At 31.5% G+C, this 72089-nt stretch overlaps 1 protein-coding gene across 1 annotated transcript; it reads left to right on the top strand.

Annotated features, from left to right (window-relative positions):
- Nucleotides 1–30030: 30030 nt before the first annotated feature.
- LOC148275095 (uncharacterized) lies at nt 30031–43761 on the top strand. The gene is made up of 4 exons (XM_088236145.1): nt 30031–30131; nt 31186–31235; nt 39635–39821; nt 42349–43761. The coding sequence occupies exons 1-4, from the start codon at nt 30114–30116 to the stop codon at nt 43471–43473; spliced, it is 1380 nt and encodes a 459-aa protein (XP_088092271.1). The 5' UTR covers nt 30031–30113; the 3' UTR covers nt 43474–43761.
- The last annotated feature ends 28328 nt before the right edge of the window (nt 43762–72089 follow it).

Raw genomic sequence — 72089 nt, 5'->3', positions numbered from 1 at the left:
TTTCTTTATGTTTTTTCCTCTTGAATTAAATCATAAATAAATTATTATTAATATTCAAAGCATTGACTTTGTCGTTGAACATTTTACTAAATGTTATGAAAACATTTGTAAATAACCAGTAGTAATAATAATAGCCACTTACCGACTTTTCTATGTCTAAAAATATAAAACCAACACGACATGCATTTTAATAAACAACCGGTACATGTACTGATTAGGTTTTGAAGATATTTTATGTTGTGGGAGAAATACTTGAAAAATGATAGAGGGAATAAAGGGAGAGGCGTGAGTTTTATAGAGACATGGTGATCATTACAATGGAACATCGTATAATGGACTATATTGAAAGGTTGTCGAATCATTTATAAAAGGAACATTATTCTTCAAATCTTTCCTAATCCTTTATTATTTGTGTGTAAGATTTTATTGCATAAGTTATGGTGTATCATTATCAAAGTCATGATCAAAATTGAGTAGGTGATTTGCAAATTCGGAGAAATCGCGAAGATACTTCATGTGTTCTTTAACACAAATATTAATTGGTTTTATATTTTTGTGCAACAATTATGGTAATCGTGTATAGTGGGTTTTGCATGTTGGTTAGTTGGTGCCCTGACGAAAAGACGGGTACGTCTCGAACCCAGTAGACATAGATCAGTCGGTAAGTAGTTACCTACAGAAATAAACGTTTGAATTTCGATTATTCGTTTATTTTTTTGTTTTGATATTACAAATAATAACATTTTTAGTAACAAAATGTTTCCAAGAGCCGCCTAGTAGGTGAAATAATGCAGATAGATTCTGAAAGGTTTCAGATCTTTTACTTCACAAAAGCCAACAGATGGAAGAGTTGAGGAAATGGGGATGTTTAAACATAGGCAGAACGAAGAATGTTACACATTGTGTAAAGCGGACACTTTAGGCAGCCAACGGGAGTTCATAAACCCTGTAAATGCTTAGACTTCCATAATCTCTTCTCAAAAATGTTTTTCCTATCTTTCGCATCAAATTTCAATCTTAATTGCTGTATTGGGAGTGAAATGCAGCCTTGTCTTCAAAATGTTGTAAAGTTTATTATTAAATCGAGCTGTGATTTTGCTTTCTTAACTTCTAATGTTGAAACATTGAAAACATATTTTTTTGAAACAATTTTTAACAAGGAATTGTTTATTTTTTGCCTTGCTTATAATGTACAAGGCTCATATTAACTGCGAAAGGTGTCTTCTTTCTGACAGCGCTAACTAAAATATGCATGAAGTTCTGGTGGGATAATCGGCTGTGGCCTTGATAAGTAACTTCTCCGCATTTGAGGAGACCACAGCAAATTAATTCAGGAGAAGCCGGACTATTGGCAGACATCAAAAAACCTTCCGTTTGTTTTGACAGTGTTCGGCATTTTGTGTCTTATTTTTATTTATTTCAACAATTTCCTATACTATTTTTACCATGCATGATATTACCTAACGTGAATAGTCCTTATATCTTATTACTGTTGCGATATCTTCCAGGTCCTCGTCTTGATTTATAGAATGCTCCTCGAGTTGCATTCGATCCAAACCAAAAAAGGGACAATGCGTCAGCAAATGAGAGACATCTTGGGGTTTCTCATTATCACATGGACAGCTTTTGATTTTTAAAAGCTTCAAATGGTAGCTCATAAAACCATCGTGGCTGATGAGGATTTGAGTAAATTCGAAGTCAGCTTTCTGCGTTTTCTTGAAAACAAAGGCATAAAACCTTTTTGGAAAAAACATTTTAGTAACCTGCCCAGTAATTTCACTAAAATACCGGTCGTCGCAGAGTTTACAAGTTTTGCTTCTTTTTTTAAGCAAAAGTATACATTTTACACCGGGAGTAAACTTTTACCAGTTGCCTTGACATAGAATGAAACACTCTTTAAATGTAAATAAGATCGTTAATTACATTTTATTGGAGAGTTCAGTTTGTTAGATGCATATATGTAAATTTTGCCCAGTTTATTTTACATCCAACTAGTTTACGCATAATATGTAAATAGGTTTTGTTAACTTCACTTAACCGCATAGAGCGGAATGAAAGCCTCTAAATCTCACTGGAGCTTGCGAGGAGTATGAGTGTGTTAGGGCAAAATTTCCACTCCAATTATTTATCAAAACAGTCCAATCAAATATTCTACCTGTGCGCAAGCAGGTAATTTGCCAAGAAATGTGGTGTTTTACCGTCAGATCAAATTGATAAACTTGACGTATCTTGGATCTATGATTTCATTATGCCTATGCATTATCAAAAGCAAAAAAAATAAACAATAATTAAAAAGGCCGCGGGCAATCTTAATTATAAGACGATTTATATAAAATATGGTTTCATCCGTTGGTTAGTCTGTCAAAATTGTTGAAATGCTGAAATTAAAAATTATATGGTTTGAATTTAAATACATATGTGCACTTTGTTACGTCAATTAAACTTTTTTTTGTTAATCAGTTTTGTTTGAATAAGTTTGTACGCAAAAAGCATAGAGTTTGAGGATTTATTCCAATTAGTAACGAAAACGCTTTGAAATATACGTTTAACCGTGATATACGTTAAAAAAACATACATTATCATAAGATGTCTAAACTTCGCTCAACAAAGTTTGCCAAAATGTCTTTAGATGACCGCTACAAATTTAATAAACTGCCCGATGATCTTAACAACGAAAAGTCGAGTAATTCGAAAAGAGTAGAAAACAAACCACTTATTTCTAGTGATAGTTTTATACATGTACTATTCAAATGCTGTGTTTAGATTTTTTAAATACGCCTTGTTACCATATAAGATTGTGTTTAGTTGACATTATGTATTGTCATATTTTAATATTTTTTTATGTACCGTTACGAATGATTTTTTTATACTCCTGGGAGTACATACATATATTATTTTATAAATGAATTGTATTTTATTGATAAATAATAATTCATTAAAAAAATTGAGCGCACAGAGTAAATTATTTAAACATATAACAACAAAAAAAGAGAAGACTTTAGAGAAGGAAATCTAGTACTTTGTCTACAAACATTTGGACCAACTCAAAATATTCGAAATTAATTCGTTAATTTTTTTTTATGAATATTCTGCTTTTCACACAGAAAACTTAATTTTACTTTGTAGATAAAATTGAAGATGAATGATAACTTCCCATTGTCATCGGGGCCCTGGAACTGCAATCATGGTAGGCGAACACACCAACCACTACACCCCAAGACGGGCTTATCTCTACATGATTTCCGTTTTTTAGGATTTTTCCAAGAGGGTAAGCTTAAGTGGTAAACACTTTTTTGAGTTCGAGTTCTGCAGCTCATAACGGCCGCACTTGTCGTTAATTACCGATACGATAAAAAAATCTTATGGATTTAGTGCTGGTTAATCACTTTAAATCGACGTTATAAACATCTGTGATAGAGCACCTGGTTCTATTCTACTTACGGTACTTTATTCTTCATTGCATATTTTTTTTATAACACTTAATTTTGCAACCTAAAATCAGCATTTATAATACAATTGTTCTTCAAACCTTTTTTGTTGATTTATTAGCAATGCTAATTATGCATTTTCCGAATGAGCGATAATTTAATCTATTTTATTCGCTTCCGGCATTTTGTGTTAATCTTATTGACTTTGTCAAATAAGTGCGACAAACTCTGTTCCACTTAATATGGTCGTGAAATACTGACCGAAAACCATAGAACAGAACACTTTCAAAAAGTATTTAACTTGGTAAAAAAATATTTAAAAAATCTAGCTGGACTCATTCGTCTTTAGAATCGTATGCAACTTCCGTAATTCGACGAGTGACAGTATTCTTGAACCACCCATACGAATGCAGTCGATCGAAAACCAATCGACTTTATCTCGAGTGCCCCAAAGCACTCGACATTGACAATCGAATGCGACATCGTAACTTCAGCTGTCAAACTTCTTTCTTGTAAAACGCTCGGCATTTATGTTTGAATAATGAGTAGGTATTTTTTTGCATTTTAAGTTAAAATTTACAACATTGGATCAATTTTATGATGATGACGTATCAACAAATCTGCAACAAATATAACTGTACTTATTTTTAATCCATTATCAAATAAAGTTTCACTAGAAACATGTTTTTTTTTTTTTTTTTATCGCTTGTCAATGTCGAAATACGTATTTGAGATATATATTATGCAATACGTTTTTAAAATCTATTAAATAAATATGAAATATTTCTAATAACATGTAGATGTGTGTTATATTAAAGGGAAATAATAATTATCAATGTTGCAGTGACGCAGTAAAAGATTTTTAGTTTTTTTTTTCATAACATTCCATACACAAAACATTTAACGGAAGAAGTCTGACAACAAACAATAAAGGTTTACGTGTGGCCATAGATAAATACGGATTTACTGGTGTTGCCGCTTTCTCATTCGTCATTGTAATTAAATTTAGAAGGGTTTTCGAGAATAGCATTATGACAAATCAATCGAGATGCATAATCGACTATTGTCGAGTGGGTGACAAAATGTCACTTCTTTTCAGAATAAGGCTCCTGGTTTATATTTGAAACTAAATATTCATATATTTTTTGATTGGGATTGTTTTAATAATATGTAATATTGCATCATATGCGTAATTGATGAATACATATATCTAGAACACAAAGTCAAACTCGGCTAAGATAAACAGACAGCGGAATTAGCAAAAAAAATAAGGCTACGTTGGGCTTTCGGCAAACTAAAATGTATTTTTAAAATAAAAAAGTCCTTATATAGAAAAAAAGACAAGTCTATGAATCGTGCATATTGCCAATGACGACATACGAACTAGAAACCATGCCTGTAACTCGGAAAAGTATCCAAAAATTAAAATGCACGCAACGGTGCATTGAAAGACAGATGCTCGGTGTATGTCTAAGAGACAGAATAAGAAACGAAGAAATAAGGCGTTAATCCAGAGTCATGGATATCATGTATCGTGCAGCAAAATTAATATAGCAGTGGGCAGGGCAATTGGCGAGGCAAAATAATGGCAGGTGGACACCCAGAATAATAAAGTGGAGACAATGGTCAAACAAAAAAAGTGTTGGAAGGCCACAGAGTAGATGGGTTGATGACATTGCTTCTATAGCCGGTAAAACATGGATGATGAAAGCGGGTGATAGGAAGGAATGGAGACGTTCGGAAGAGGCTTTTATCCAGCAGTGTAGAGAATATGGCTGAATAAGAAGAAGAAGAATAGACGTGTTTTTATTATTTAAAGTATTTTATGTTATTTCTTCTATTTTGGGTGATTTTGATTTTTATTTTAATATTGCACAATATGAAATTTTTATTTATTTAAAGTTAATTTACATCTCTTTGTTTTTAATTATTATGATCTTAACACGGACACAGCCTAAAAAGCCACAATGTGATTTGTGAATACGTTTGAAAATGTAATAAAAAATAAATAAAAATAATAAATAATTAAAAAGAGAGGAATCAAAAGAAATACGACCGAGAACTAGGAGGGCTGACTCCAAGTAAATAGGACATGCAGCCAAAAGGAGGATAAAAATTAGTAATAAAAAATGTGTTTCGTTGCAACATTAATCATATTTTTAAAAAACATTTTCTATTTTCATTTTTATGTCAGATATTTATATAATTTCTTGATAATTTAAGTAAAATATAAGTTTTTTTATATGATGAAATTAATTATGCATTATTTAATATTTTAACTGTAATAAATTATGTTTATTATTGTTACAATTATTGTTTATTTATTCATTTATTATTTAAATTCATATTTACACTAGAGGTATTAAAGACTTTCTTACGACCCGAGATAACAACAAAAAACATTTCCTTTTTACATTTACGTGTTTTTTTCATACAAGTGGAGTGATACGGAGTGACTTTACATGAAGAATTGAGTGTGCTTTTTATTGGCTTTGTATTTGACCTATGTATTTAATTTATTTGTAAACATTGTATTTTTCTTGTTATGGCTGTTGTTTTTTAAAAAATGAATAAATAAATTCACCATTTTCCTTATGTTTAATCATGCACACTTCCTCAACTTTTCTATTTCTTGACTTCAGTGAAGTAAAAGAGCAAAAACCTTTATTGATGGATGTTATATATTTATCTGGCTGGATTTTCACCTACAAGGCAACGCCTAAAATACTTTTAAATTTTTATACCAGTTGACTGAATTAAGAATATTTTGAGTATGTCTACATATATATACTAGGAGTGAAATTTAGCCCCCCTTTGTTGTAAAAAAAATAATCAAATTTAACAAAACAAAGAAGTAACGCATCATAAAATAATATTTATTTATTCCAATTGTATGCTAAAAGAATAATAATAAATCATCACAATAATAAAATTGACCACGTCTTAACAGCACACAATATATCAACTCGTCGTGTGACGTCACAGAAACACATTGTACCGCGGACGAGAACTGCTTTCGAACAGAAATCTTTTAGCTTTAAAGCTCCTAGAATTTATTTTTTCACCCAACACGATGTAACTACTATGCAAAAAAATAAAATAACCCAGTGGCTTATTAAGTTAGGAAGAAAATAAACTAAAAACTTATTAAACTACATTGCATGGTAAGTTATATTAATATTAATACTATCCACGACAATTTAAACACTAAACAATACAATGACAAGAAGGATAAAATTTATAAATATGTATATGTATGTATGTATGTGTATGTAAGGGTGTTTATGTATATGTGTGTGTATATATGTATGAATATTTATGTGGGTATGTGTATGTGATTTATACATATGTGTATGTATATATGCATGTATATGTGTGGAAGAAAATAATTAATAATTTAAAAAAATTATAGGCTTGTCAGTAGATGGGAGAGAGAAAATATGAAAATAACTTATGAAAAATCATTCGTGAATTTTTTCCTTGAAAAAAGGCTGTAGTCGAACTCCCAGTGCCAGTCTCACAGTTGGCCGTCTAACCAACTGCACCATGGCGCCATAATGTTTGTCCTTATGGCTGATGAACATTATTCTGAAGTTAGACTGCCTTAATAATTGGACAACTTGTTTGGATAATAAAACGTTTTAAAAACGGTGGCTACGCTGAATAAATAATGAGTATTTTTGTAATGGATTTGCACCTATTCTCTATTCGCCACTCCCCGACCCGGTTCTGTAATGTTGCACTGAAATTGATGCTGCGGCAGATGCTAAAACTAGTCTTCCAAGGCTTTCTGGATTTTGACACATACTTCGATTTAAAACAGAGATGAACTCAGAAAAGGGCTAAACTAAATAAATATTTTCAATACTGTATACATAAATCATTCTAATTATTTCAAATTATTATTTCATTTTTGTCAGAGATTTAATTTTCTTAAGCTTTATTTTATTTTGATTGTACCTGTATATATGTATGTAAATCAGTTTTAGAATATGATATAATTGGATAAGGATGAGTAAATGCCACATTAATCAAAAAATTAATCATTGCAAAAATGTGGCCCAATACAGTGTGGTAAATTATAGCTCAAAACACCCAGGCTTGAGAAAAATCATATTTTGTGTGTTTTAATGTTCATGTGTGAACGTAAAAGCAATCACAATATCTCGTAATGAAGAAATTTTATTTCGAATGACGTTTAACTTTGTTGTATATTATTTTTAATTTATGGTACTCATCGGTCCTCTCATAGTGCCCGTTTTTTAAAAAAACGGACACAACTTATCTTAACACCTTTTTAAAAATTAAATTTGCATTTAATTTGTTGCTTTACTGTGAGATAAAACAAGAAATTACATTTTTTTTTAATTTGATCTATTTATCGTCAATTTTTTTGAATTTTTTTATTTTTATTTATTAATAAAACATATAAGACATGAATATCATGATATTATATTCCCAGGAGTTGTACGAGAAAACTCATTTGGGACGGTTTTCAAAACTCATTTCTTGACAGAATTCCATTGTAATGATGTAATAACTTGTATTTACATATAAGTTATTGATTTTTAAATACTTGGTAAACTTCCTCTTATTTATTTGACCAATAAGCGCTTTCACCCTCTAATGGGCATTTTCAGACTGGTGAATATTATACAGCGTAATAATAATTTAGAGATAATTTAAAGTAAGATAGATTGGAAGTTTTAGAGACAAATAGGATAAAAAAATCATGGCGATAGAATTTTAATAAATCAGCAGATATAATTCAAAAACTCACCCTTATTAGCGCCCCTTAGTTGGACCCTGTACATTGTAATAAATCAATAAATGTTTTTCATAGAATAGAATCTTCTCTTAAAGTACACATGTTTCAATAATTTGTCTCACTCTGTTCCACTGAAATATTGAGTATTGTATCTTTCTCAACTTATTTTTAAATGTACCTACACTTAAGATAATTATTAGTTTTACATAAATTATCCTTACACTGTATAATATTCACCAGTCTGAAGATGCCCATTAGAGGATGAAAGCGCTAATTGGTCAAATAAATTAGTGGAAGTGTGCCAAGTATTTTTAAATTAATAACTTATATGTAAATATAAGTAATTACATCAAGACAATACTAATTAAATAAAAGCATGCCCAAAGTGTATACAAAACTACGAGTTCGGGATGAAAAATAATACAGATTTGTGTGTGATATAGAACTAGAATCCTGGATGACAGTTTTTGAATCGACTGTTACTCTCAGGTAAAAATCCTGAAAAAAAACCGGGTGGAGATAAAACCACCTCACATCGATTTAAAAAGTCATTCCCCACTGAAATATTTCGTATTTTTGGCCTGGCACCTAACGCGTAAAATCAGATGACTGAGATACACTGTATTTGGTATAGAATACGTTGCCCTATGCACCATCAAGTCTGGACTAGGTATGAATATGATAAATTTGTGGACAAAAAATTAAGTAAATGTTATTAAAAATTTGTATACAACCACTTACCGACTTTTCTATGTCTACCGGTTTCGAGACGTACCGCACGAGAGAGGTTTTGAGACGTACGTATGTTTTATATTTTTGTGCAACAACTATAGTTAAGGTGTTTAGTGGGTTTTGCATGTTAGTTTAATTGGTGTCCTGACAAAGAGACGTGTACGTATAGCAACCGACGGACATAGAAATGTCGGTAAGTGGTTGTACAGAAATATTGATTAACATTATTAAGATGATTATGATTACAAAGTTGATGCAGAATTGATTTTAACGCCAATATTTTGAGTTTGTCCGAATTTTTTGTAGACAAACACTGAATTTCACCACTTTAAGATTAACATATTAAAATGGAGAACAGCAGATGGAAGAATTGAAGAAATTTGGGTGTTAAGCTCGGGTTTCCTAGGACAGCGGTGTCCGTATTTTAACGGCCGTAGTGAACATTGATGCGGTTGACAGCCGTCGTAACGGTGAGTAGAGAGTGGTTTCCTATAAAAATGGTGTTGATAACACCGTTAAAAAAAAACCACTCTCTTCAATTGTTCTTCAAACCTTTTTTGTTGATTTATTAGCAATGCTAATTATGCATTTTCCGAATGAGCGATAATTTAATCTATTTTATTCGCTTCCGGCATTTTGTGTTAATCTTATTGACTTTGTCAAATAAGTGCGACAAACTCTGTTCCACTTAATATGGTCGTGAAATACTGACCGAAAACCATAGAACAGAACACTTTCAAAAAGTATTTAACTTGGTAAAAAAATATTTAAAAAATCTAGCTGGACTCATTCGTCTTTAGAATCGTATGCAACTTCCGTAATTCGACGAGTGACAGTATTCTTGAACCACCCATACGAATGCAGTCGATCGAAAACCAATCGACTTTATCTCGAGTGCCCCAAAGCACTCGACATTGACAATCGAATGCGACATCGTAACTTCAGCTGTCAAACTTCTTTCTTGTAAAACGCTCGGCATTTATGTTTGAATAATGAGTAGGTATTTTTTTGCATTTTAAGTTAAAATTTACAACATTGGATCAATTTTATGATGATGACGTATCAACAAATCTGCAACAAATATAACTGTACTTATTTTTAATCCATTATCAAATAAAGTTTCACTAGAAACATGTTTTTTTTTTTTTTTTTTTATCGCTTGTCAATGTCGAAATACGTATTTGAGATATATATTATGCAATACGTTTTTAAAATCTATTAAATAAATATGAAATATTTCTAATAACATGTAGATGTGTGTTATATTAAAGGGAAATAATAATTATCAATGTTGCAGTGACGCAGTAAAAGATTTTTAGTTTTTTTTTTCATAACATTCCATACACAAAACATTTAACGGAAGAAGTCTGACAACAAACAATAAAGGTTTACGTGTGGCCATAGATAAATACGGATTTACTGGTGTTGCCGCTTTCTCATTCGTCATTGTAATTAAATTTAGAAGGGTTTTCGAGAATAGCATTATGACAAATCAATCGAGATGCATAATCGACTATTGTCGAGTGGGTGACAAAATGTCACTTCTTTTCAGAATAAGGCTCCTGGTTTATATTTGAAACTAAATATTCATATATTTTTTGATTGGGATTGTTTTAATAATATGTAATATTGCATCATATGCGTAATTGATGAATACATATATCTAGAACACAAAGTCAAACTCGGCTAAGATAAACAGACAGCGGAATTAGCAAAAAAAATAAGGCTACGTTGGGCTTTCGGCAAACTAAAATGTATTTTTAAAATAAAAAAGTCCTTATATAGAAAAAAAGACAAGTCTATGAATCGTGCATATTGCCAATGACGACATACGAACTAGAAACCATGCCTGTAACTCGGAAAAGTATCCAAAAATTAAAATGCACGCAACGGTGCATTGAAAGACAGATGCTCGGTGTATGTCTAAGAGACAGAATAAGAAACGAAGAAATAAGGCGTTAATCCAGAGTCATGGATATCATGTATCGTGCAGCAAAATTAATATAGCAGTGGGCAGGGCAATTGGCGAGGCAAAATAATGGCAGGTGGACACCCAGAATAATAAAGTGGAGACAATGGTCAAACAAAAAAAGTGTTGGAAGGCCACAGAGTAGATGGGTTGATGACATTGCTTCTATAGCCGGTAAAACATGGATGATGAAAGCGGGTGATAGGAAGGAATGGAGACGTTCGGAAGAGGCTTTTATCCAGCAGTGTAGAGAATATGGCTGAATAAGAAGAAGAAGAATAGACGTGTTTTTATTATTTAAAGTATTTTATGTTATTTCTTCTATTTTGGGTGATTTTGATTTTTATTTTAATATTGCACAATATGAAATTTTTATTTATTTAAAGTTAATTTACATCTCTTTGTTTTTAATTATTATGATCTTAACACGGACACAGCCTAAAAAGCCACAATGTGATTTGTGAATACGTTTGAAAATGTAATAAAAAATAAATAAAAATAATAAATAATTAAAAAGAGAGGAATCAAAAGAAATACGACCGAGAACTAGGAGGGCTGACTCCAAGTAAATAGGACATGCAGCCAAAAGGAGGATAAAAATTAGTAATAAAAAATGTGTTTCGTTGCAACATTAATCATATTTTTAAAAAACATTTTCTATTTTCATTTTTATGTCAGATATTTATATAATTTCTTGATAATTTAAGTAAAATATAAGTTTTTTTATATGATGAAATTAATTATGCATTATTTAATATTTTAACTGTAATAAATTATGTTTATTATTGTTACAATTATTGTTTATTTATTCATTTATTATTTAAATTCATATTTACACTAGAGGTATTAAAGACTTTCTTACGACCCGAGATAACAACAAAAAACATTTCCTTTTTACATTTACGTGTTTTTTTCATACAAGTGGAGTGATACGGAGTGACTTTACATGAAGAATTGAGTGTGCTTTTTATTGGCTTTGTATTTGACCTATGTATTTAATTTATTTGTAAACATTGTATTTTTCTTGTTATGGCTGTTGTTTTTTAAAAAATGAATAAATAAATTCACCATTTTCCTTATGTTTAATCATGCACACTTCCTCAACTTTTCTATTTCTTGACTTCAGTGAAGTAAAAGAGCAAAAACCTTTATTGATGGATGTTATATATTTATCTGGCTGGATTTTCACCTACAAGGCAACGCCTAAAATACTTTTAAATTTTTATACCAGTTGACTGAATTAAGAATATTTTGAGTATGTCTACATATATATACTAGGAGTGAAATTTAGCCCCCCTTTGTTGTAAAAAAAATAATCAAATTTAACAAAACAAAGAAGTAACGCATCATAAAATAATATTTATTTATTCCAATTGTATGCTAAAAGAATAATAATAAATCATCACAATAATAAAATTGACCACGTCTTAACAGCACACAATATATCAACTCGTCGTGTGACGTCACAGAAACACATTGTACCGCGGACGAGAACTGCTTTCGAACAGAAATCTTTTAGCTTTAAAGCTCCTAGAATTTATTTTTTCACCCAACACGATGTAACTACTATGCAAAAAAATAAAATAACCCAGTGGCTTATTAAGTTAGGAAGAAAATAAACTAAAAACTTATTAAACTACATTGCATGGTAAGTTATATTAATATTAATACTATCCACGACAATTTAAACACTAAACAATACAATGACAAGAAGGATAAAATTTATAAATATGTATATGTATGTATGTATGTGTATGTAAGGGTGTTTATGTATATGTGTGTGTATATATGTATGAATATTTATGTGGGTATGTGTATGTGATTTATACATATGTGTATGTATATATGCATGTATATGTGTGGAAGAAAATAATTAATAATTTAAAAAAATTATAGGCTTGTCAGTAGATGGGAGAGAGAAAATATGAAAATAACTTATGAAAAATCATTCGTGAATTTTTTCCTTGAAAAAAGGCTGTAGTCGAACTCCCAGTGCCAGTCTCACAGTTGGCCGTCTAACCAACTGCACCATGGCGCCATAATGTTTGTCCTTATGGCTGATGAACATTATTCTGAAGTTAGACTGCCTTAATAATTGGACAACTTGTTTGGATAATAAAACGTTTTAAAAACGGTGGCTACGCTGAATAAATAATGAGTATTTTTGTAATGGATTTGCACCTATTCTCTATTCGCCACTCCCCGACCCGGTTCTGTAATGTTGCACTGAAATTGATGCTGCGGCAGATGCTAAAACTAGTCTTCCAAGGCTTTCTGGATTTTGACACATACTTCGATTTAAAACAGAGATGAACTCAGAAAAGGGCTAAACTAAATAAATATTTTCAATACTGTATACATAAATCATTCTAATTATTTCAAATTATTATTTCATTTTTGTCAGAGATTTAATTTTCTTAAGCTTTATTTTATTTTGATTGTACCTGTATATATGTATGTAAATCAGTTTTAGAATATGATATAATTGGATAAGGATGAGTAAATGCCACATTAATCAAAAAATTAATCATTGCAAAAATGTGGCCCAATACAGTGTGGTAAATTATAGCTCAAAACACCCAGGCTTGAGAAAAATCATATTTTGTGTGTTTTAATGTTCATGTGTGAACGTAAAAGCAATCACAATATCTCGTAATGAAGAAATTTTATTTCGAATGACGTTTAACTTTGTTGTATATTATTTTTAATTTATGGTACTCATCGGTCCTCTCATAGTGCCCGTTTTTTAAAAAAACGGACACAACTTATCTTAACACCTTTTTAAAAATTAAATTTGCATTTAATTTGTTGCTTTACTGTGAGATAAAACAAGAAATTACATTTTTTTTTAATTTGATCTATTTATCGTCAATTTTTTTGAATTTTTTTATTTTTATTTATTAATAAAACATATAAGACATGAATATCATGATATTATATTCCCAGGAGTTGTACGAGAAAACTCATTTGGGACGGTTTTCAAAACTCATTTCTTGACAGAATTCCATTGTAATGATGTAATAACTTGTATTTACATATAAGTTATTGATTTTTAAATACTTGGTAAACTTCCTCTTATTTATTTGACCAATAAGCGCTTTCACCCTCTAATGGGCATTTTCAGACTGGTGAATATTATACAGCGTAATAATAATTTAGAGATAATTTAAAGTAAGATAGATTGGAAGTTTTAGAGACAAATAGGATAAAAAAATCATGGCGATAGAATTTTAATAAATCAGCAGATATAATTCAAAAACTCACCCTTATTAGCGCCCCTTAGTTGGACCCTGTACATTGTAATAAATCAATAAATGTTTTTCATAGAATAGAATCTTCTCTTAAAGTACACATGTTTCAATAATTTGTCTCACTCTGTTCCACTGAAATATTGAGTATTGTATCTTTCTCAACTTATTTTTAAATGTACCTACACTTAAGATAATTATTAGTTTTACATAAATTATCCTTACACTGTATAATATTCACCAGTCTGAAGATGCCCATTAGAGGATGAAAGCGCTAATTGGTCAAATAAATTAGTGGAAGTGTGCCAAGTATTTTTAAATTAATAACTTATATGTAAATATAAGTAATTACATCAAGACAATACTAATTAAATAAAAGCATGCCCAAAGTGTATACAAAACTACGAGTTCGGGATGAAAAATAATACAGATTTGTGTGTGATATAGAACTAGAATCCTGGATGACAGTTTTTGAATCGACTGTTACTCTCAGGTAAAAATCCTGAAAAAAAACCGGGTGGAGATAAAACCACCTCACATCGATTTAAAAAGTCATTCCCCACTGAAATATTTCGTATTTTTGGCCTGGCACCTAACGCGTAAAATCAGATGACTGAGATACACTGTATTTGGTATAGAATACGTTGCCCTATGCACCATCAAGTCTGGACTAGGTATGAATATGATAAATTTGTGGACAAAAAATTAAGTAAATGTTATTAAAAATTTGTATACAACCACTTACCGACTTTTCTATGTCTACCGGTTTCGAGACGTACCGCACGAGAGAGGTTTTGAGACGTACGTATGTTTTATATTTTTGTGCAACAACTATAGTTAAGGTGTTTAGTGGGTTTTGCATGTTAGTTTAATTGGTGTCCTGACAAAGAGACGTGTACGTATAGCAACCGACGGACATAGAAATGTCGGTAAGTGGTTGTACAGAAATATTGATTAACATTATTAAGATGATTATGATTACAAAGTTGATGCAGAATTGATTTTAACGCCAATATTTTGAGTTTGTCCGAATTTTTTGTAGACAAACACTGAATTTCACCACTTTAAGATTAACATATTAAAATGGAGAACAGCAGATGGAAGAATTGAAGAAATTTGGGTGTTAAGCTCGGGTTTCCTAGGACAGCGGTGTCCGTATTTTAACGGCCGTAGTGAACATTGATGCGGTTGACAGCCGTCGTAACGGTGAGTAGAGAGTGGTTTCCTATAAAAATGGTGTTGATAACACCGTTAAAAAAAAACCACTCTCTAGTCACCACTACGACGGCTGTCCACCGCATCACCGTTCACTACGGCCGTTAAGATACGGGCACCGCTGTCCTAGGAAACCCAAGCTTTAGAACATTTTTGAACATAGGAAAAGAGGGGAATGGTACGTAGTGCGTAAAGTTGCTACTTAAACCAGCCAATGACAGGTAATAACACCTCTAAATGCCTAGATTTTTATATTTACTTATCTTAAATGTCCTTCATCTCTGTTGTAATATGTCAATTTTAACACCGTTTTAGAGAATTAAAAAAAAACATCGTTTTGTATTGACTTGTTTCGCCCCTGTCTAGTAGAAGTGTGTTATTTTCTTATCACGTGTGGATATAATAGGTTGTACGGAGAGTTTAAACAAAATACTTTTAATTTCATTCTCTTTACTGACATGAAATACTGTCTCACTTGGTCGAGGCTGTAATTTATGGTCTACTATCTTTTTACATCCTTACAGGGTATGCAGAGAAATACACCCAAAGGATTATCGTCACTAAATCTATGTCCATATGCACATAATTATTTACCTTACGACGAAGTGTATTTATTTGTTTTTAAATGCAGATACACATACTCGTACATATGTAAAGCTTGCCCACCACATTTCGCACACCGCATTTTAGTAGCTTAATCACAAATAACAATCGGCGTGCTTAAAAGCATGTTAAGCATTTGAGCGATCACAATGAACAATAATGAACATGCGTAAGTTATCGCAGTCATAAGACAACGGGTGTGTAATCTCTAAGTCAACGCTCGTGACGGTTTGTTTTTTGTTTCCTCGTAAATAAATACAGTTCACTGTCGAAATATCGGCGTTTACTATAAAAAAGAATACAATATATTGAATTTGCAAAATAGTAAGTAGTATCCAATACAAAAAAGGGAAAATTTAATTACAATGGCGACTGCTTTTCTTGACATTTGGCTTTCCAACCGCCGGCTAAACCCAATGAATAGTATAATAAATAATGAATAATGAATAAAGAATAACGAATAACGAATAACGAATAACGAATAATAAATAACGAATAACGAATAACGAATAACGAATAACGAATAACGAATATTCATTCACATTATTCTACATTATTCATATACATTATTCATATACACTATTCACATTATTCATTATTCGTTATTCGTTATTCGTTATTCGTTATTTGTTATTCGTTATTCGTTGTTCGTTATCCGTTATTCGTTATTCGTTATTCGTTATTCGTTATTCATTATTCATTATTCATTATTCATTATTTATTATTAATTATTAATTATTCATTATTCATTATTCATTATTCGTTATTCGTTATTCATTATTAATTATTCGTTATTCATTATTCATTATTCATTATTCATTATTCGTTATTCGTTATTCGTTATTCGTTATTCGTTATTCGTTATTCGTTATTCGTTATTCGTTATTCGTTATTCGTTATTCATTATTCATTATTAATTATTCGTTATTCTTTATTCATTATTCATTATTCATTATTCATTATTCATTATTCATTATTCATTATTCATTATTCATTATTCATTATTCATTATTCATTATTCATTATTCATCGTTAACGAATAACGAATAATGAATAATGAATAATGAATAACGAATAATTAATAATGAATAATGAATAATGAATAATGAATAACGAATAACGAATAACGAATAACGAATAACGAATAACGAATAACGAATAACGAATAACGAATAACGAATAACGAATAACGAATAACGAATAACGAATAACGAATAACGAATAACGAATAATGAATAATGAATAATGAATAATGAATAATGAATAATGAATAATGAATAATGAAAAATGAATAATTAATAATGAATAATTAATAATGAATAATGAATAATGAATAATGAATTAACAACGAATAACGAATAACGAATAACGAATAACGAATAACGAATAACGAATAACGAATAACGAATAACGAATAACGAATTATGAATAATGAATAATGAATAATGAATTATGAATAATAAATAATAAATAATAAATAATTACTTTTTTTTTAAATGAAACTTCTTACCAATCTCTTTACTGTACACTCTTAGTATAATTACATGTTTTTAATTATTTATATTTTTATACTTACGCACCCACACACACGCACCCTCTCCCTCATTCGTTCACACATGCACATGCACACTCTCCTTCATTCATTCACACACACACACACACATTTACATACACACACACGAATACAAACGTCACAAACATACAATTACGTAAACTCTTTCTCTCATATATTATGTATTATTAGATTTACAGTGATTTTTTTTAATTGGCTCTAGTATTGTGAATATATTTTTATTTATTGTTTTATGTAATAGCTGTAAAAATCCCAAATTAAATAAAATAAATAAATAAATGTAACATCTGTAAAAAAAAGTGAAATTGCGTAATATTGTTAAACTGTATTTTTCTAAATAATCTAAGCAATAATCAGATACTTTTTACACCGTACCTTATTAAATGTGTTGTCACTACGACACAGACTTTGTGTACAAATTGTTGTTTTTTTTTTGTGAAATTGGTTGCTTTTACATGATAAATTATTAAGAACAACAATAGGAAATATGAATCAACACAAAACATCTAATTTGTTCCCTTGATTTAATATGTACAAACAATTAACGAAGTTCTTAGCTAATTAAGACAAACGTTTGAATTTCTAAATGTCAATATTACATCAATGGATTTTTTGAATACCTACATTTGATTTTACAAAAGAGTTAGTTGTTTTTTTGTGTCACAATGTTGATATTTTTATTATCACGTTCTTTTTAAACCAGTTTTAGAAGCTACAATTAACACCATCGTTGCAATTTTAAGACGAATTGTTAACCCTCTCGGACCTGAATATAAATATTTTTTAATTGTTCGTTTTTTTGTCTAGTGAGGTACCACGATTCATACCCGTAGATGAAAAAAGGTGTTATATGTGGGTGACATTTGGTTTTTATTTAAGAAATATCCGCTGTTCAGACAGCCTTCATACTATTGAATGTGAAGCCTGCATTTCCTAGCCTGTTTTCCTGTTCTTTTTGAAATCTGCTATTTTCTGTTACAAAAACTCTCAGATATTTGAAACTCTCGCCCTTTTGATGACTTGGTTTGACAGTCAGGATTACGACCATCGAAACATGAAGTGTTACACTGTACATGTTTTTTTTTCAACCTACCAGATACTTATAGCACAGCAGTAAATAAATATGAAAATTCATGAATATTTTAATAAACATCAGGAGTTAAAGAGTTAATTATTGAATGTAGTATTTTTGAAATTGTAAAATGATGTTTACATGTTTTAAAATAATGTTAAATACGTTATTTGTAAGATGACTGTATTGACAAAAATTAGCACACTTTGAAGTTTTGACTAATTCACCAATTAGCGATATTATGCAATAGAAAAAATCCAATGTTAATTTCATTAATTTATTCATTTCAAATTACATTTGTTTACACATTCACTCAATTATTATGGCTTATAAGGGGATAGGTGGTACCAGCGAAGTATGGGTATATGAACGTATGTAGTTTGACTGTCACTCTCTGGCAGATGCTTCCCCGATATTGTGAGAAAAAGACAACTGCACAAATCAAAAAATAAAAAACGAAATCAAGATTTCGAAGTTCAAAATCGAATTACAGGACAGGCATGTGAGGCGCTCCACCCTCTCTGCCTACCCCTAAAGGGAAATAGCATAATGGTATTAGTTGTAGTAGTAGTAGTAGTAGAAGTGGTAGGTATTGAAAAATTATTTTTCCGTGACTCTCACAAATGCTTTTCCGATACTGCGAAAGATAGACAACCGCACGTCTCACTGATTATGCTTAACTAAAATCAACGAAATTAGGTTTTCGTTGTCCTGTTTTCTGCATCCCAAAACTGAACCAATTTTTCTTTTGAGAAAAAATTTAAAAATTAAATTTTCTGTGTCGGTATTTTTTTCGTTTTTCAAAATTATTTATCATATTTGTATACTGTACGTCATAAGAACCAAGCTCCCATAAGAAACAAATTATCGAAAAGCAAATCGATAGAGATACGCCAATGATAAATATCAATATTGTCTAAAAAAATACTGCTCTAGAGCCATTCATAATTCAGAGAGAGAAAACTGGAGAACGTTTGTATGAAGAAATGTCACACTGCGATTCCTCTTAAGGCTGTGTTTGTGTTAAACCATAATAATTAACAAGGAAAAAACAATGGTAACTTTTCAATAACGGTATTCAGAATGACAATCTAAAAAATAAAAAAGGTTAAATCTTAAGTAAATAGTAAATGTAATTTACTTCACTATTGACACCAATGAACTGAATATCCGGTGATTTTTACATAAAATCACAGACATCAATTTGATGTGGGATTTTCTCGGCTTTTGACCTTTTATTGAGGGACTAACAGTAAGTTTAAATTACGTATAGCTTGTCCACCACATACCACACACCGCATCTGAGGACATAAGTCTCCTTGAAATATAGGGGTTTATAAGAGGTACAACTATTTTATATAATAAATGCAATACCATTGTCATTTTTAATTAGTCCATATCAATCATAACGTGGTTTTTTTGCAAGGCGTTCCGAATTAAAAATCATTATGATAAAAAAAATGAAGTTGTGAGTTGACTGGTAATCGATTCGATCCTTGGCATTTGTCAGCATCTTTTGGCGATAACCGCAGTCTTGGCTGTCAGCCCTGTGGCTGATTTTGTTGTTCTTCCCATGGGAGCAGTTATTCCACGATGGCGAGTCTCCTCTGTTAGGACATTATTTGTTTAACATATGATGCTTCGAACAGTGCGGACAAACTGGAGGTTGAGTCGCGTTAACATCTTTCAGTAGTGTGATTTAATCTTTAACAGTGTTAGCATTGAGTAAGAGGGTTACAATCCTCAATTTCAACTCTCTGGTATTGTATATTTATTTTATAATTTTTGAAAAGCAGTTTTAGAATTCCAACACTAGTTTAAATTATGTAATTTGTGAAATCATACTTTTGTATTGCATAGATTATATTATTATCTGTGGCTATGTGTTTGTTAATATGACCATATTAAATTTATTTAAAAGTTATATTTTATTGTTCTATACTTGTCCTAACTTTACACAGGACTAAAGTCCTACGGAGTTGGACTTGTATACTCAAATAACTTTAGAATTTTAAAATAAACTAAATTAAATTAAAACGTAATTTACAGGTTTGAGTTCATTACGTAACATTTATCATTTTGCGCATGTTTAAACATGCATACATCTTAATATTTAAAACATTAACTTTCTGGTCAAACGTCTTTTTTGATCTTAGTAATTCTTCTTCTTCTTCTTCTTTTCCACATACGCTTCTAAGTGGAGCATGTGGACGTCACCAGTTGCCTCCAGGAGACCCTATCGCCGGCCAGTATTTTTGCATCTTCCCACGTCAATTCAGCGCCCCTTAATTCCACCGAATAAAGTCTAAAGATTGTCATCGACGGCCTTCCAGGACGGCGTGAGCCCGCAGGTTTGAAGAATCTTAGTAATTAATTGTATATAAACACCATACATAAGAACAGAACAAAAAAATCATAAAACATATGGTATAAAAGAGTTGGTTAGTGGTTATATACAATAATTGTTAACTAACATTATTTCATTAACATTTCTGTAATTTTTTCATCCTTCGAATAGATGAATTCATTCAGAAGAATATCAACAACATCAGTAAACGTTTAAGTTTTTCTTTTTTTATTTATTTATTAGTTTTTTGCGTTTTATAAAATCATTTTCTTTCACAAATATCAATGTAAAAAATTACAAAACAATTTGGATTATAAAAATATAAATCGAATGTTCAAACATTGACAGAATGGTGAATATAACGCAATGTGTCAAGTGATCCCTTAAACCAGCCAACGAAAGTTTATAAGTCCTGTAAATGCCTAGACATCCAAATTTCCTTCACGAAAATACTCTTTATCTTTTTTAACTGTCTTTCAAACATTCCAATTAATACATAACAACATTTATGCGGTCTTTTGCACTTGGATTGTCATTGAAGTTTCCCATCTAAACATAGTTTAAATTTATGTAAATGAGGCTTTAGCACTTGGGACTTTTTATCTAGGTTCCTTTAGCCGTTTTCTTAACGATTATTTTTGTTATTTTACAAAAATTATCTCAAATGTGAATATCACATGGGTTTATCCACTTAGTTTATTGTCAAATAACAAAAAATGAACTTCAATGCGGTTTTTTCCGATTTAAAAATAGATATTGTTAAGTTGGAAATCCAGAAATGAGAATTATATCTGTCATTTAGAATATTTTACGTAAAATCATTTTACCTGATGCAAAAATACAGGTTTTTCTATAAGTAATTTTGTCTTTTTATTTCCAATTAAATTAAATTTACATATATTGCTATTTTGGGCCCTAGTGAGGTGATATGTTTCGCCTCCATAAAGGAAAATAGGTGTTCTACATGCGTTATACAGGGGGTAATTCATTTTTTCTGAATAACCATCCGATCTCCAGACAGGCTTCATACTGTTGAATACGGTGCTTGCCATTCCTAGTCGCAATCTCAGCTCTTTTATAAAGCTGTCATTTTCTTTAACATATTATTCCAGGAACTTCATTCTCTACATTCTCGACCCTTTTGATGACTTGGTTTGGCAGAATCAGGGAGTTTTGGGCACCAAGGCACAAACTGTTACTCAGTACATCAGCGGCGAATGGTGATTTTGTTTACAGGTAAGCTACAAAAAATGTTAATTAATTTTTACCTAAATAGCACATCTTATATTATAACTTATACGTAAATTGCTATTTTTCCTGTGATTTTGTGTGATAAAACAATATTTTTTACACATTTACGCAATTCTATGAAAATATCTAGCTATGTTATCCATTATTTTAACACAAAACTTATTCAAAAGTAAACAAAAAATACCGCAATGAATTCAGTCGATAATATAACCATTATGATCAAACTGTCAACTGGCCGATTTGTTTTAGAAATAAATAATGCCAAAAACAGCCACATATTTGAAATATGACTCCACAAAAGTAATGGCTGTCATATGTCAACTGTATCATTTCAAAAAAGATAGCCCCCAGAAAAAATTTCAAAGTACTGTTTCAAAAATCGAGAATCTTCAAATGATTGGTGTAATCTGGAAACTTACTTAAAAAGGAAATAACTGCAACTGGGTTTAAGATGGTAAAAAAATATGCAATACTTATTTGAACGAAGAATTAAGCTGGAATAATCGGCTAGTTTCTTAGCTCACTGCTGGCGCTGGGAGCCGTAGTAAGTGATATTTCAATGTATTTTTATTTATTTTTTGGAGAGATATGCAAACAATAGCAATGATTTAATAGAATAACAAACATTATTTTGTTTTTTGCATATGAGGTAACTATAAAACATTATATATTTGATAGTCAAATATAATAGTAATCTGCGCATATTCGCTTATATGGACGATTTGCCTCTGTAGTACATAGGTTTTTGCTAAATTGATTTTTAAACCTGTGCATGCGGTGTACCTGTTTAGCCTGAGGACAATGACTTGAAATATTGATTTTAGGGAATTAGTGGTAAAGAAGAATCTTGGGTGTGCGGTGATTTGACTTTGTGAGGAAAAAAGTTCTCCGGTGACAACTGTAATCATACGGTTGGCAGGGCCATATAGTGCAAATTTCTCCTAAGAGCTTTAACCACACTTGCCAACTTTACAAGGCATCGGGTCCTCGACATCCTGGACGTCCGCTGCCGACTGTTCGTCGGGAGCTTCCATCAGAACAACGGGAAGCGAACATGATTTGGGAGGATGCACAAAAGCTGGCAGCTGATTGAGATGCCGGAGGCTCTTTGTGGACACCATATGCTCCAACAAGGGAGCGGACATGGAATGATGATTAAACTTACATATTTAATTATTAAAAAAAATCAGTGCTAAAGGAAGTTGGATATAAATCAATGTTTTCTTACACGCAGTAAAAATTTGCGCATTTAATTGTATGAAGAAGTGTCAAGAAAAGGTGTGAAATAACAAACCAAATTAACTACGTCACAAAGTTTTTCCGAATCAATCAATGATAGTGTGTTGTATTATGTTTCCGGTTCCCGAGAATCCAACTCACCAATCATCAGAACTCTGCGACGAGGACTTGTGACGTCCTGGGTGTAGTAATCTCAAAATTACAAAACTTTAAAAAATCATACCGCTGATAATGGGGTACAAAGAATATTTTTTTAAAGAAATAGCTTAGTTTGTTAGTCTCTTAAAAAATAAAAATATGTAAAAGACACTGAATTTCCTCATTGTATTTATTTGTGTTGTTAACATAAAAGACTTTAGCGTCAACTGCCATTAATCAAATCACCCCAGTCGTATGTGTATTAAATTAAGTTGGATAATTTATTACGTTTTTGATAAGATTAATTGAGAGATTGAAAGGCGTTTCTAAATATTTAAATCGCACAATGATCTTGAAAAGCTTCAAAGTCGATTCAGTCGGCACACTTGACCCTCGTTTCGTAGTGATAAAATATTTTTATGAAGATTCGGTTTAGTTTGAAAACAACCTTACCTTAACCTTGTAATAACATTTCCTTTACGGCGATAAATTTAAATTAAATAATTGTGTAAATTAATATTGACGACAGATCTTGGATTGGATAATGTATTACGATTATTTTTCATGCATCTATCAAATGAAATAATATCAAGTAAGTAAAGCGTTCAATTTTTTATTTATTTATGGTTCAAAGATTATTTTACAAAAAATATTACAAGAAAATGAATATAATATCAGCAGTAAACAAATTATTGTAATATGAAATTTAATATTTTAAAGGCTAATTAAAACGAAATAATCAAAGAAAATAACAAAACGATGTTCAAAGTTGAAAGCGAAAATGTAGAAAATGGCGGCCTCCGTGGTGTAGTGGTCAAGACGCTTGACTCACACACGGAAGGTTCCGGTTTCGATTCCCGGTGAGAACACAAAAATTAAAATGTGATTTTTCTCAAGCCTGGGTGCTCTGTGATGTAATTCACCACTGTAATAAGGCCTCCTGGCCTGTTGTGGTGCAAAAAAAAAAATCTAAAAAATACATGCGTTGATGGAAAAAAAAGAAGCGTTTCATCAGTAAAAAATAACAGTTATGAAACGAAATAGAAAAGAAGCATAAAAGCATCAGTAAAAAAATAGCAGTATGAAACGAAAATCTAAGGTCAAATATGTGTACAGTAAATAAATGTTGGCCTTTGAAAAAACTAGACTGTATTCAACAAATGATGGAAAAATATAAATTATGATTGAAAATAAAATTTCAAAAAAAATAATTGTACTATTTACCAAAAGAAACAATTCAAAATAATAAAATAAAATCATATATGCAATTGCTTGGACCGCGTAGGTACTGCAGTGTCTTCAAAATGTTCACGACTTGGCGAGTAAACTCCTTCAGTGCCCGACTTTGCCAGAGAAGCTGAAGCCTATGGTTATGGCTAAGGTCTGCTGATGCACTTCTGTTTTTTTTAAATCTGCCCTTTGTGCTTTGCCAAATATGTTTTATAATTATAAATATATTTAATTCTAATACCTGCAATAAACCTTCTTGTATTTTAAGAGAATTTGTAACCTGGACAAAAAAACACCGAATACATCTTAGCAATATTTTGAGTTTGTCCAAATTTTTGTAGACAAAGACTGGATTCAACTCCCTGGGGAGCTGTTAACATATTTATATTACAACAGAGATGAAGAACATTTTAGAGAAGGTAAAAGAACGCGTTGCCAAGTATGTAGGTGAAATAATTTAATTAGATGAATCTCACCCGCATAAATTAAGTTTTCAGCTCTCTAACTTCACAAACATCAACAGATGAAATAAAGATGTTCAAATATGGGCAGAGTGGTGAATGTTACACAGTCTGTAAAAAGGCCACTTAAACCAGCCAATGACAGGTCAGAAGCCCTGTAGATGCCTAGACTTCTTATTAACTTCTCTAAAATGTTCTTCATCTCTCTTGTAGCATATTAGCAGTCGATGTATTTGTAGGCATCTACAAACTTATTATTTGGTAAGAATTTAAATATTTTGCGTTGTTTATTTTTAAGGCTTGCCGAAGGAACAGTAAGAGAAGGGGTGAAGGAAAAAAAATCTCTGTGTTTTTGACATTTAAAAGGTACCCCGTAGAATTATAATAACAAATTGTTTGTACCCTTAAACGTAAAAACATGGCTACATCAGAACCGGAAATCTGTTACCAGTTACCACAAAAACATAACAACGCTTTATTTATTGATTGTTGTAAACTCGTGGTCATATAAACCTGTGGGGTTAGAAAATAGTTCATTTTTCGTCCAGTTTCACGTAGCACTGAACTTCCCCATGTGACCGAAAAGAATAATTAATTTTCTTATCGTAGTTTACTACATTGAACAACGGCGACTATCTTACCATCTCCTAGCAATACGGGATAAAGTATTAAAAATAGTTGTACCAGGGCAGCGAAGCGACAAACTTTTGGCTTAAATTCTACATTAAGATATTTAAAAATTATGTTTTTCGTAAAATTAATTAATAATTCGTTGATTACATTGTCGAAATCCTTTATTCTACTCCTATTTTACTTGAACCTAAACCCATTGATTAAATTACTATTTTTTTAAGTAAAAGTGTGTAATAAAAGTATTGACAAGGTTTTGGCCAGGGGGGGCAACAAATATGTAGCCTGAGGACCGCAAAAGTTAGCCCGAATGGCCAAATTTAAAATATTATAGCAATACGCTCAATAAACTGTTATTTATAGTGTTGATCGAATAATATTATGTTATAAATTCGTTCCCATGTAGAGAATTCTTTTACAATGTAATCGCTGTTAGGGAAAAATAATAAATTATAAATGATGTTGCGTTTTGACGTTTTTTATGTTTTAATATTGATCTCGCCATTGGACCTGCCAATTTCTCAAAAGAAATATTCATTCTAAGGTAGTGAACTATTACTTTTAGTTGTTAAATTTATGAACCTATGGTTTTTATATAGTTTGGTAGTAATAATTAAAGGATTTACAAACTTTATAAACTAACGCCCCTTTTAGTTGATTCTGTAGAACGAGAGATAGATAAATATTTCATTTTCATGGCTAAATGGCAACAGGCTTGCCTAGTCAAATCAAATGTCAAGGGTTCGAAAATGATTAAAACAGAATTTTTATAATAATAAAAATAATAATTAGAATAAAAATAAAAAGAATAATAAAATAAAAAAATCCTTTTTAATTCATTAAAATGGGTAATAGTGCAGAGCCAATTTTTCCATGCGAAACAACATTAAAAAACATATTTAATTTTTATAAAATGTAAAAATAACGTAAAAAGATGTTGCTGTCTGACGAATCAGAAGTCAAAGGTTCCTTTTTTTCTTTTTTCTCTTAGCTATATGTTTACAATTGGTAAAAAAAGCCCACACATTTAAAACATTTAGTAAATCATACAAATGCAAATATCCTTATGAAAAATTAGATAATACATATGAATGTTAACTAAAGCCCGGCAATGAGATTTCAATAATTCTTCGTCATGATTGAGACAAATATATAAAGATTTCATTAAGAACACATTGCTGATCTCGTAAATAAAATAAATAAGGTCCTTTATTATGCTTGTTTCTTTTACCATCATCGATTTCTCGTAGTCCTGGACGTCCACGGCTGAACCACAGGACGCAGACCTATGTATAGTAAAAGGATGAAAAGGAGGCCGTTTCTAAATAATCCTAGAGAAAAATCGTACAAAAACACAGTAAAAAACTCACTGTAATTGGTTTAAAATTGTAAAACCGGTTACTTAAAGAAACAAAAGAAACGGTAAGTCTGTTTAATGTTTAACATCGATTAAAAAGTGTGACGTTCTTGATAAATTTTGATTCTAAATATAATGTGCCATTTACAAATTGAATATGGCAACTTAAAACCAAACGACAGAATTTGATTCGGAATAAGGCACTAACCGATATGAGGAGAACCGAATTACCCATCGTTAATCTACTGGGAGTCTTCCTTAATTCTGACCTGTTTCTTGACGCTCAAATTGGTAAAACGATAAGTTCGTGTTTCAACCAGCTGAGACAAATTAAAAACGTAAGCAAAAATTTGCCGGTTGATGCCACCCGTCAATTATTAAATGTGTTTGTATTATCTAGAGTTGATTATGTAATGGTATCTTCGCAGGTCTACCAATGAATAAAATTACTCGCCTACAGTCTGTATAAGTGCCGTAGCGAGACTTATTTTTTGTATCTTTAAGTTCAGTCATATTACTCCACTACTTCGGAAATTACACTGGCTACGTATTCCACAGAGGGTGAATTACAAGCTCTGTTGGTTCACGTATAAGTCACTGCACAATTCTACTCCGGAATATCTAAATGGAATTTGCATTTCAAATGAACTAGCTGACCGACGTCTTACGCTTAAATCAGCTACATCTACGTTAAGAGGAAAAGTTTTTTTTATATTTTTTTTTATATGGGAGTTGCTTTATTATTTACCTTGCTTATAATATACAAGGTTTATATTTCAAAAAATGGATTTTTCTGCAATTAAATATCTTAAAATTTATCTAAACTATTGGGATCAGGAGGGATATATTAATGTGGGCTAATCAGGAACTTCTCAGCATTTGCTCACGTGGAGAGGAAACCACTTAAAACTCTTCAGGAGAAGCCGGCCTGTTGACAATAGTCAACAGGCCTTCCGTTCCACTAGAGGAGTGTTCTGCATTTTGTTCCCTACTTTGGTTTATTTTACCAATTTCCTGCGCTATATTTATCATGTATGATACTAGAGGAAAAGTTATTATACCTCCACGCAAACAGCGCACTAAATTCGGAGAGAACGGAGAGAACGCATTTGTGGTCGCAGGCTCTATGGCATGGAATGCTCTCCCAGCAGAAGTGCAATATAGATACCAACTAGAAAATAATTAAAAATAATGTAAATTAATGCCTCGGCACGGGTTATGCTCAGTGAGGTGTTCATATAGAAAGGAAAAACTAAAAGGTTTACATGAAATAAATAAATTTTTTTTGGATGACTATTCAAAATACCTAAATTCCGAACGGTGTACGGACGGTGAAGTCTCCTGTTTGTAGGACCAAGAGTCTTTAACGGCTTACCGCAGAAGCTCAGGGTAAAGTAAAAAAAACATAATTAAAAATTCAGAATTATGGACCTGTTGGAGCAGTGAGTCAGAAATTTAATTTATTGGATCTTGCGTTAAATAATACCCAGTGACTTAACAAAAAGAAAAATTCCTGCCGTAATACTGGGTTACCTAGTGAGGCGGTAATTAGAATAAAAATGTTTTTGTTAGATGTTATTTACAATAATATTGATGTTTTTTGTTGATATTTCTTGATAAAACTCCATAGTTAATGATTATGATAAAATTATAAATAAACTTACCAATGAAACTTCTTAGTATAGTTTTACTTTTTATTGTCCAGTCTTGAAGATGCCTACTTAGGCGAAAGCGCTCGTTGGTCAAAATAATAAAAAGTGAAACTAAACCAAGAAGTTTCATTGATAAGTTATTTACAATATTTTGAGTTTGTCCAAATTTTTGTAGACAAGGACTGGATTTAACTCCCTGGGGAGTTGTTTATATTAACATATTACAACAGAGATGAAAAACATTAAAGAGAAGGTAATATAGAAGTCAAGGCATCTACAGGGCTAATGACCAGTCAATGGCTGGTTTAAGTGGCCACTTTACACACTGTAACATTCACCATTCTGCCCATATTTGAACATCTTTATACCTTCAATTCTTTCATATGTTGATGTTTGTGAAGTTAAAGAGCTGAAACCTTTATTTATGCGGATGAGATTCGTATAATTGAATTATTTCACCTACATACTAGGCAACGCCTGAAAATCTTATTTTTTCAATTTCTATTATTCTTCATGAACCAGAAGAATTCATCAAGAATATTTTGAGTTTGTCCAAACTTTTGTAGACAAAGATTGGATTCAATTCCCTAGGGAGCTGTTTATATTAACACATTACAACAGAGATGAAGAACATCGAAGATAAGGTAGTATAGAAGTTTAGGCATCTACAGGGCAGAGAAGATATATAGATGTTCAAATATGGGCAGAATGGTGAATGTTACACAGTGTGTAAAGTGGCCACTTAAACCAGCCATTGACAGGTCATAAGCCCTGTAGGTGCCTAGACTTCTATATTACCTTCTCTTCAATGTTCTTCATCTCTGTTGTAATATGTTAGATGTTATTAACTAAATAAATAAGTAAGCAAGTACAGAAGCTAACCTGTACGAGCGATTATGCCATAAAAGAATGGCATTTTGATAAGTATTTACATAATATAATTTAAAGTGGGATAGACCCAGATTCCATGCTCACGGGGAAATTATTTGATATTATAACAGGATCAAGTTTGTGACATCACAACATAAGATAGAGAAAGTGGGATGGACCTCACGGTCAACATTTGGTAATGTTGACCCCAGCAAGTTATATAAAGCTTATGATCGGATGGTAGTGTATCACACTAGGACGAATACTTGACCGCTCACCAGAGACCTATTGTGATTCGGGTTTCGCGCGTGTCCCCCCGCTGTTGTCAAAATGTTTTGTAAATCTGGGGTGAGTGGCTGTTATTTCTGTCTCGTTTAAGGGTGGTTGTATTTGTTGGATTTCCACAACACATGATAAGGGCTTGAACTGATTTATCAATAAATCAAATTTAGTGAAGTTTTTTTAGAACTATTTTTTTTAATGTGACTTTAAAAATAATGCCGGAGCGGTTTGTCGTCGAGTTTGTTCGAAAGCGTAATTGAATTTCAATGTCTTTAATATGTGATTATTAATACACTTGCAGATGTGTGAAAGAGTGTTTAAAACATTTTCTTATACAACTTTGTCTAACAAAATCATTTTTGTTTTTAAATATTAAAAATGTTTTTTATTTTATTATTACTAAAAAAAGTATTGCTCTAGAATCATCGTCATCATTATTCTTTTTCCGCACTTAATTGTGCATATTCATAGGGTACTGCATTGGTACACCAATCGCAGCGTATCTTAATCATTTTTGTTACATGAAGGTAAGATGTTCAGTCTTATGCTTCAGATGCCAGTCCACGGACCATGAAATAATTTAGAATAAAAACACCTATTTAAAAAAATACTTCATGTTAACCATTTCGGGAATCAAACCCGAAACCTCTTGCATAGTAGATAAACGCACTAATCACTACACTATGAGGCCGACTCAAGAATTATAGACCATTCGTTAAATGCATTTTTTCAATTAATTGATTTTGTATAATTTTTTCTAAGGAGACTTTTTTTATTTTATTTCTGACAACAATGTGATCATTAAAATATAAAACAAATTTGACTTGAAAAAATACTTAGAGTTTCCAAATTTTGGATTGATTTTTAACATATTTTATTGTGGCATAAAAAGGAATAAAATATTTTATCTCTTGATTTTAATGTACATATTATTTTTTGGGTTATACCACGGCAAAATGATTATGTGTTGATTGTTCTATAAATCAGATTGTTTGCCATGATTTTTTAAGCTCCGAATATTTGAAATAGGTGTAAGTAATTTAAAAGATTTTTTTAACAAAAAGTGAACGAACAGTTTATGTGAAAAATAAATAATGAACTATATATATTTTTATTCCAGGTTGTTTTCTTCGCTTTAAGTATTCTAATAGCTGCTTCTCCTGCAACTGGGTATGAGATTATTTGTTTTTATTTAGTTAATATTTGTTTTATTTTTAATTAATATAATTGACATTTTCATATAATTGATAAGGCCAGAAAAGTAGGTCCTAAGTTAAGTTTTCTTTGATTTTCCCAACTGAGAAACATTGAATATCCATCTACATATATTCAGGCGCCCTCAAGCTGCTTTTTTAAATTCTAATTAATTAAAAATGTACATTTCAAAATTATTACGCAGTATTTCATCTTTAATTTGCAAATTGTTAATTAAATATGTTCGAGTATTATGTATGTTTAAATTTTATTTGCACCATTCTTTCATATATTAAAACAGCAATATATTAAAAATGTCTAAATAACTATTTATTCTGAAAATGAAATATTTTATTTACTTGGCTTGGACTAAAGATTTAACACTAGTTAGTTAGAATTTTTAAACTTTTTTTAAATTGCCTTAAACGCCTAGAGGGCTTATAAAATAAACAATTATTGAAAAAATAAATTTAAACTTTACAAACAACAAACATAATTGACGGTTATCAATAAAAAAATAAAAAGTTTATTTATAACATTATACTTATGAATCCAATTAACTTATTTAAGTGTGCAATTCAGTTCTTACACATTAACATATAAACACATTTTATAACATATATTTAAAGAAAAACTAACACAGAAAAGTACATTGACCAATATAATAACTGAACAGTAAAGGTGTGGCGAATTTAAACAAATTTTTACTGATTACTAATTGTGTTGTACTTGTAATTTATTATTTAATCATAGCAGACGTATTAAAAGACGAAGTATTAAATATATAAAAAATACCGTTGAATTTGTAAGCATTTAGATAAAACCGCTTTAATCGAAGAAGATTTAAGTCTGGTGATCTTAAATGAAATCATTTATTTCATTTGCCAATCATGGACAATCTTTAAGATCATTCAAAATATTATATACAGTGCAACAATATCAACTGATATTTTTCCAGTTGAAATCGAGGATGAATGCAAATTTTATTTTTCATATATTTTATTTTTGTTCCACAACAGGCGTTGAGGTCCAATTATAGCGCTAAATTAAAAGACGGTACCATATATTTTTTTATGTTCTCGCCGGGAATCGAACCCAGAACCTTCCGTGTGTGAGTCAAGTGTCTTAAAAACTACACCACTGAGTCCGCCTGAAAGTTCCATAAAGTTGTAGATAGTGGTATAAGGGGTGGTTTTACACTGCAGTATTTAATAGTCCCTGGGCCGCGATTACAATGGGAAGTGAACAGAGTTATTTATTTATTTATTTTATTTATTTGACACTTTATATACATATACAATAAATATACATATAAGGGCGGGCATATTGCCTTTAGGCAATTTCTTCCTACCTACCCAAACCGTGCAGTTTGAGAAAATTATAAATAAATGGACATATTGAATCTTACAATTTTATACAAAAATTAAAAGCAAAGATTAACAAAAATAAATATATTTATAAAAAAAATAACACTATACAATGAAGAGAGGAGAGGGGATGGGAAGGAAAGAAGAAAGATAAAGGAACAATTTAAATATTTAGATAGTGACATTTCAATCTTGACTTAAATGTAGATAATGAAATAAGAGTTATACAATTGTCTATACAGTAAAACTAAGTTTTCCGTACGAATGTGCTTATATTTTTCTAAAAATTTAAAGATCGTCGGTAATCTGTAATTGAATATGTTAAAAAAAAACCCCCAAAAACACACACTTTCGTAGACAAAAATGAATTAAATTTATAGTCCAAATATGATAAATCTCTCAACTTACCTCATGTTACAGATGATCGGGATTAAATAATACATTTTATGTACCGAAGCTCTGAAATTATGAATCCTCGGGTTCTAATACTTTTTATAAATATATTTAAAATTAATAATTTTAATTGCGAAGAAAAAGCTGTTATTTAACATCATAAATGCATCTATCCATCGGATCTCACCCACGTCAATAAAGGTTTTAGCTCTTCGTCACAAAGGTCAACAGATGAAGAAGTTACGGAAATATGGGCAGAATAACAAATTATGACATTAGAAACAAAGATAGCAACCTCCTGCTTTTGCAGTTTGGCAGGAATTAAAAAAATTGTTTAGAATTTAAAAAAGAAAGATAAATAAAATAAAAAATTTAAAAAAAAGTAAAAAAAAAAAAAACTGTTTTTTTAGTTAGGAAGTCTTTCTATAGTTCATCTATTTTTTAGACTACTTTATTTTTCGAAAAATTATGAATTGAGTTGCAAAAACTTCTGTTTAAAAATAGTGTTAGAAAGCAAACATAAAATATCCATCAGCCATTTTATTTGACCAATTCTGCTTGAGATTTAAAAATTAAAAATGGGTGTCTCACACAAATATTAAAATTAAATGCATATTTTAAATTAAATTTTATTTCAACAGAGAGGGAAAACATTTTTGAGAAGGGAATATGGAAGTCTAGGCATTTACAGGGCTTATGGCCTGTCATTGACTGGTTTAAGTAGCCATTTTACACATTGTGTAGCGTTCACCATTCTGCCCATCTTTGAACATTCACATTTTCTCAACTCTTCCATCTGTTGACTTTTGTGAAGTAAAGGAGCTGAAACCTTTATTATGTGGGTGAGATTCATCTGTCTGAACCAAATCACCTACTAGGCAACACCCGAAAACAATTTTCCAATTTTTATACTTCTTCTTTTACCAGTAGTTACAGGTAGTTAATTCAACAATGTTTGAGTATGTCCAAATGCTTGCAGACTGGCTGGATTTCCTCCCTAGGGAGTTGTTCACATTTAAATTTAGGCCACTTGAACCGGCCAATGACAGGGCATAAGCCCTGTAAATGTCTAGACTTCCATATTTCCTTCTCAATAATGTTTTCCCTCTCTGTTGAAATAAATTCAAATGTGAATAACTCTAGCCAGAGGAAATCTAGCCAGACTACAAGCATTTGGACATACTCAAACATTGCAAATTTTAAAGTTCATTTATTGGTATCAAAAAGTTTACATTTAAATAAATTAACATTCTTAGCGTAGAAAAAGGTTTCGCTAGTTCTGTGACTTCAAAAAAGGATAAAAATGTATTAAGAACTACAGAAAATGGGGAAAAAATGTGACCAAAAAAAGACGAAATTTTGATAGTAATGTTACCAGTGTGTTATCAAGATTTCATTGCGTGACAAAAAATATGCACGGAAAATAAAAACGTGTACCTATCTTTAATAAACAAAAAAAAACAAAAAGGTGATAGGTCACTCTTGAAACATGACCTGTTTTGTTTTTGTCTAACATTAAAGCAAATATGAAAGTTTGTGACTTTGTTTGTATTTATCTATTACTTGAATCTGTTTCATTGCTTTTAAAAGGTTACGATTTCGACATACCTAACTATTAAATGATACATTGATCCGAAATAACATTTAAGGTGTAATCCAAATGTGTAATTGATTTACGATTTTAAATTTCAAAATAACAGCTAATTTATTTTTGTCAAACACGTTTTCGATTATTTTTGTATAATATTTATTCCACTGAAGCAATTTTGAATGGCTTTAGCATATAAAGAATTATGTTAATTGGTTAATTTTATTACCAAATATGTCAATAAATTTTACTCTAAAACCAGATTAGGTCGTTTTCAAATAAGTTAATTATATAAACAGTTCGTTCCTCATTTTTCCGATCTTAAACCAAAGAATTTGCAGGATTTATTATTACATTTTGATTGTGTCCAAACCTTTGTAGACTAATAATGGAATTTAAATAGAAAATCCACATAATTTCAGGGCTTATGACCTGACATTTGCTGGTTCGAGTGATTACTTTACACACTTTAACACTCGCCATTCTGCATACTATTAGCGATTTTCACATCTACATCTACATCATTTTCGGAAGTTGCATATAGCATAAATATATTTTTTAATTTATTATGAAAATAAAACTTTGTTATTAGTGTTACTCAATTTTTATCAAAGAACACTCCTGCAGTTTTACCAAAACCAGCCTGACCAATAATAATTTCTCGGAATTTGTGAATCATATAATAGATAGTAGCCACTCATTCCATAATCACACCCTAAAACTCCTGCACCAAGTAAATAACAAGGGCAGTAATATGAATGATCTAGAAATATTAGAAATAAACAAAAATTTTAATTCTGAGAACAATCTAATGAATAATCACACATTTAATCACCCCTCGCCTTTATCGACAAGGTTCCCTTTGCGACCTCCCTTACTCTACTTACCCACGTAGACCCGCGTCTATTAACACTCTTTTAGCCAAGTGATGTCTTTCCACATATTAAATCTTAGGATTAATTATTGTAACTTCCACCTATGTGCTAAATTTTAAGAAAAAAACTATACTTAACGTTCTTTCTCTCTTTGATCATGTTTTCATATCTGTACTTTAGATAACTATCCATATACATGCTTACTCCTTAGATAAGTGAAATTAACTCTCCTGCTTTAAGTTTAACATATTAATTTGTTTATTTTTTATTTAAATTCTATGACATCGTGAGCAATATTCTCTATTTACTATATTAGTTTCATACTACCCGTCGATGGGAGGAGTGCTCTCCCGAAACTATAGTAGTGTTCTTGTAAAAGAATAAAAATTGTGTAACAATTATAAAAAAGTTTTATTTTCATAATAATTTATAAAAAAGTGTTACGAAGTAAATGCCGATTTAATTTACAATATTATATTTTTTCAAGTGTGCCAGGACAGAGTGGTGTGGCGTTCTATCCTCTCTGCCTACCCCTCCGGGGAAATGGCGTGATGGTTAGTTAGTTAGTTAGTTATATTTTTTCATGTTTTTTCCATTTTTATCAAATTCACGACTTTGCTTTGAATTATGATTGATATTAAAAACGTTTTTATTGATTATTTTTGATAAATCGTTTTGCTTAAAATTATTATTGATATCAAAACATTGTCATTTAATTTTGAAAATTTCAATAGTCAATTATGTTAAAACATTTTATTTACTTTTTGTTAATTTGAAGTTTTTTTTTAATAATTATTAATGCGAAAAATGTTTTAATTTTTCGATTTTACTTACAGCAATGATTTTTGAATTAAACATTAATGCTAATAATTAAATGTAAAAACTTTTTACTTTGTATTTGTGCTATTAATATTTTTCATTTATTTAAAAACACACACATGTACAAAACTGTTCGCTGTCATAATATGGCAAGCATAGTTCATACAGACGAAGTGGTGCGGTATAGGAAAATATTTGTATGAATCTATCGATTGCTATGTGGCCAATCCTGTTCTAAGGAACCGATATGTCGAGGAAAATAATTAATTCGTATTTGTGAAAATCAAAATAAATAAGTATAGATGCTATTATAATTATTAATTATTAAATTTGAGTTATTTAAATAAATTTGTAATAAATATTTTTATCAAATATAGAGATACATTTATTCAGCGTCACTTTAAGTTATGTTATGTCATGTGAAAAAAGTTTTTGATTTTCATTCATTTTCATTTAATTTTTTTTTTTGCACCACAACAGGCCAGGAGGCCCAATTACAGTGGTGAATTACATTACAGAACAACCAGGCTTGAGAAAAATAACTTCTTTTTTTTTGTGTTCTCACCGGGAATCGAACCCGGAACCTTCCGTGCGTGAGTCAAGCGTCTTGACCACTTCACCACGGAGGCCGCCATGTCGCATTAATCTTCAATGTGTAAATGCATTTATTTACCTTTGTGATATGCGTGTGATTATTCAATAAATGGATTTTTTTATTAGGTGTAATATATTAAATGACTTTTAAAATATACACATTTTTTCGTTATTATTATGTGATGAACCAAGCTAACAGCATATTTTTCATTTAACTTAATTATTATCCAGAGTCTAGATAATATTCTAGTGTAAAAAGAACTTTTAAAACAGATATTTCATGCCAAACATGCCGCGAATCAAATCCAAGACCTGTTACATGATAAGCAAACGCTGACCATTTGATCACAAGGCGGACAAGTAAGCTATCAATATGGCTTTACGAAATATTCTTGGTAATTAAATCATTATTTTGAGTATTTAAACACAATTTGGCTCTTCCCAACCAACGTTTTACTGGGGATGCTAGGCTATCAGTCATTATGGAGGAGGAGGGACGTTCATTTGGGTGTTCACTTTTTTCAGGTGATCGGTGGTCGCATACATAACTCAAAAATTCTGATGGATATAGGTCTGTTCGTACCTGATAACTATCTTCGACAAAGACAGCATCGATTGTTTTACCTACCATGATGCAGAACCAACCTGCCAATGATTATGCCGGTTGGTAGAGCAATCATGCTACTTAATCGCATCGCCTCGAATGTCGACATATTTCACGACAGTGGGCCTTCCCTTAGGAAAGCACTTCCTAGCATTTAATTTTTCTTTTTACATTTTGCTATATTATTTTAATAAAATAACAATCTACTGTGATTTGTGATCTATTATTGTATTTAGAATGAATTGGGTCTTTTTTCTGTAATGTTCTAAATCTCTCAATAAATAAATGAAAATAATAAAAATAATTTGCGTATGTCCAAATGCTTGTTGACAGGTTGGATTTCCTTCCTATGAAGTTATTTAAATATAAATATGTTGCAACAGAAAGGGAAAACAGGGCCTTTGACTTGTCATTGGCTGATTAAAATGGCCGCTTTACACACTGTTTAATGTTCACCATTCTCCCTATGTTTAAACATGAACATTTCTTCAATTCTTTAATCTGTTGATTATAGTGGTTTACACGACTAGACTCGACGGCTCAGATAAAAATCCTGAAAAAGGAAATCGATTGGTGTAAAGCCCGCCTCGTGGGGTAGGGGTTGGCGTGTTCGTCTATCATGCTTGAGGTTCTGAGTTCGATTCCCCGATTACAATGGGAAGTTAAAATTTATCTTAAATTTTATCTACGAAGTAAAATTAAGTTTTCTGTATGAAAAGCAGAATATGCATACAATGATTTCTTGTTAACACGTTCAATCATAGGTTACCAACCGATATACTTTAAATGTTTATGCAAATATACTCATTTTCGCAAGTAAATATCGGTTTTTCTTTATAGGCAGTCGAAGATAACTCTGTTATTTTCCCACTGTAATCGGGGCCCTGGAAAGTCAAAGAAGAAATATTTGTTTAAAAATTGGTTTTACATTGCAATATTTTACTTTCCTTACCTTTCTGCTACACATGATCCAGATACACTGCATGTACTTTTTTATTGCAGTGCCCAATGCACCACCGAGCGCAGATGAAGATTCAATGATGATTATGATACTTATTAAATCAAATAATTTTTGAATATTTTTTGACGTGAAAAAAACAATTCAAATCCTGGTTTATTATGAAATTGTAATAAATATAAATGTCACGGTATTTAATAATACTTTTCTTCATACTAAATTATCAAAAGAATATAATTATTTACGTACTCAGAATAAAAAAACAATAATTAATAAGAAGTTGTTCTTGAAGTCAACTATAGGTACACATAACGTTTAATTAATTGGCTGTTTGCTATGATGACATAATAAATAATTACTAAAACATTCAAATACCTCAAATTTGTAGAAATTCCTAGTAAGTGTAAAAATACCGCAGTTCATTTGCAAAATACCAGGAAATTATACCAGTTTTTGTGTAGATTTATTTACGAATAATGTATACATTTAAATTTATGTAAAATTGGCCCACGTCCCAACTTCGAAGTCCTTAGTTGGAATGGATAAAGTAACGAATTATATTAGGGTTGGGGTTCTAATTTTTTGCTTTTACGTTTTTCAAATGTATTTTTTTGTTAATTAAATGTTTGTGTTAAATATTAAAATATTTCAATTAAAACTATAAGCTTCTAGCGCTTTTTTTATGGATAATTTATCAAATATAAAATGGACCTTTTTTTGGATGTGCCATACTACCGCAATGGACATTTAATCAGAATTTTCGCAGTTTCCCAATCTAAAAACTCACCGCTCGCCACTAGTATCTACTTGTTATTTGATGATAATTAAAAAATTTAGTTAAGTTAATTTTTAAACTTTGATAATGAAACAGTCCTGTTCTGAAATCAGTCAGCACATTAAATATATTTCAGTGATTTATTGATAAAAACTTAGTTATTTTATTTAACAAAGAAGATAACAAAGCATGTGCTTTAAATATTGATTTTATGCATAATTATTTTGTACTTTTAAAAAAAAAAATTTAGTACTACGGTTAAAATTGAAACTATAGGAATCTCCAGATAACCGTATAGATGGTTAGTGAAATCAATACGTAACAATGATTTATATATAAATAAACGCCACTATGAGGCATTGAACTAAAATAACTATGCCAAACTATTTTTATTTTTTTTAGGCTTTTCAACGGTGGTGGTGGTCAATCCTATGGCTGGAACGCCGCCCCCGTATCCCAGGGTTGGTCCCGCCCCATAGGGAGAGAATACGTTCATACCGTACACAAATATAACGAAGTCAACATTCCCGTCTACAGGCAGTATCAAGTTCCGGTGGTCAAACATGTTCCGGTCTATAAAGAAGTTCACGTGAGTGATGACCAAACATATTTATTATCTTAAGTTTGATCAGATGTTAGAACAAAAATGTTTTTTTTTTGTATTCAGAAAGCATGGCTTTTTGCACATAGCTGACGTCTGACGTCAGTGTGAGTTTTTTATTATTTTTTATTTTATTTATTTGACATTTCAACAAGTTCAACAGGAATACATAAATTACATACATTTTTAAAGTAAACATTACTAACGTTCTCTATATATATTCTTTATTTTAGAACTCCACCATCTTTCATAAATTATATAAAATAAGTGTGTAAAATCAATTTAAGTAATAATAAAGATTAAGTTTAGTGAAAGAGAAGAATAAAGATTGAGTTAAAGAAATAAAATTGAGTTACTACTAGAAACTACATTTGTTTTTTTTTTTTAAGAAAAGAAAAGAGAAAAGAAAAACATATAAGATGTATTAAAATAGATTTAAATTAATTTACATACACAAAAATAAGGATTAGATGAGCTGACTATCATGTTAGCTTCGTGGTGCGTGTTTGAAATGCATAGTTTGTGCTTGTGAGATAAGGTCTCTAGTATTTAGTATTTACTTGCATTACATATATATATATATATTTTTGGATAATTTAAATAGCGCCGTTTTTGTGAAAATCCCCTCAAGGGCGTGATAATTCATTATAAATAAAAACACTTTAGTAACAATTAAAAATTAACTTGTTCAAAAATGATAAAGACCTTTGTCATATGCTAGACAAACTGAAAAAATAGCAATATAATATAATAAATCAATACAGAAGGAAAAGTCAAGTTATGTACGAATGCAATACACGAAGGTTTACTATTCTGCCAATGTTCAAACATAATAATTTTTTTATTATATTTCCGTAGCTAATTTGAACAAAATTTGTAGCATAGTTAAAATATAAATGGAAAAATAGTAAAAGGAAAGCATACATCATGCTCTGTCCACGCCTAATGGTGCACAGAGCACTGCATCTGTACACCCACTGCAGCGTATCTTGATAATTTAAAAAACATTAAGATGAAATGACACGTCTTACGCTTCAGGTACCAGAAAGGGACTATCAAGTATTCCAGTGCTAAAACTCCATTTTAAATAAATATTTCATATCAACCATATCGGGAATCGATCTCGAGACCTCATGCGTGGTATGCAAAGGCGCTGACCATAACACCAAGAGGCCGACAATATAATAATAGATTTACTTAAACACAATAAGGGCAAAGTATAGTAAATTGAAAGATTAAAAAAATTCTGATAAGTAGTGAAACATCGAAACGTTAGAAAAGTAATAAAATATACAATACAATACATATTAAGTTTATAAATCTTACATACATATTACGATGCATACATTTGTGTAAAAGAGATGAAACCTTTACTGACATGAATGAAATTTGTTAGGATGAATAAAATTATTTCGTCAAATAAACACGATTGAAATATTTATAAAAAAATATGTTTTATTTTAATAACATCTGACCACACTCATGTTCAAACCCTTATTTATTTACAATATTTAGCAACGACTTCTTCCCAACAATAATGGTTTAAGCTCTTTAACTTCACTCAAATCAACAGATGAAAGAATTGAAGAAATATGGATGTTCACACATAGGCAAAATGGTGAATGTTACACAGTATGTAATGCGGCCACTTAAACCAGCAATTGACAAGTCACAAGCTCCGTAAACGCCTAGACTTCCATATTATCTTCTCTAAAATATTTTGTATCCCTGTTTTAATTTTTAACCCTATTTATTTCTTGAATTCAGTCATCCTGTTGATTTGTTACATAATTTAAGAAGTTTAAACAAGTTTTTTAAAGTTGAAAAACCTTTCCTACAAGGAACAAAATACTCATGCTCCTTTTGCTTTAAATTTTATTGTTTATTTTGTTTTATTTCAAGTTTTTTTTCTAATAAAAAGCGTTTCATATTCAGTGTTGTTTAAAACAGGTAATGAATGACCGTTCTAGACTAACTGAGGTACCTACGCCATATTTACAAAAATAACTCGGGTTTGAAGGAAAAAATGTTTTCATGATGTAAATATGATTTTTGTAATGAGGATAATGTAAGAATGTTTGAAATGTCAAGGAAATGAATTAATTGGATAACAATATACTGTATGCAATTAAATACTTCACGGAAGTAAAAAAATAAAAAATCTTCGACCTGTAGTTTCGGAGAAGCGTATGAATCAACAAATAAATATGTAAAAATATTTATTTGCTGGTTTCTTAAAGAATGTGTCGTTGACTATTAGCACATTTAACTTAATCACCGTAATTTTTTAACATTTAAGTAAAAACGCTGAAATAAATGTTTTTTTTATAATACTGTTTTTACAATTTTTTATATATTTTTTTAGTAGGATGATAATGTTGCGTACATGTATAATATTAATTACAAAATATTTCTATTATCATTACATGCGTTCTTATTCAAGAGTTCTTGTTGTTGTTAATTTGAACCTATTACATGATAATTGGCTAATATATTTATTTTTTTTTTGTTCCAGGTTCCAGTAGTGAAGCACGTCCCTGTTTACAAGCAAGTTCCAGTACCCGTCTACAAACACGTGCAGATTCCAGTTTACAACAGAGTTCCAGTGCAAGTACCGTACAGGGTTCCGGTCGAAGTCAAAGTACCGGTAGTTCAACACGTCCCAGTGTACAGAAACGTAGAAGTTCCAGTTTACAAGAACGTCCAAGTTCCAGTGTACAACAAAGTGCCAGTCGACGTCAAGGTTCCCGTTTACAGAAACGTCGAGGTACCCGTTTATAACAGAGTCCCGGTTGATGTGAAAGTCCCGGTGTATAGAAACGTCGATGTGCCTGTTTATAACAGGGTTCCGGTCGAAGTCAAGGTTCCAGTGTATAACCAAGTTCAAGTTCCAGTTTACAACCAAGTTCAGGTTCCCGTGTACAACAGAGTTCCAGTCAATGTAAACGTCCCTGTTTACAGACAGGTTAACATTGACGTTCCGCATTACAGGCATACTGTCACCAATGTTCACACTCATGTAAATCGCATAACTGGAGCTGAATTGACTACTGGAAAAGGTGTTATCACCAGTGTTGGTCCGGTGACTTCAACTGCAGGGTTGGGAGCTGGAACCAACGGATTCACAACAGTCAATGGAGTTGGATCTGGAAACAATGGATTCTCCACCGGAGGATTGGGCGCGGGAAGTGGGGGATTTTCCACAGGAGTTAACGGATTAGGATCTGGAAATGGTGGATTCTCTACGGGGGCAGGCGGATTAGGATCTGGAAGTAATGGATTCTCTACAGGGGTTAATGGATTAGGATCTGGAAGTGCTGGATTCTCCACAGGGGTTAACGGATTAGGATCTGGAAGCAGCAGTGTTATATCCGGAGGAAGCGCTCTTGGTTCGGGAAGCGATGGATCTTTAGGAAGCTTGGAATCTGGAAGCAATAATTACGTGACTGGTGTAAATAGTGGTAATGGATACGCATCGGGATATTCCAATGGCCATGCGTCAGGAAATGGATACTCTAATGGTTATGCATCAGGAAATGGATACTCAAATGGTTATGCATCAGGAAATGGAAACGCAAATGGATATGCATCGGGAAGTGGACAATCAAATGGATATACATACAATAATCCAAAATGGTGAAAACTATGCCATTTAAAAAATAGGTTAATATTCTAAGAATATTACAAATGAAAAAATTTTTAAAGTACATTTTTTGTTAATTTTCTTGTCTCGTGCACAAGAAAAGAAAAGAAAATACATTAAGATTTGCACTATTTGTGATACCTGATGCCAGTAGTTTATATTACGATCAGCCAATAATACGATACAACTATCAGTGCCATGTCATGATCGGAAGAATGATATATCATTATCTTGTAAATATGTTTTTTTTATTGTGATCTATTAAAAAAATATTTTATATTTTCGAAATGTTGTTTTCTTGGAATTCACATCCCTTGAGGAAATCAGTTTTATTTGAACAGAGGTATTATTTTCAATTTTTGGTGCCGACAGTGTCTGCATTTATTAGAAATAAGAACAGCTTCATTTTTAGGATAAAAGAGGTAATATCATCATCATAATTCCATGTCGACTTCCTAGTTGTTGAATATTATATCCACGAAGATACTCCAGACATCTCTATCAGCTGCCAGCTCCAAATTATCCCGATTCATAAGTGCCGGACGTTATGCAGATATGCAGAAAGCCGGATTATTGGATTAACCATTAAATAAAGTCAATGATTTGAAAAAAAAACGCAAAAACTAATTGAAGATCAATCGTCATTGCTTTTGAAATAATTCAGCGAATTGGAATCATATTAAAAATTCAGTTGACGCGTTATCATTTTTTTATTTTCATAAATACAAGAGCGTCAAACAATTTAACTTGCGAACAACCTAGAACTAACAGAAACAGTTTTTTGTTTACAGCAATAAATTTTTACAATTTACTTTCTAATGATCCAAAAAATATACAAAACATGTACGTACTTAAAAAACACCCAAATAAAACAGTTCTTACAGTCCGTGTGACGAGTGATATGTGATGTTATTTTATTGAATTTTTATTTAAACTATTGTGTTATTGTATATAATATCCCCTCATACCAGCAGTTTTGCTGATTGGGAATATTTCGAACTAATAAAATATGTAATAAAATGTAATATGTAAAGTTTAAAAACCTTGTATTTTGTCATAAATAAACGTTTGAACGTTTTTTTAAAGTTAATATTAAGAGGGTTACATGTGACTTTTTTAGATTGATTTTGAATTTATTATTATTTTCAATACGTTTCATTTCCAAAATTATTTTTTAATCAGAAATATTGTTTTCCCCGTGAAGAAGCAATGAAATCATAAGTAGAACGGAATATTTTTTTAATAATTTTTACGTTCAATGTGATAAAAAAGAAAACTTTTTAGACCTCTTTCATTTTGATGTCCAAAAAAAAAAAAAAAATCATGCACGCATGGATGCAAAAATTAAAAAGACTGATCTGGCGTTTTATCTTCTCTGCCTACTCGTACGGGGAAACGGCGTGATGGTTTGTTTGTTTGTTGGTTTACACTGTGCTGTACTAAGTTTTTTTTTATGTTTTTTTCATTCTAAAGTGTAAATAAACTTGCAAAACGCTATGTATGTATTAAATAAAATATATAGCAATTAAATATTAATGTAATTTAAAACCAAAATATTATTTTATAACAACTTAATGCGAAATAAAAAAAACTTTAAAAAACAATAAATTAAATGATATCTCAAAATTTCAACGTTCAATTCTGATTTTAGCGTGTTTTAAATGGGCGATAAAAATTAACTATTTTTGAATATTTAAATATTAATTTGACTTACTAAAGTAAAACGAGTTTTTAAACGCTTCTAAAAATAACATTTTACACATTTATTATATTAATTCATTAAACCCGCGTGTTGTGTTTGTGTTTCATACATTACATAAAAAATAAATTATGCAAAGTATTTTGTTGATTTTACGAACGTAATTTGTACAATTTTATCATTGATTATTTTAACATTTTGCTACTAAGTTCAGTGCTACAGAAAATTGGATTTTGAAAACGGTTTCTTACACCTGTTCAAAATTAGAGCATTTTATTACACGGCGAAGTTTCTCGAAAACGTAAGAAAAAAATAATAATAATAATAAACCTTTTTAACTTATAAATGCAAGAAACTAAAACAAATTGTTTATCGTTCGTACAAACTAATATGATCATATTAAACGACGAGTTCAGTTAAACACATATTTTCTTTACTTCTTGTCAGTTAGGTTTCACTGTTCAGATGTGTTTTGATCACTCGCCGACCAGAACTAGTAATGTCACAGGAGATGTAATTTCGATGTTTCTTAAGGGATTTTCAAAATTACAAAATTTTAAAAAGCAGCGACGACTATTAGATGCATTAAAAATATTTTGTTGGATAGTCTATTGACAAATACAAATAAATTTAAAAACCACCAAATTTCCTCATGATGAAATTGTTTTTTTCACATTCCTTCAAAAAATTATGCCACCGACTTTGGAATCCTGAAAGCACAATACAAATGGAACAATGGACTTGATTGAACAAACTTCATTTAGTTTAATAAAAAAAATAATTAGGAGTAGGCAGAAAGATAGAATGCTATATCGCACACAGACATCGCGTCAACGTTTTTTTTTGGGGAGGAAATCCATTATGGACACTCAGATAGTCTGAGTAGTGCCAGACTCACACCGGCTAAAACCCCCCCTTTTCGTCTCTGCTGACCGGTTCCCGCCTCGCGGCCTTACCTCTGCCTGCAGTTTGTCTATACTTCTGCTTGTGATGTGTCATATTTTGCTTTTTTCTCCATTATATCTTCCATAAAATGTTTTATAAGAACCTTATTTTGCGTCTTTTTAATTTAAGTTACCAAGAGAGTTTCTGGAGTCAGGCTCTTAGGTATGCCCAGGTCCGTTTTAAGTTTTTCTCTTTTTTTTTCCATTTTTGCAATGAAACACCGTGTGTTCTGCATTATCCCGTGGTTCATTGCAATACTGACATCCTTCTGATTCGGCCTTATTTTTTTTCAGATACTTATAAAACACTCCACGACCTGTAAGTCACTGGATCATTCGAAATGATATTTCACCGTGGGGTCTTTCTACCCATGCTCTTATATTGTTTATAATGTGGTGCGTCCATCTTCCTTTACTTGAGTTATTCCAGTTTTCCTGTCATTTAGACATTGTCATGGTTCTTTCTTCTTTTCTGATATCTTCTGTCACATTTTGATTGTACGTGTACAGGTTTTCTCTTTCTACTGCCAGGAGATCGATAGGGACCAGTCCTGCTATCACTAAGGCAGCTTCAGTGGATATAGTTTTAAATGCGCTGCATACTCTTAGTGCCATTGTCCTTTGTGTTTTCAGGACAGTGTCTCTATTTCCCCCCATTTTTGAAGCGTTTGCCCATATTAGTGCCGCACACATAAGAATAGATTGGGTAGCCAATGCCAACACTCTTCTTTGTGCTGGGCCAGCTCCATTGCGTCATCTGCATTCATACATTTTTTCAAGCACGCGCGCCAATTATTACAACTTTTGACATGTCCATCTTCAATTACTTTAATTATTCCTGGTCTATCCCATTTTTTATAAAAAATGTTATTTAAAAAAAAAAAAAAATATTTAAAATGAAGAGGATATTATTGTATGTTTTATATTCATACCGTGTGGTCTGTTTGATTTAGAAAATGATAAAGACTCAATATTAAAAGGTGCTTATTTAAATAAAATACACGTAAGCTACGTATTATCTCTCAGTAATAAGATATGTATGAAATGTCACAACTCAACAACATGGGATAAGGAAAATGATTTTAAATGGCGCATGTTCAATAAATATTTAATATTATCCAGGGGAATTGGTACTTACAACCGCTTCTAAAAGGGATATTAGGTATTGCAATTACCTTATTACAAACGAGTTAAGTAAAATGTATAAAATCTTTCACAATACCGGATAATTTATGATACATAATAGGCTGCATTATGGAAAAACACAGCCACGTAGAAAAAAAAAACAAATTCCTTTGCTCGTGAGTAGGATCAAGTACTCGTAAGTATTTATTTACCATACAGGGTTTGACCATAGATTGGATGGAACCAACTAAAAAAAAACACGCAATTGATCGAATCCGGTGTCTCAAGAATAATAGGTGAATGCGCCAACCATTACACTGTGATCCGGACTTTTTTCAGTCGATTTCCGTTTTCACGATTTTTACCTGAGAGTCCCCGTTGCCTCCTTTACAAAGCATCAGGTTGTCGTGTTCGTTGGCAGTTCATGTCAGAACTACGCGACGCGATCCTGACTTTGGAGAATTCACAGAAGCTGGCAGCTGACAGGGATGCCTGGAGACTCTTTATGGACACAGTGTGCTCCAACCAGGGAGTGGGCATGGAATTGTTATGATGATGATGAAATCATTAAGTCGAAAACACTCGTCCAGAATCATGAGCTTATTTGCTGTCAGAACCGTATAGGATTTTTTTTTTTTTTTAAATTTTTTGTCTGCCGTTACACCACTGTAATGGTCAGCGCGTTTGCATACCATGCAAAAAACAAAACAGCTTTTCTTATACTAAACAATTAATAAACGCTTTCAAAAATGGAGAAAGTGGTCAATCTAGGACTAAGGGAGATAAAATCTTTAACATAACATGCTACACAGACGATGCTACCATAGTGAGAGTGTGTATTCTGATTTAGACGTACCGAAGTTACTCTAGTTTTTTATAGGTACATTGGTATTGACGCCGCAAATTGATACATTTAATTATTTCACTTATTTATTTATTATATATACGGCCTAAGTCAATTACAACAGTTATATGAAGAAACACATGTACAAGAAACGTAACAATAAGAACAGAAAACTATGTAGCAAAGACAAACAAGGGTAATAAAATAATGTTATCTAATATATTTAAAAACACGATCAACATTGAAGACTTCGAGCTTACTTGTACCAATCCATCTTTATACCAAACTGCTAATGGCAAAGAGATCTACGAAAAGCCGGGAGATCTATCCCAAAGAAAGTTTTGTGGCAAATTGACTAATCTACACATTTTGGACATTAGGGCATAAAATTAATGTGGAAAATATCAACGTAAGTGCCTGTAATATTAATATAAAGAAGAATCAAACTTCTATAACTAACTTATACAAAAAAATATTCATATAAAAATGTGAATTGAACAGGAATGTTGCGTCTCATAAAATGAAATAATACGGACCAAAATGGACACTAAGTCGTTGGAACAATAGGCATAATCCCCCAGTCTACACACGTGCGTTTCCAAAAATTCTCCATCAGCCTAGTGGACCACATGGTGACGATATCTACCTACTGTCTACAAAATATTCTCTTCGGACATCTATCTCCCTTTGTTAACCATGGAGTTGATACAGTGCTTTATTTATTTAGTTTTTTATTGCTTAGTTCTTGGCATGAACACTTGACAAACTTACTACTATGCTCTATTTTTTATAAATTTATTGATATCATTCTAACTTTGCTAGAATTCCACTCATCCATGCGCTTTGTAGCTGCACGATGATTGGTTATCTAGCTTTCATGTACCAACTTAAAAATACCTAAATTTTATAAATGGGGTCTAGAATTCCAATCGTCTATGCGCTTAGTAGCTGCAAGACGTGTTGTAATCTTACTCCTTTTTATTATTCATATTTTTTTTTTTTTTTAGTATCATTAATACACTAAATTTATTTGTCAATTTTTAAAATGTGTAAATGGGGGCTAAATTTCTAACTGTCTATGCGCTCTGTAGCTGCAAGACGTCCTGTAATCTAGCTCCTATCTGTTATATTTTTTTATTGATCTTAATTGAAAACGAGGAACTAGAATCCCAACTGTCCATGCGCTCTGTAGCTGCAAGACGTACTGGGATATTTATTAATTGTACAGCGCCCTTGAGGTGATTTTCACAAAAATGGCGCTATATAAATTATCCAACTATATATATATATATATATATGAATTCAAATTTTCAAAAACAGGATTCACTCGGCTTTTCTCGGTAGCAAAATAAAACTGTGTTTATATACAAAAGATGCTTGAAGTTTGAAGAATCAAATTTGCCCTGAGGGTTTTGCCATGCGCATGCGTAGTGCCTAGTCATTATTGATCTAAGATAATTTCAGAATCAGGTTTGGGTAGAATGTAGAAGCCGAGGAAGAAAAAAATAAATACATGCATTACTAAAATAAGATTACTAGGCCGGCGTATGATTGTTCTGTTCTCAGAGCGATCTTCGGCGATGATTCGATTTTATTCGTTTGTTTAAGTTAACTGAATCGTCACGAATGGTGATGCGTATAACACGTTAATATTATCGAATGAAAATTCTATATATATATATATACCAAGATCTTGAACACTCATATAAACTAGAAACACTTAAGCTTATCCACAAAATAACGCACGGAGACAACGCTGATAAGAGTAACCGACGTACACAATCACAGCACGAGAAGATCTCAACACTTCCACATACAAAGATTCAAAATAAAAAGGCTAATCCCTTTGTTTTCGTTGTTTTTTTTATCCCATCAACAGACTTAAGGGATCTCCAATAGATCTGCATTATTGACAGAAACATATTGAATCAAACTTAACCTAAACAATCTAAAAACATTTGGAATCTTTAAAACCATCAAAGAAACTATTAAAAAGTACAAAAGGCATGGTTATGGCAAGACTTAAAAAAAGTGGTTTTAAAATATACATCGACGTACCTTACGATATTAAAATAGCGACTTGGTACACAGAAATTAAAAAATGAACTAAAAAATATGACTAAAACTAACACATTTATCTGATTATGTATAATTATAAATAAAGGATTATAAGTATTCACATGAGAAACAATATTCTTCTTCTTCTCTAGCCTTCTAATTTCACTGCTAGATAAAGGCCTCTTCCAACTCCTCCGCTCATCTCTGTCTTCACCCCTCCACAGGCACCACCATCTATCTGGACAATATCTTTTTTGTGGTCTTCCAATACTTTTTTCATTTGCTTAGGGCTTCCACTTCAATATTCGTGGTGCTTATCTGATGTCTAGCTATATGTTCTGTCCTGCTACAATTTAGGTTCTCCGTCTAATTTCTTCGATTTTTATTATATCTCGAAGACTCACATCAAGGATTGACCGTTTCATGGACCATTGGGTGCATTTAAATTTTTGAACACTCTTTCCTGTTGTTGTTTTTAAGGCAAAAAACCTTAATGTACATGTGCTATTACTCTTCATCGAGGGCACAGAAATAAAAGAGTAACGTTCAAATGTCTAGGACGATTCCGATATAAGGCGACAATATCGAGCCTACTGTATACAAACCAATATGGTAGCACGGAGATTTTATCAGCCCTTTAGGGAAGTAAATAATAGGTTGTTTTAGTTGCTATGCACGCAGAGAAAGTGGTGTAAATACTACCAATGAAGTATTAGGGACATGCAAGTATGCTTAAAACAAATAGTTATAGAGCCCTTCACAAGCTTTCCTGACATTGCTGTGTGAGTGGGATGTTTGCTGCTGCTAGACTTCCTCACAGGGATGGACTGCTGCAAAAAATCCTAACATAATAATAAGCCAATTGGTGGAGCAGTGCTGGGATTTTTAGACGCTTTCCTCCACATTCGTTCATCTTCTCATGCACTCACGCCGATTATTCCTACTCTTGACATGTCCATCTTTAAGTAGTTGACGATCTTGATCATGCCACGTCTTTCTTGGTCTTCCTCACATGAATTGTGATTTTCTTAATCTGTTTTGTTTATGATTTCTCTACTTTGTAATCCATATAATGAGGTTTAGTATTCCATTACCCGCCTAATCGAGCCGGAGTAAAAAATATTATTATTCTCTTTTGTAAAAACTCGTTTTGGGAGAAACAAATATGGTTCTAAAAATCACTCGAAGTACCTAGTAGGAAAGATTTTTTGAAAATTTGGTCTTTAGGTCACAACAATTTTTGAAATAATTCTTTTACTATTTTTAATAATAGCTTATTTTGCTATTACAAGTTATTCGGTTTAAGAATCGATTAAGAAGTATTCGATTATTTTCATTAAAATAATCGGTTGAGCGGTCACGACCAATAAATTATAACTTGCTTAGATGCTTAGTTTAGATACAGATAATGTACCTATCTAATAATTTGATGGCGCCAGTATAATATTGGTGAAAGCAAGAGTTTAGGTACATTAAGTATTATTCCCATGCCTTCATTAACATCCAACGGTGCGTAAAACGCTGCATAAATGCACCAATTAAAATAATTGAATTGTTTCGCTATCATTTGTCACAAGAAAGCAAAATTATCGGTCTAACACTTAGACGCTAATCCGAGGACTTTGAAATATTGATTTCTGTAGACACCATGCTGTCAGTAATTGAACTAGAGATCTCAAGCATACTGGACTAGGCAGAAAAATCTAAAACTGCAGTTAAAACAAAAATACCACAAAATGTGGCTTTGTGAAATTTCAGTTGTAAAAAAAATATTATTATAAATTTGAACAGTAAAATTACCTACCTACTCAACACTTAATATAAAAAAGATAAATAAATGCATTTACACATTGAAGATTAATGCGACATGGCGGCCTCCGGAGTGTAGTGGTTAAGGCGCTTGACTCACACACGGATGGTTCCGGGTTCGATTCCCGGGGAAAACACAAAAATTAAATGTGATTTTTCTCAAGTCTGGGTGTTCTGTGATGTAATTCACCACTGTGATTGGGCCTCCTGACCTGTTGTGTTAACGTTTTTTTTTATTACATTTTTTTTATTTCATAGGTATTTTTATATTTCTTATTATTTGAGGGTTTACATGTTGAATTGGTGTCCTGATGAAGAGACGGGTACGTCTCGAAATCGGTAAACATAGAAAAGTCGCTGAGTGATTATATACAAATATTTAATAACATTTTGTAAAATGTTTGACCCTCAACACTTAAAATAAAAAAGATAAATAAATGCATTTACACATTGAAGATTAATGCGACATGGCGGCCTCCGTGGTGTAGAGGTCAAGACGCTTGACTCACACACGGATGGTTCAGGGTTCGATTCCCGGGGAAAACACAAAAATTAAATGTGATTTTTCTCAAGTCTGGGTGTTCTGTGATGTAATTCACCACTGTGATTGGGCCTCCTGGCCTGTTGTGTTCATGTTTTTTTATTACATTTTTTTTATTTCATAGGTATTTTTATATTTCTTATTATTTGAGGGTTTACATGTTGAATTGGTGTCCTGATGAAGAGACGGGTACGTCTCGAAATCGGTAAACATAGAAAAGTCGCTGAGTGATTATATACAAATATTTAATAACATTTTGTAAAATGTTTGACCCTCAACACTTAAAATAAAAAAGATAAATAAATGCATTTACACATTGAAGATTAATGCGACATGGCGGCTTCCGTGGTGTAGAGGTCAAGACGCTTGACTCACACACGGATGGTTCCGGGTTCGATTCCCGGTGAAAACACAAAAATTAAATATGATTTTTCTCAAGTCCATGTGTTCTGTGATGTAATTCACCACTGTGATTGGGCCTCCTGGCCTGTTGTGATGCAAAAAAAAATAGTATAAATAATAATTAATATATATTATACGGGATTAATCCCTTAATGTATTTTTAGTAATGCAATATTGACATCTGTCATTGGGTGTATTAGGTGCGCTATTTATTAAGTTTTTTGAGTGGTTTATTGTTTTTTCATTTTCTTTTTTTTATCTGTGCTTTTATTTATTTCTGTATGAGTCTTAAAATCAAAAGTTTTTTCAATATTTAATTACTTTGTTCGGTACATCTTATCTATTCAGTGGGTATATCTATATCTATCTATAATCTTTATTAATATTATAAACGCGGGAAGTGTGCTTCTTAACTTTAAAAATGAGCAACATTATTTAAAAATGGCCAAGTGGTAAGGTGGGAGATCAAAAATAATCCATTTTAAATTAATTATTTAAATTTCCATAATTGATTTTTCTCAATGGTGAGTTTAGTTTGTTTTTCGTTTTGATTTTGCAGTATCTAGGATTCTCATCATCGGTTGATTATATAAACTAATGACGTCGTGCAAAGTAGTTCTTTTTTCTCAAAATGTTTTTGATTATTTTTTCGTACATTTTCAGGAAACTTTGCCGTACAATTTAATGCTCAAACTTTTACCACGTGCAAGAAAATATTTATTGTATCCAATTTCCCGTAGGGCTTAAGTTTCTCATTATGAAAGCCAAACATGACGCGTTTTTGTATAGACACATTTTTTCAATAATTTATTTTTTAAAGTTGTGCATGCAAACATTTATCCACAATATCTGATTTCGAAAATACAATTAATTTTTCTAAATACATTTCACATATTTTTATCGGTATTTGTAGTTTGTGATATTCCCATAGTCCTGAGAACAGTTTTTTTTACCTCATCCAAAATGGATGACAGTAAGAGTGTAGTTGAAGAGTTAAATGCATCATGACTGCACATAAAATGAAACGGTAACAATTTAAATTTGGGGCGCACGAATTTTCACTTACAATAGGAGTAATTTCGCGAACCAATATTATCATATTGAATAATGGTTACAATAGGTTCAAAAGTACTTTTCGAAAAATACTCCGAAACACTCACTCCGCATATTTATTGTGTATATCGCAACCTCAGAAGTACACTGCCGTAAATCCAAATTTATCTGTTTTAAGTTACAAATGCAGATTAACGACATTTTGTTCTCCTTATTAGGAGAACACTGACGTATCTCTACAAGTGTTTTGAGCGAGATATACCATAAACCTCAGTTTTATTGTGGACTCACGGACCAAAGATCTCAGGTTCAAATCCCATTCTACCAAAACTCGATCCAAATTTTTCCAGCACAAGTTATTAACGACTTTTAGGAAATGGTCTGAAAATTTTAATATTTGAGTAACTCTAGTATTTCTCTTTTTAAAAAAAAATCGTTAAAATTGTGTACCAATGTAGTGCCCTGTGTACCATTAGGTGCGGAAAAAGTATGATGACGATAATTTAATATACAAGTTATGAGCATTAATATTTCCAGAAATATTTCCAATTTGTTTTTGCTCTCCTTTGAAATGGTCGATTTAGACTTACCACAGTGTTGTTCTGGGGGTGCGATATATTTATTGCAGCGGGATATATTTAAATGGTTAAATATTAATTTAAAATCGGGTTTACCGTTTTTATATTAACACGATTATTTAAAGCAATCAATTCAAACCTCAAAACGTTCTTTTTACTTACGCTCCAAACAAATTGTGTTATTAACCTGACGAAAAACGAAAAATTAAGACGATTTTTTTTTACTGTTAACCCTTCCTTTACTGTGCTAAAAACATCTGCACGTAACGGTGCTTTGAAGTCAATAAATTAGAGTTTAAATAGGAAAAATGGAATGTTCATGAAAAAAAGCCAAATAGGTCAAATGTGTGTAGGTACTGTTTATGAAATTTAGTCAATGGGTCAATATGAATTTGTTATATTTTTTATGATTATTTTAGTTTATATTGCTCATTATGTTAATAATAATTAGGTTAATTAAATTAATTACGTTTTTTAAAAATTACTTTTATGTTAACTTTGTTACATAACTAATTTAAGGCATGTTTTATTTTTTGTAAAATGTTTCCTTCAGCACGGGACACCCCAGTGTCATTATTCTGTATATAAAAAAAGAAACATTGTAAACGTATAAATAAATAAATAAAATAAATTGCTTCAATCATTTACAGTTGAAGCCAAAAGTGTAAATATTTTAAATATAATCAGAGAAAACATTAAAAAAAAACATTGGCTGACGTTCTAAGCGCAAACAAAGAGACTGTTTCTGAGAAAAACCAAAAGCAACTGCACAAAACTGGCTTACTGTGGCAGTGGTACAGGTTACTTTGCTACCGGTCTGCGTGAGACGTAAATTTGTTCGCTCGCGTTTTATTATATACATAATTGTATTTTTGCTCCCGCAAAGCCGAAGCTTGTCTACGGTTTTCATTACATTATTTTTTTTAATTTATAAAAGGTAAGTTTATAGTTTAATAATAAATGAAGAATAAAATATATTTATGTGCACATTAAAGTTTCACTTGCTGTTTTAGTTTTGACTATTTTTTCAATGAATTTAGGTTTTTTTCCTCACGATTTTCAACTAGTATTAGATTAAACAGTTTTGGTACTACACTCCCCATTATTCTATCTCCATAGTAGTTCTTCTGTCGTGGCACCGTTTGCTGCTGTGCCGATACTTGTCGGGTCACGATCTGGAGGGTTACTTTGGATTTTAAACTGCAATCGAGGAAATAATCTGTCATTATCTTATACTGACACTGATACCCCAATGCAGAGACAAAACTTAAGGTGAGGAAAGTACATTCTAATCTTAAATGCGGAAAATAACCCGAATGTGAAGACAATAGAATGTACTTTCCTCACCTTAAGTTTTGTCTCTGCATACGGGTATAATACATTAAAAAGTCTACCAATGTGACGTATGTCATATATAAGAGTACTGAATATTCGGTTATCTCTATGTATACCTCATACCCGTATGCAGAGACAAAACTTAAGGCGAGGAAAGTACATTCTATTGTCTTCACCTTCGGGTTATTCTCCGCATTTGAGATTAGAATGTACTTTCCTCACCTTAAGTTTTGTCTCTGCATACGGGTATTAGTGATTCATTTTCGATTTGTGACAAAATGCTTTTTTAGTGCTGAATATTTTTTTAAATTTTAAAATAAATTATTTCAATCCACACGTAAATCCATAACGGAAAAATACCTAAAATCTTAACAGAGTACTCATTATGTTTAAAGAGATACTAGATGCAATGTGTATTGGCTACACATCACCGGGAACGGAGAGCTAATTTTACGTGTGGTTATACTATTATATACTCGTATTATATTCGCCTAACATGCATGAGGTCCTGGGTGCGATTTCTGGTAAATTCAAAATTGATTTGATATTTCTTTTATAAAACATGGAATGCAAACACAAAATTATTATACTACCAGGGCTGCTATTATGAATCTTCTCGCCGGGGTAAAGAAGAAAGAAAATCGGAATTATTTTTTTGCGTGTGACTACATTTTACTTCACGTATGGCCACACTGATGATGAAACGTCAAATGATGTAAAAAACTTTTTAAAAAACGCAATGTGATTTCATACTTAATAGTTAGTTTTTTTATGTTTTGCTTAGCCATACTCGTTAAAAAAATATGATTAATTTCTAAAGCATTTACTTTGTGGTTAATCATTTTAGTAAACGTTTTTTTTTTATTACATTTTTTTATTTCATAGGTATTTTTATATTTCTTAATATTTGGGGGTTTACATGTTGAATTAGTGTCCTGATGAAGAGACGGGTACGTCTCGAAACCGGTAAACATAGAAAAGTCGGTGAGTGATTATATACAAATATTTAATAACATTTTGTAAAATGTTTGACCGCAAAGTTAATGCTTTCAATATTAATAATACAATTTTTTCAGATTTAAATCGCATTCATTTAAAATAAAGGTTTGTCGCATATAAATATATGTTTTATTTACTTATTTTACTTTCTCAAACGAATACTTTGCTCGCCTCAGGAGTGAAATAGAAAACAAATTGTAAATATTATCAATAAAATCTACTTTCTTTGTGTTTTTATACGCATTTAAACATAATAACATTTATGAGTGAAGTAAAATAAACTTTATTGAAGGCACAAGCAACCTTTTTTAGTCTAGGCCAAGACTTTAGACTGCCAATTTCCCACTGAGTTGCGGGCCGTGTCAATATAATCAGCCACGCATACAAAGAATGTATATTGTATATGTTCTAGTAGTCAGCAAACGTCGCGCCGTTTCAAAATAAATCACAGTACAATAAGTTTTTCTGGGTTATTATGCCGTGTGTCGTTCGTACTCTCTACCGACGTTTCGGATCGCGTTACAGCGTCCATCATCAGGGTTGATGTCCATCTGGGTAATAACCCAGAAAAACTTATTGTGCATCTTAACGGCCGTGAAAATCTAAGAAGTTTAAATCACAGTAGTTAAATCAAAATGAAATAATATATGATGCACTCTGGATCGAAATCATTTTTTTAATAAATAACTGCAGTCTTAATTCAGAAAAAATCATATTTAACATTCACATGTTAATGCGCTCTGGAATTATTCCAATGTTCCGACTGAAATATTTTTTTTTCAGACGCTTACTCATTCCGAATTTTTCTACCATTCTTTACCATCCTTGTTTTCAAATGATTTTTTTATTTTTATCTAGTTTTAGTTTCAATTTATTTACACAAATAAAAAACGTGCGTATAAAAAATCGCTTGTATGTATTTCACCTACTAGGCAACGAGTAAAAATATTTTTTCAATTTTTATACTTCTAATACCAGTTAGTTTAATAAACAGTGTTTTGAGCATGTCTAAATTTTTGAAGATAAGCTGTATTTTACTTACTAGGGAGAGTTATAAGGATCTTTATTTGTTGCAGCAGAGAGATAAAACCTTTTAAAGAAGGGAATATGAAAGTGTATGCATTAACAGAGCTAATGACCTGTCATTGGCTGGTTTAATGGTTTATTTTGTATAAACATAGAAAGATTGGTGAATGAAACACAGTGTTTGAAGTAGACACTTAAACTAGTCATCAGGTCATGAGCTCTGTAAATGAGACTTCTATATTTCCTTCTCAAAAATGTTTTATTTTATTCAAATTTAAAGGATGATATCAAATAAAGATAATTCCACCTCAAACTGTAGTGGTTGGCTTGTTTGCCTACCATGTTTGAGGTTCCAGGCGCGATTTCTGGGAAGGTTGACATGAAATATTGACTAAATAAGTTAGTTTATACCACAATGTTTCATGTTTCTGGACTGGCACCTGAAGCGATAGGCTGATCACCTTACCTTCGTGTAGCAGATGATTGATTTACATTATTATTATAATTATTATAGATTAATTACATAGCCCCATTTTCGTAATATAATACCTCAAGGACGCTTTACAAAGTGATTTTTCAGATAACTAAATTGAATTGAAATTTTTAAATTTGTAAAACATTTTTTTTGTTATCACGTGCTACGGATTTATTCAAATAATTTAGAGAATTAGTGGGTTTTAAGTTTTTTCCGAAACGTCGCTTCCCTCTCACAGCCTCGTACATTACTCGTGCATTAAGTGTACTACATTTCCCCATAGATAATTGGGTTTAGAGAGGGGGATGTTTATGATAATGATGAACGTTAATTATGTATTATATGAGATTTAAGTGACGACAAATCACCCACAATAGAAGTGGTAAAAAAATGCTTCCCTATGAATAAATGCCACCGCAGGTCACTGATATACATATATAAATACATATTTATATGTAAGAATACTATTTGGCTTGCCTGCTATTAGCTGGTTCAGCAAACAAAAAGTCTCGAAAAATTCGAACTTTTGATAAACTATATACTAAGTGACATTTGACATTCAGATCGCAGAGCCACCTACCGGGTCCAATTGTAGATTTAAACAATCCAGAGACCCACTTAAACACACACAAAAAATTAATCAAAATCGGTTCGCCATTTAGGATGAGTTTACTGACATACACGCGAACAGAAGAATTATACATATTTATAACTGGATTAATAAAGTAATAAGAACACACGTTACTTATTTTTTCCTTTTTTGAGTTGTTTACATATTCGTAATAAGGGTTAGTTTTTAGTATTATCTTCTCGTGTGATTGGCTTAGAGTCCTCGTCGTGCTCAAATCAAAATCGTGCAAAAATCATTGCTTTAGTGTCTTAATCAGGGGAGAAAATATGGGAATACGGGTTAATAAAGAAAAGTCAGACCAAGTTATACCCTGAACCCTCTAAAATTATGACACTCAACTCAGGTCGAACGCAAATTTAGTCATTCTTTAACCGCCAGCTGGGTTTTGACATTTAATTTGAAAAAAAAAAAAAAAAAGGCTCATTGTGTCATGAAAGCGTGCAAAAACTGTCCGGATCAAAGGAAAAATCATTTTTATTAATAATTAGGTACCTAGGTACTTGTTTATGATTGAAATCCAAAACTAGAAATTATTCATATTCAAATATTAAATTGAAATAGGTACCTAGGTACTCGTTTATGGTTGAATTCTAAAATACAAAATAATTGATTTTCAAATATTGAATGTCAAATGATATTTTTATAGTATTACCCAAAATACAGTAAAAAGAAATAAACGGGAAGAAATTATGCGTGATTTCAGGAAAAAATCTGATTGGGATACATAAAAAGTGCATGCTTTTTTATGTCAACATTCAAAAACAAACTTTTTTAAACACAAAACAACGTCATTTTTTGTATAATAAGCATTCTCGTCAAAAGCAACCCAGGTAGTTCGATGGAGAAAGATTTATGGTTCTGTTTTATTTTTTTACAGATAAGATTAAAAAATTTAATATCTGCGAACACGCGCAGTGCAAAGATTTACATTTCACTGAAAACCGCACGTAAATCGGCTTAACCGTTTAGGGGGAGTTCAGTGACATCTCACGTATAGAAGAATTATATAAATAAAAATGGCACGCGGGCCGGAGGTTGCCCATATGTGCTCTATTCAATAAAAACACAGCCGGCAGCATATTCATGTTTACATGTAAGTATGTTGTTTTTCATTCGTCTTATTTTCGTCAAACCAACTAAAAAACCAATGTATAACATATTTATCATGTCTGTGAGATTCCTTTATTTATTATGACGACAAGAAATCCAATCGGTAGCGAAATTAATGCCGTTATGGCAACTTTTTGCCGGCAAAACGTTATTTTTTACACACGATCGAAAGGCTTTGGCGCCATTGCCAACTATATTTTATAACGTAACGAATACAAACTGCTTGTGTCTTGTTAGGAATCGATCCATTGACCGAACAATGAGATAACTTTCTATAATATTTACATTGTATTCAGTCATGCTAGGCACCTTCGTTCTAGTCGTTTAATAGCATATTTTTCATGCCTATTTTGTTTTAACTTGTACCAAAAATAAATAGTGGATTTATGGTCGGCGCGTTTGTTTACCATGCGAGAGGTCTCTGATTCGATTTCCGGCCTAGTTAGCATGAAATATTTATTTAAAATATTTTTTTTAAACTAGATTATTTTATCATATTATTTTCATTTTCAAAAATGATCTTATTTTTCAAAAAATGCCGAATTGATTTTATTTATTTTGTTATTTTTTTACACGGTACTGTGCGGAACGTATCGCTGTTGTAAAAAGAGGTTTCGGTGTAAATTAAATTGGCCGAAACTTCGGCTCAACCTCGGATTACGTTTGGCTGAACTCGGGTGCATCTTATGGCTCGTGATTAGGCCGCGTGACCCGTGACTTGTGACCTGAGCTGGTATTCTGAACGGAATCGCGCGCGTAGGGATCGCTCTGTAAGCGTGTATTTAGTACATAAATACGCATTAAAAATGCGTTTTCTACCACCCTTGGGCCTGTTTTCTAATGGGAAATAAAAATTTCTTCTTCAATCGTCAAAGCAAAATTAAGTTTTTTATATGAAAATGAGAATATGAGAATATATTTTTTTCTTTCCAAACATGTTCAATTATAGGTTACTGATGAAAATACTCAGAATTTTCATACTAATATATACATTTTCGTACATAAATATCGATTTTACTTTATGCCGCCTTAATATATTGTTAAGTTAGGTTAATTTTAACCTTTCTCTTGACGCTCAAATTAGTAAAACGATAAGTTCATACTTCTACCAGCTGAGACAATTTAAATGCATACGCAAAAATTTGCCGGTTGATGCCGCCCGTCAATTAATAAATGCGTTTGTAGCGTCTAGAGTCGATTATTGTAATGGTATCTATGCACGTCTACAAATAAACAAAATGACTCGCCTACAATCTGTATTGAATGCTGTAGCGAGACTTATTTTCGGAGTCTCTAAGTTCAGTCATATTACTCCACTGCTTCTGGAGTTGCACTGGCTGCGTTTTCCACAGAGGGTCGAATACAAACTCTGTTGGCTTATGTATAATAAACTAGCTGACAGGCGTCTCACGCTTAGATCAGCTACGTCTACGGCGAGAGGAAAAGTTATCATACCTCTACGCAAACAGCGCACTAAATTTAGGGAACGTGCATTTGCGGTCGCAGGCCCTATGGCATGGAATACTCTCCCAGCAGAGGTGCAAGGCTGTGAAAGTGAAGTAATGTTTCGGAAAGAACTTAAAACCCACTTGTTCTCTAAATCATTTGAATGAATCCGTAGCATATGACAACAAAATAAATTGTTTTAAATAAATTACAAATTTAAAAGCTTCAATTAAATTTATTTAACTATAGAATCACTATGTAAAGCGCCTTTATAGAGGTATTTTATTACGAAAATGGCGCTATATAAGTTATCCATAATAATAATAAAAAAGTTCCTTGGGACAGGTCGTGAGATCACATTATTTTTATTATTAATTATAGTTTGTAAGACGAAAAATATGAATAAATAAATATGTACCGATGAAGAAAGCATTTGTAATCGCGGCCCCGGTGAGCGCTGTTAGTTGTCACGTTAAATTTATGACGTTGATTGCATTGTCTAATTAATAAAATAAGGTTTAACGATAAAAGCGCCTTATTTAAGGCGTTTCAAAGTGACTTTTAACTTATTTAAATAAGTTGTCGGCCTCGTGGTGTAACAGTCAGCGCATTTGCCTACCATGCAAGAGGTCTCGGGTTCGATTCCCGACACGGTTGATTTGAAATATTTTTTTAAAAGGGTGTTTTTACTCTAAAAATATTTCATATTCCCTGAACCGGTACCTGAAGCGTGAGACTGATCATCTTATCTTCATGTAACAAAAATGATCAAGATACGCTGCGATTGGTGTCCCAATGCAGTGCCCTATGCACCATTAGGTGCGGAAAGGGAATGATGATGATGATAAAATAAGTTTTAATTTCAGTCTCGGTTTTGGCCGAAACTAGAACAGAAGCCGAAATTCATTTTTGTTTTCGGCTGAAAATCTCGCTTTGGTCGGTAACAACTTTCTTGTTTTAGATCATAATATATCATTAACATGTATTTATAATCTACCTACACTAAATAAGCATATTTCTAGGCTAAACTAAAGGTGATACCGTTATACTAAAACACCTGGTTTCCACATAAAGGTCATAGGTGCTTTTAATAAGTTCACTGGGTCGATATTTATTATTAACTGTATCAATATTCTCACAGTGCTCTATACCTACATAATTGTGATTTGTCGGCCTCGTGGTGTAATGGTCAGCGCATTTGCCTACCATGCAAGAGGTCTCGGGTTTAATTCTCGACATATCATCATCAGTGGCGCTACAGCCCATTGTGGGCCCTGGCCTCCTCCAGAATTTATCTCCATTCGTCCCTGCACCCCGCGGCTCTTCTCCAGTTTGTCAGACCAATCGCTCTAATGTCACTTTTTACATTATCCAGCTATCTTAATTTTGGTCTGCCTTCGGAGTGGTATAAATAATCTTTTTTGGGCTCATTTATCATTCATCATTCATTCTGTGCACATGGCCCAACCATTGTAATCTTTTTATTTTGATGAATTGTGCAATGTTGGGTTCGCCATACAGTGCCTCTAATTCATGATTGAACCGTCTCCTCCACACTCCGTTTTGGTTGACAGCACCAAATATCTTCCTTAATATTTTTCTTTCGAATAGTAATACCATATTTTCATCTCTTTTGGTCATAACCCAGCATTCGGCACCATATGTAATGACCGGTCTGAGGAGAGTTTTGTAAATAATAGTCTTAGTTTTTCTAGTGAGCAATTTGGATCCCGGATGTTTCAACAAGCCATAACAACATCTGTTTACTGCAGATAGCCGTGCTCTAATCTCGATGTAATTCTCGACATAGTTGATATGAAATATTGTTTAAAAGGGTGTTTTTACACTAGTATATTTCAGAGTCCTTAGACTGGTACCTGAAGCGTAAAACTGATCACCTTACCTTCATGTAACAAAAATGATCAAGATACGCTGCGATTGTTTACCAATGTAGTGCCCTGTATATCATTAGGTGCAGAAAAAGAATTATAATACATTTGTGTATTATTCAATTAAAATCTATAACCTATTTCCACAATCTATTAAAACAATTAGTAACGAGAAAATGTTTAAAAGGGCTATAAAAAAAATGGATAGTGGAGCTAGGTAGAAGTAAAATGGATTGTCTCATTCGCCTAAACTAATATTGAATCAACCGCTCCACAAGTGTATAGCTTATGTTAGGTTTTTGTTTTTTTCATTGTGCATTTTGTAATATAAATAATATATATGTACATAAATACGTAGTTTTTAAAACTGTCGGATATTTTGTTAATTATCTCTGTTTATTAAGTGAGTCTTCTTTGTTTATTCTCAAATGTAAAAACATTTCAAAAAAGTAAATTGTTAAGTGTCCTCGGCACGGGTAACCCCAGTGAGGTCAGGTGTTTGGGAATTTATAGGCCCATGACCACTTATTTGCTTTTCCATAATTTCGGTAAAAGGTTATAAACCTTTTTACCAACGTAATAGTGTTCCCTTGATGCCAGAATAGTGTTGACCCCTTCTCTAAGTATCATTTCCCTATTGGCGTATCTTGTGTTATGGTTGGGGTTGGTAATTAGGTATTTGTTTATATTTAAGTGGAAACTATACGCACACACCGTGTAACATTCACCATTCTGCCTATGTTAAAACATCCACATGTCCTTAACTCAAGCATATTTTATTTTTATTTTTATTTTATTTTATTCAAATAACATACAGTCATACATAATAAGTATTAAAAACAACATTTTTTTAACACAACAAGACCAATTAAGTTTTCAATAAGTATGCAAAAGATATAAAAATTAAATGTAACAAAAAAAAAAGAATTTCAAGTGAGAAAAGAATAATTGTTAACATTTGCGTTTTCCATGGAGGTAATTTTTTTTATTTGAAAATTTATTTATTTACAAACCCTTGCGGATTATTACATTCATTTTACATATAATAATATATACATTTTTCATTTATACTCTGTTGTTCAAAATAATATTTTTTACATCTTTTGAAAAGTTTGTCTGAGTCTTTTGTTTAGTTTTGTCTGGTAGTTTATTGTATAATTTCAGTCCCTGGTTCATTAGTCTTGATTGTCCTTGTCTTGTTTTAGAAAGTTGTATATGGTATTTGTCTGATATTCTCGTATTATGTCCATGTTGACTACAATTTTTTACTAGTTTTAGTTCTTCTTCTACATTAGTGGCTAATTTATATGATAAATTTTAATGATTCTAGTTGAAAGAGTTCAGTTATATTTAATTGCTTAGTTTGTTTAAAAAGTTCTTTAGTTGCATTTAAATAGGGAAGGTCATATACTAACTTTAATATTTTATTTTGTTGTCTTTGTAGACTGTTTATGTCATTTTGATATCCTGCTCCCCATAATAGTTGCGTATAACATATTTTAGTTTTTACATAGGCTTCATACATTAGAATTTTTTCCGTTTTTGGAATAAAATTTTTGATTTTTAAAAAAAGACTCGATAATGTCACCACTTTGCTAATTAATTTGTTGATATGAATTGTCCATGTTAATTGTCTGTCTATTGTTAGTCCTGAGGATTTAACATGTTCAATTTCAGTAAGTCGTTCATTATTTATGTAAGCATCTACTTTATGACATTTTTTTCTAGTTTCAAAATGGATAATATTGCATTTTTTTTCATTAAGTGTAAGTAAGTTTGTGTTTGTCCATTTAGTCAACATAGTTAGGTCTTTGTTTATGTCATTAAAATAAATAAAAATACCGAATGCACACTCCGAGCCATCCACGGACACACACATGAACGCACATATAAAACACACACAAACATATACATTACATGCGGCACATATGTTTACTTTTGTGAAGTAAAAGAGCTGAAACCTTTATTATGTGGGTGAGATTCATCCGGTTGAACCACTTCACCTACTCAGCAACGTTTGAAACTTTTTTAAAAATTTTAACACTTCCTATACCAGAGAAATAATCATCAATGTTTTGAGTACGTCCAAATCCATCCAGTCTACAAACATTTGGACATAGTCAAAACATTGCGGACTTTATTTTATATTTAAATGTTCCAGATGTTGATTTACTGTTAAAGTCAACATTGTTCGTTCTCATACGTATTTAATTCAAACATAAATTAAGCTTATACGATGGAGCTTATCTCGAAAGGCGTTTAAAGTCAAACTACGATATGCGTCGCTACCTCAAAAACATTTAATGCACCATATTGCAATTCAGTGCACTTTATAATCGTAAGCGCAGTGCACACTTAAAAAAGCTGTATAAAATAAAATGTGCTAATAACGTTTATTCAACTTCATAAGTTTTTATTTACGTCGCCGTAAAATGCTCTCAGTCATTAGGATATTTTTAGAATAATCTAACTTTACTATAATACGATCTTTTCAACCAGTTTCTTTATTCAACTAACACGCTAATTTTTATAAACTAACATAAATTAATAAAACAAATGAAATCATTGAACTATTTTTTTTTATTAGTGTACACACTGTACACGGCACAAATGCTTTTTAAAAAAATGAACATAAATACATTAAACATAACAGTGATCAATTACAAAATTAAGAAAAAATAAAATACTAACATACTACAGAAAAGATGGAGAACATTTTAGAGAAGGAAATATAGAAGTCAATGCATTTACAAGGTATATGTCCTGTCATTGGGTGGTTTAAGTGGCCACTTTACACACTGTAACATTCACCATTCTGCCTTTATTTATACATCTTAAATTTAAGAGTCCTCTCCACTAAGGAAACATGTTCTGAGTTTAAGTTTAATTAAGTTTAATTTTGAGCAGCCATTTTACACACTGTGTAACATTTCCCATTTTTCCTATGTTAGAACATCCGCATTTCTTCAATTCTTCCATTTTTCGATTTTAGTGAAGTGGAAGAGCTGAAACCTTTATTGTTGCGAAGATATTCTCCTGATTGAATTTTTTCACATACACAGTGTGTAAAGTAGCTACTCAAACCAACCAATAATAGGTCATAAGCTCTTTAAATGCCTTTACATTCTTGTTCTCCGCCTCTGTTTTAACAATATGTTAATCTTCATGTTACATTTGGATCGATCGCTTACTCAATTTTTTTTGTGGATATTTGATATACGAGTAACGAAATATTTTCTGTTTTTTGTTTTTTAAGCAATTGTTCTGGTGGCATTGTTTTTAATTATAGATTCTTCTTTTTTTTATATTTCGATCGCTTCTTATCCATGAGTAAGTAATTGATATATCTGAATATTTTCGTGGTTCGGGTTGAAATAGTTAGAGTGACAAATTCGTCTTTATTACATTTCGACCGCTTTTTTTCGAAAAAAAATGAGGCCCAAAGGATCGATTTTTCTAGGTATGCCCGAAGGTCGGCGACTATAGCTAGACCACAAACAAAAGTATGTTCCCTAATGTTATCCGGAACGAAGGGGGGCGCGGGTGGAGAGTGTCATATTACAAGCCCGCATTACGCGTCGTACTCTAAACATAATGACTCCAAGTATTTTGATTTTTTTTTTAATAAATAATATATTTGGTGAAAATTATTGTTTCGCATAGTAACAAAAAAGTTTCATATTCATATTTTTAGTTTTTCAAACAAAGGGCACTGTATACCTTTTATATGTATGGAGAAAAAATATATATACATACTAATTTATAAAAATTTACGAATAGGTACGCAAACAGTGTAAAAAAATATAAATTAAATTCAAATGGAAACAGAGAGAAAAAGTTAAATGATTAATTATTTGAAAACACTTACAAAGTGTTGACACATAAATAAAAAAAATATAAAGAAAAATACTTTGCTTGGGATAAAAAATAACATATTAAATTAGGATTGTAATATAATATGCACTGGGACAACAGAATAATCATTTAATATAAGAAAAAATAATTAAACATTACTCTTGGATTTTCACTACGGTCATCTGACCCGGGGGCAATGTTTATAATTAAATTATCCATAGATGAGTCCATTCTCAGATCGCTACTTTTATAAGCATCTTCAATAGTTTTCTCATGACCGTAACATTTTTTCCATTTCTCTGGAGTATAATTTTTAAATAAAACTTAATGTTTTTTTTTTCAGCCAATTTTATCATTTATCATTTATTTATTCATATATATGTACATTACAAAATAAAATATCTTAATTCATACATTTAGAAATAATTAGATAAAATTAGGTTTATATAAAAAAAACACATTAGTATACATAATATCCAAAGAATAATATGTTAAAAAAGTAAGAGAATCTTGTAACGAAAAACTCCCTCAAAAACGTGAAAAATGTCGATGTTCAAAGTGATATTGTTCAACATAGAGATAGCCCTTCCAACAGGCATAACCATTGGCAGGTTGATCATGTATATTGGAATGTAAAAACGTCTATGTTGACGCTGTCTAGGGTAATTATCAGGAACATAAAAGCTAATGCTCCACATAATTTCAGGGTTGTCAATAATACCGCGCAACAATCGAAAGAAGTGCGTTGTTAAATACACATTCCTTCTAGTCTTCAAACTGCTGTAACCGAGCATACCCTGGAGGAACTCAGTGGGATAAAGCCATGGATAATATCCGCACTCCCTCATGTAGAGAAACCGAAGAAATTTCTTCTGAACCCTCTCCACCATAAGAGAGTACTTCAACTCACACGGTCCCCAAATCATCGAGCCACTCTCGAGTCTACTTCGCACCAACGAGTTATAAAGAATTCTCAGTACTCGTGTACTACCAAAAACCCTGGCAGTACGCAAGACGAATCTTTACATCTTCAATGAACTACTACAAACTGTTTCGATCTGATCATGAAATGTCAGGGAACTCACAAAAGTGATGCCTAGATCTTTAACCTTCGCAATCCGCATAAGATTCTGGTCATTCATTCTATAGCGGAAGAATAGCGTTTTGTGGGCCCTGGTGAAAGACATAACTGAGCATTTTAAAATATTGAACAATAATTTATTTCGTTTTCCCCATTCAGATACGTTTATTATATCCGTTTGGAGAGAACGAAAATCATCCAAAGTTTTAACCATCAAAAATAGCTTCAAGTCATCCGCGAATAATAAAAAACGCGATTTGACTACAACTTTTTAAATATCATTGATAAAAATAGAGAACAGTAATGACTCTGTGATGATCGATTCTTTGGCCAATCTACCTTGTGAATGTGAGGGTTATCAATAAATGACAGGGTTATTAATGGTGAAATCAGTTGATACCCCAAATCTGAGATTGGAGTAATTGATAAACTTTCAAAATTTTCCTTCTTTCAAAAAACACGCACCATCCTGGATTTAAACTAAAGATATTAATTCTTTTTTATGATATATTTTGTTGCCATGCCCTTTAATAATAAGGAGTATTTTTATGTTTTTTTACATTTTTATTTTCTTTTTTAATTACTAAAAAATAAAAAAGTACCTTCTAATCTTTTACAGAATATTTTATTTCCTCTTTCTTATATTACACAAAAAGAAGAAAAAAAAAGAAGAATAATGTTGGACCAGTTATTTTTATTCAAATTAATAAATAATAAAATTGATTCTCCTAACCTACTAGAAAGACTTCCATTCCGTGTGCCATCTTGACCGACAAGACAAAATCTTTTGTTTTACACTGAAAACGCGTCAACAAACTATTTTAAACAATCTACAATACCTAGAATATGCGACCAATATAACAATATATTTACCGAGGCTGATATTTTTTGTGACAATGTATGTAAATTTAGGTCAAAAATTATAGAAATTTTGAGAGAAGGAGACATTTAACTTTATTATTATTATTATATACATAATTTTTCATTTCGTTTCTTTTACATTTATTATATTGAACATAATATAATTATTGTTTTAAGTGTAAACATTTTTTTTAGTGTGTGCATGAGTTTCTTACACTAATATACAAAGAAATTGGTAATATATGTGAACATACTGTTTGTTTACCTAATAAAATAAATAAATAAATAAATATTATACCTGTCTATTTATTAAAGGAGCAAAAAATTCATAAACATTTCTTGTATACCCACGAACAGGCCACGCCTTTGTGGGATTTTTTCCTTACTATTCTTACTGTTAATATGTATTTTATTGCTATGTAGTTATTCTTTATTTTTTAATACTCTGTTTTAATTTTTATGTTTTTTGTCAAAAAACAAAAAATTATAACAACAAAATATTAAGAAAGGGTCACTAAGATGGTTTGGTCATATAGAACCAATGTATGACGAAACAATGGTAAAACAGATATATATGACGTAGGACGACCAAGAAAGACGTGGCATGATCAGATAAATCAAATTCTCAAATCTGGTCATGTCGAAAGCAGACACCACCGTAGGGCATGTACAATGTGACAAGATGTAAGAATGTATGCCAGGATGGACGTGTGTGGCGGTCCATTCTCGCTTTTGGAAAAATTGGGGAAATTGCGTGATGGTAGTAGTAGTAGAAATATTCCTATTTTTTTTTTATGTGATTTGTAATGTTATTAAAAAATCATATAAGTTCTTAAGATGTTAAAAACTAACTTAATAAAGCATAAATAAAATTTATTCGACTAAATACAATATATTATAAAATATTATAATATGTATGAATCTACATTCTATATAATACATGTATGAACATTTAACGGTGATTTGAAATCAAATTAGATAAATATGCCACATTTTTAACGTAATAAAAAATAACTAAAATAATTGCGAAAGATAAACATAACTGTGACTTTGCAAAATTTAAACAGTTTAACAACATTACCCGAAAAAAAACTTTATATCACTTTGATGATTTTATCTGTGAGAAAAAACGGCTTATTTCAGAACCGTTAAAGTTTTGTTAACAAAGTAATATCATTATTATACTCCAGACACGAGAACTGATTGCAAAAATGTCTTCATATATTTACTGAATTAAATTTCATTAAATAAATAAGTGTAATTTACATCATTAAAAATACAACACTCCTTTTATAATAATTTTGTAATTGATCTTGTATATGTCCGGGTGGATAAGGAAAACAATACTCTGTTTAAATATAACTAGAATCCTGGACAACTGTTATTGACTCAATGGCGACTCTCAGGAGAAAAACCTGAAAAATATAAAAAAATGGAGAAACGTCCACCAAGTAGAATAGAGTAGAGGTTGGCTCGTCCGCCTATCGCGTGGTCTTGAGTCCGATTCCCAGGAAGGTTGACAATAATTATTTGTTTAGAATTAGTTTTCCACTGAAGTATTTCATTGCGATATTATTCGTTTACTTGACCAAATTCATGATTATTCGAAAAGACTTAACTTATGGCTTTAAAAATCAGAACACAGGTTATTAAGCAAGTCCATCAATGCATTAAGGATGCTGGCTGAATGATAAATGGGATCACTCACTATAGATCAAGTCAAAATAGAGATGGCGTGAGACTGTTTTTTCAGGATGCGTGACCTCCTTTGCAGTAGAAACTTCAATTTAGACTTCCGAAAGCGCATTGTACGATGTTACATCTTGTCGGGACTTTTTTACGGCGTCAAAACGTGAAATCTTACTCAAGCTACTTTAGAAAAGATCGAAGTCTTTGAAATATGGTGGTACAGGAGGATATAAAAAAATCTCGTGGAATGACAGAGTCCGAAACAATGGCGTTCTCCGATAGATGAAAAAAGATAAAGAGATACAAAAACCATAATAAAAAGAAAACTTTGGGCACGTAATGAGAGGAGAAAAAATGAATCATTTTACAACTCATTCTACAGGGAAAGATTAAAGAAAGACGCAGTGCAGATAGAAGGCGCAACTCTTGGCTTGACTTGAGTGACTGGTTCTATTGCAGCACTCAGTCCTTGTTCAGGGCAGCTGCCAACAAAGTAAGAATTGCTGTGATGACTTTCAACCTCCATCGGGGAGAGGAAAGGTAAGAATAAGAAAATATTTTTATTGTTTATTATTCTGTGTTAGTATAGTATTTGGTCGTTATTTGTGTATTGATTCTTTCATTCCTATTTTTGTTTGTTCAATTGATTGTAATATTTTTTTTAAAACTAGAACCTAAAATAAAAATGTCTTACAGTAACTCAGTTTAGCCATGGCCATAAAGGCCTTTGCCGGAAGATATTTTCCTTTGGTTTTCATACTTTTTTTTAGTATTGCAAAATGATTAAGATACATAAGTGACTGGTGTAATCAAAACGACATGTTTTTAAACGTTGAAAAATATTACGCAATAAACTTTACCAAAAATTTAACAAAAAATTAATATTCGTATTTTATTGATAATATTTTGTTGAAAAATGTGGAGACAACACGTGATCTAGGAATTATCTTAGATTCAAAATATGTGTATAATAATCGCATTTGTAATGTTAAATATATATAAAATAAAAAAACTTTTATCGCAGAAGCGTCAATTGAGTTCCACACTGAATAGTTACAAAAATTGACTTCAACACTTACACTTCAAAACGTTTAAAACTAGAAGAAAGATTAACCACTTGTATTTATATAAAGTTGTTAATGGTAAATTTGTGAATTCAAGCT

This window comes from Micrasema longulum, unplaced genomic scaffold (assembly GCF_059751315.1).
Source record: "Micrasema longulum isolate JH-2025_06_02 unplaced genomic scaffold, ASM5975131v1 h1tg001515l, whole genome shotgun sequence".
In the NCBI taxonomy this organism is placed as follows: Eukaryota; Metazoa; Arthropoda; class Insecta; order Trichoptera; family Brachycentridae; genus Micrasema; species Micrasema longulum.
This window is presented reverse-complemented; position numbering and strand designations above follow the sequence as displayed.

Bases quoted from the DNA above. Each gene is read 5' to 3' on its own strand.
- LOC148275095 (XM_088236145.1), top strand. The intron at 31,236-39,634 runs GTATGAGATTAT...TATTTTTTTTAG, and splicing joins GCTGCTTCTCCTGCAACTGG to GCTTTTCAACGGTGGTGGTG. The intron at 39,822-42,348 runs GTGAGTGATGAC...TTTTTGTTCCAG, and splicing joins CGGTCTATAAAGAAGTTCAC to GTTCCAGTAGTGAAGCACGT.